The sequence below is a fragment of the Solea senegalensis genome, unplaced genomic scaffold (assembly GCF_019176455.1).
Source record: "Solea senegalensis isolate Sse05_10M unplaced genomic scaffold, IFAPA_SoseM_1 scf7180000014209, whole genome shotgun sequence".
In the NCBI taxonomy this organism is placed as follows: Eukaryota; Metazoa; Chordata; class Actinopteri; order Pleuronectiformes; family Soleidae; genus Solea; species Solea senegalensis.
The window spans coordinates 1-66,365 of NW_025320993.1; the positions used below are offsets into that span (position 1 = coordinate 1).

A 66,365-nucleotide genomic window follows, 5' to 3' on the forward strand; every position below is an offset into this window, starting at 1 on the left:
AAGGCCCAAGAATGGAGTTATTAGATACTGGTGGTGATACACTGATTAAGGATATTTTAACAACTGAGAAAAGGGAATGTGGGAAACTGAGCGACCTCAGTGGAAGGTAAAGCTCTGCATTAGTTAATGTTAAACTAATATAGTGACAAGGTTCCATTAAGAATACCGGCTTTATTCAAAAACACAGTTACACATATTAACACACTGACGCAGCACAGTATGACTGCAGACTCACTGTTCCAGAAAGATAGGTGTATGAACAGTATTTGTTCCACAAATGCCTCAAAGAGTCAGATTTTACCCCGACTGTGGATATAAAAGTGAGGCCGGAAAGAAGACATTCACTTTTGGAGTGGAATTATTTGTCATACTCTTGAATACTGTGAGTTAAACACTGATTAAACAGGAAGGGTCATGTTTTGACACAGCACACAAGAACAAAAAGCAGCAAAGCAAACATGATTGCAGCCATTATTTTCATCCAGATGGTCTGCACCATTGTTTGTTTGCATGTGTGTGTGTGTGTGTGTGTGACTCACCAGTGACAGCACTCAGAGGTTACCAGGGGCCACCTGGCACGATGTCACCTCTCTGTCGCGAGGAAGATGACACAAGACTCATCTACCGGGACAGCGGGAGTCCTGGGAGACATGCAGCACAGTCTGTCACAAACTGGGGTCAGACGTTCATTGGACGAGTGGGACACAAGCAGGTGGCAGAGAACACAAGTCTGTCAGGATGAAGGAAAAATTCAAGCAGTAAAGTTAGAAAAATTGCTTTGTATAAATGCACAATTTTCATACAGAGTAAAGACATCAGACTTGATGTCTTTGTGGAAATCATAAATGTCGACCTACACGTATTATGAAACAGGGAGGGAACCATACATTAATATTGAATCAAAATAAGAAATCAAATGCAAGCCTCAACTAAATGAGATTACATCATATTTGAAATGATGGATGTTAGGAGAAAAACGCTAGCACTTTGAAACTATATAATGAAATATGTCAGAATTATTTATCTTCATGAATGGAGAAAAACAACTTTTTAACTTGACATTTTAAAAATGTGAGATGCTCAAAAGGTCACACAAAATGTTCTCTTACTGCAAATACTAATTTTCTCGATGCAAAATCACACCAGATATAGTGCATATGTTGCAAGGTTTTTTTTTTTTCATTCAGTCACCCACAATTATATTCCAGCTTAGAAACTGCTCTCACATAAATTCCACAAATCTTTGTCTCTACATGTTTTAATCATGCACTGTTTGCAGCATTTTCTAAAAGCTCAGTTTATATCATGTTTCCTTGTACGGAGGCAGAGCTGGCAGTGGTTGTTTGGCGATGTTGGCCGCGTTGGCACGGTGACGGATGCCTCAGTTAAAGGGCACTTGGTCTGTACCTGCTGCTTCTCTACAGTCCTGTCTGTCAAAGCCTTCCTGGGAAGGTGAACTGGCCACCAGAAAAGTCATTAAAGTGTTTCACGCCATGCTTCTGAGTATGGATTTTGACCTTTTTACTTGTCTTGAATGACAGCCAATACTCTCCTGGACAGAGTGACTTAGCAGACCTCATGCTGACTTCACACAGTCCTACAGAAGCCACAGCTCTCTGCAGCGCAGCATCTCTGTCCAGTTTGACAGGGAAACAGTCAGTGACAGCAAAGGGCACAGTGTGATTGTTTCCATGTATCAGATTTGTTGTTTTTCCCTTCTTAGATTTCTCACTGTTTTACAGATTGAAGAATTTGACTTAAGCCATGGGGTATTTTCACATCTCAGCGTTAGATTTTGGAGCCAATCCCAGGTGATTTGGGGTGAGAGGTCACAATTCTATCACAGAGTTTACAGACAATTTAGAGTCTCCAACGAGCCTAATCCCACTCTGCATGTCTTTGGACTGTGGGAGGAAGCAAGAGTACCTGGATAAAAGCCACACTGATATAGTTTAATTTGAAATTAAACAATTAATTAGATTAAATGTATTCATGCTAAGCCCCCCAAAACAAAACTAATCAAGCCACAAGAAAGGAATGTGATCAGTGTCTTCATTTAACCCTAAATTGAAAGCCATGGTGCATCCATAAATAAAGGGTTAAATAAAGGCACTAGTTTCCATCTGGCCTGATGTCACAATGGACACCTGGATTAAAATCAGAATAAATAAAATAGCTACACTGATACTTTACCATTTTAACATCATTGATCTTAAAGGAAAAATGATACTACAAATTGAAAGCAATAAAACAAAAGTAAATATAAAACAAGTGGCAGGACTTGAAACATGGTTGAGTGTGGAGTGTGAGGAACATTCAACACACAATTTGTCATATCTCATGTTACCTATTTTTAACCACAAAAAAATAATCCTGTAACTACTGAGCTGCGTATTCTAAAGAAACAACTCCACAGGTCAAACAACCTGCATCTTTTTCACCACTAGAGGGAGGAGTTGGCACAACTGATCTGCAACGACCAGTTTAATGACATGAAGCCATTAACTCACTCTCCCTGTGTGACTGCAAACTTGACACAAGGTGGATCAGTGTCATGTGTGCAGTTGAGCATTTTCTTAATATGTCGTTCCGTTAGATGTAACACCGTCTCCAGGAAGAGAGGGAGTCATGTTTTTTTTCTCAGTGTCTGACCCAAGACTTGTCTTGGTTACTATCCTGAGATGTGGAGACAGCTGCAGAGCAAAGCTGCCAAAGTGAGTGGCTATCATTGGTAACCTCCTGCAGCATTGATAATAGCAGCAAGGGGATCATACAGCCTCTATCAACACATTCAACGGAAAATACTGAAAATTGAGCCAAAGTGCACTGAGATAGTTTTATGCTTCATTTATTTGTCAGTGATTTTAAAGAGCCAGCTTTAAGCTTTCTGACTTATGTCTTACATAATGAGTGCACTTGGTCAGTGGCAAATCAGTGTTACATTCCAGCAGTGACGTTTCACTCCAGAAGAGAGAAAGGTAAACACTTTGGAGTTTAAATGTGCCTAAAAATGGTTTCAAAATCTATTAAATTGAGTGTTGATATACATTCATATACATTCACTGTGTGCAATTTTGAGCCATGACAGGAGCATGGCTCTTGGGATGGAATTAGGTGAAGACATCCACGGTTCAGAGAGGGTGGATCTTAATGACTGTCCTTTCATCTAGAGCAATCGTTAGGCTTGGACAAACTCATGCAAAAGTATGGACTAATTCAATACAACTAATCTTGCTACATGCTAAAAGAAGATGGTGGACATCTGCCTGCACACAGTTTGTCTGAATGTTAGCATAATTATGGACAGTATGACTATGGCAGCTTCCAAAAAGGTAAATGTAAGTGTATCTGCCTATAAAAAGAGATGATCATGTATGCAAAGTTGGTTAGGTATCAAGTTTTTATAGTTAGTTTGTCTGTTTGTCAGCAGGATTAGGAAAAGGATTACTGAACCTACAGCCTGAAACTAAAAAAAACTTGATGGAAAGGTACAGCATGGCTTAAGGAATAGGCCATTGGATTTTGGACCAGATGCAATTGAGGGACTGGATATAGGAAGATGGGTTTTTTCACTTCCTGTAACATTGTGAGATGGGGCATTTTTCAACATGTCAGTGCATTTTTAAAGAAAAATGCAGAGATCATTATGGAAAATGTCTTTAAATTGTATTGAAGGTGTTGCTTTCTATGTTTTTTTATCGTTCCATTCCTACACAATCAAGTACGGGTCCCTTCCGAGGTTGCCATTAAACTGTAACTGTCCGCCCAGAGCTTGCTTAATCATTCATTCTTAAAGCTCTATGAAGACAGCCAAGTATGTCTCCAAGTCCATAGGAGCTGGCATGACATTCAGAAGCCTCAACAGTTGAAGAATCACCAACACAAAAAAAAAACAGTCAACTCATTGTCTACGACGTCATGTACATCAGAAGATATTTGATCTAGACTGCAGTCCCAGCCTTGAAGGTGTGGTTGTGACCCTACTAAAGGTCACTAATGACACCAGTGTGAAACCACATATGAACAAATATACTTGGGTGATCTGAATGTTAACTTCCCTTGGTCTGCAGAAGAGCAGGCAAAGCAGTGATGGTGGTGGTGTCCTATTTTTGGAGGAGCTATCAGCAGCCCAGTGGCATAGGTCTGAGTGACAGGACAAGTGTTTGGTTGGACCCTCCCCTCGCTCATTTGAGGCAGACATTCCTCAGTGTAAGCAGACACAGACCCTGTGCCATCATATTTCTCCCTCCTTCTCCCCCTCTCTCCCCTTGGCTGTGATAGTTGGCCCACTCTTGGCATGGGTGGGTGCACAGACGTGTGTGTGTGTGCGCGCATGTGGGTGTGTTCAGGTGTGAGCGTTGGCCTTGGAGCTGGACTCGGAGAAAGAAGTCAGCACCCGGACAGTGTGGCAGGCAAAGAGCAGGTCAGAGCTCAGTAAGGGGGCCCTGACCGCTAACCATGGGGCCAAAGCACTAAAGGGCCCCCATAGAGAAATATAAAACAAGAAATAGGAACGGAACATAAGCAAGAAGGAGAAGAAAAGACAAAAAGACAAAAACAACAAAAGACTGAAGGACAATGGTTGCAGAGGAAGTGATAATTTCATTATCTGGTGGAGCACCATGGGGGTTTCGTCTCCAGGGAGGAGTGGAACATCAGAAACCGCTCCAGGTGGCTAAGGTAAGACAAGTCACTGAGGAGCTGTCAAATCATGGTAAAAATCTGGAAAGTGGACGATTCAAGAGAAGTGAAACATCAGCTGAGATATAAGTAGAGATTGAAGAAGCTGTGAACGCAGTTGAAATGGAATATTGGCTGCCATGCTGGTTGGTCCCGGGCCTGAATATGAGTCATCATCTTGTTTGAGAACAGTCTTTATGCAGAAGCACGTTGATGATTGATTGGGTGAACTTTAAACTTTAGGCTTGAGCTTGGAATGTGGAGCAACCCTGCTGCATTTCTGCTAATTATTGCTGCTTATCCAATTAAAGCGGATAAAGCTAAAACTTATAGGAAGTAGAGCGACAGGAAATGTGCCCAGTCAAATGACTTTGTGATGCTTGATACTTTCACCAGTTAAATGTGTACACTGTAGGTGTCTATATTGCAAAGGGCTCAAGCGGACACTTCACACTATTCACCCTATGCCAGTGATCTGATTTGTGCTACTGAACTAGAATGTTTTCACTGTATCATCACCTCTGTTAGAATCTCAGATAACTACAGCCATGCTCAGTCATGTTTAAGGTGACAGATTATCTGAGATTTATTTGGAGACACACACATCACTGGGTGAATCTGGTGTGACTTTTGCATGTTTGTGAGCGTTGCAGGTTTATATGCTAATTTCCTTGAATTCATTGTAAGGAAATACAAAAAGAGCACAGTGGCAAACATTGTGCACACATGCATATGCATACACACACACACTTGCAGTAATAGTTGACTGGGCAGACCTTTTCAAGGTAGCTATATTTGGTTGAGAAGCTGCAGGTCACGGGGTCAGCAGAGGTGTGCGTTTCAGCTCCCCACTCAAAAATGAACCTCATTCACTATTTTTGCCTGGACACTATAATCAGTTGCTGCTTAGAGAAGTAGATATCTTTTTTACATGTAGTTCATACTATTCATGTTCAGCTTACAGCTGAGAATAAATGACAAGTCAATTTAATCAGTGCTGATAGTTTCTCTTTTTCAGAATAAATATTTTCTTTTTTCTTTTCCTCGCTTGTTTTTACGCCATCTCTGATGTTGCCTTACTGTCTCCTTCCCACTATGTCCTTAACTGCTTGAATCTTAATGTTTTTTTTTACTAGACAGAGTTTGTAATAGATGTCCAACACAAGGATATGTGCAATGGATCAAACACCAATAGATATTTTTGCTTAGAATCCTGGACAACGGTGAATCTTGATTTGCAAATTGTGTTTTATTCATTAAAAATCAAAAATGTGCTATCCATCATCCTATGAGACAATCACCATCACAATACTTGTGTTGAAAATGTTAACGCTACATTTAGTGGACTTGGAATGCAGTGGTATGTACACAAGCGAGCCACAGGACACCAAATCACCTTGACGGTGGTGCACAGCTGTTTCTGTCTGACAATCCAAAATGGCGTGCTCCTTCACCCCTCATAGCAGAAAGGCATAATCGTGTCAGGTCGTACACTATATTGTCCATAACAGGCGGAGCACAGCACCACTTCACAGAAAGAGCCAATGTGTCAGTCCCTGTGTGTGTTTATTTATACAAGTTTATGTGTATTTCTGTGTCAGTGTATGTGTACATGCAAGCATGTAAGGGTATTATTACAGTCATGGCTTGTAACCACAAGGCGACTGACTGAATGAAGAGCTGATATGCATGCAAAGGCCACTTTGAAAGGCTTAGCTTAATGGGGAGATGGGACTTCATTACAGGCCTATCAGAATAGCTGGACATTAATGTAATTAGGCTAATGCTAAGGAATAATTCCATATCTCTGAAATCTAACATACAATATTGAGTCTATCCATGGCCAAATGTCACCTTAGAGTGCAACAACAATGCAATGCAGTCTTTGTTTTAAACTTTCCAAGAGCTGCTTTGAATTTTTTACAGGACATGTTGACATGACTAACACAGACCTTAGGGGAATCTGGGTGCAGGCACAACACCATGGTCCTGACAGAACTCTGGCACAAAATAGCAAAGCACCAAATGAAGATGGCTGCTGGCTGACATTCTTCTGCTAAAGTGTGCATGAGTGCCCCACTTACGCAATATGTGGCATACGTCCGCAGCAAGATCAAGCTGTCAGGATACAATCTGCTCCGCCAGTCATAATCACAAGGCTCAGTTAATTTTTTTAAATCCTAGCAGCAGAAACGGCAGCCAAACATGCAGTTCTCAAGCATATCAAGCATTATCAGTCCAGTACACTTCAGACTTGAACTTGGTGTAGCTCTGATACCTGACATAATAGACTTATCCAATTAGATCTGACTTGCAAGACTTGCAAGTAATGAATATCCAACTCTTAAAATGGGAAAAATTATAAAATCTCTGCACATGTAAATACAGCAGCATCAGGGCTCATGAATGAAAACGTATTTTCAGTATGATGTGCAAATTCTTCAAAGCCTTGAGTCATGATATGAAACTTAAAAGTCTTCAAGAACTTGACAGTTGTTCGAATCAACAAATTCAATGTATTCAGTATTTTTGTTGCTGTGCAAAATGTTGCCTTCCTTTGCTTTATTCAGGTGCGTAAACGCAGCAAGGCATGCAGAGCTGGGCTGCAGGAGGGTGACGAGCTGTTGTTCATCAATGAACAGCCATGTGAAACACTGTCCCATGCCCAGGCTATGAACCTAATTGATGGCTCAACTGGAATATTACACATCCGGGTCAAAAGGTAACAAAATAATTACACTCATTCATTAATGCTGTCCCATCCAGAAAAACTAATTTCATCACAGACTTAATATCCCCATTCAGCCCCATCATTTTGATGACCCTCTATTTATTTGTTTGTTTGCAGAGCACCTGTAGGTTTTCAGTCTGTGGTGCTTGTGACCCGCGCGCCATCTCCCCGTATAGACAAAGAGTACCGTGCTGCTTTGCGTACCATGTCACCCAACCAACCCCATCATGCACCTGTCCGGGAGGTCCATTGTAGCCGCTCTTCCCTGACCAGTGGTTTGACATCTCCACCTGGCAGTGAGGCCTACTATGGTGAGACTGACAGTGATGCAGATGTGGCAGGCTATGAGAGGCAGCGCCGACAGAAACGCCGCAGTCCCAGTAACTCCACCCCAGGGAAACCGACAGGACGAGCCTCTCCTGAGGGCGGGGAGACATCGGAGATGAGCGGCTATGACAGCGCTCCAGATGCACACGTCTACCCTCCTTTGTTGGATAAACGAGGGGGAGATGGAAATGAAGGAGGAGGGCTACCAGGGGTGGCAAGGAGGGAAGTGATTTATCAGCCTCCTGGTCCAGGAACGTGGTCCTCCCAGACATCCACTGAGACCTCCTCCATTATCTCCTCAGCAGATGACCAGGGACCGCGGGATGGAGGGCAAGAGGAGGACAGTGGCTTTCTGGAACCAGCCAACGTGCCTCTGGTTTCCCCTGAGAGGGCAAAGGAGGCACTGATGCTGGGCTATTATGATTATTTATTTAATTGGAAGTTACTGAGCTTTTTACTCTGACTTGTTTTGTGGAATAAATGCATTCATGACATCACAAATCATGCGTGGGTGATACAGAACCGAAAAAACCAACCACTGGTACTGGTGTTAATGGCCTTTGTTAAGCTGGTTCAGGGTGATCGTTGCTGCCAAATCAGTAGAAATATTCCCTTACAATATTGTGTCAAACCAGCTGGTGTCATCAGATGATGATTTAACGTGCATTATCTCTGTGTTCCAGATGTGCTACCTTGTCCAGAGAGGTCAAAGGTCCTGGTGTGAGTCTTGACCCCGTCTGAGATCTCGATGGTGTAGTGACCCTTCTCCTTGTCAGATGGATCACAGATCTGCATCCAGGCCATCTCCGCCGTGCCGCCAATCCTCATCTTCTCAGAGGAAGCGATCTTTGTCTCCCTGTGTGAGTGACATGATGATGATGATGATGATGATGATGTCATTTTATCACATAAACAAACACGTCGGAGGGCAGTGATGGTCACATGTGTCTTTTCACAAAATGTCAGAGGTTTGAGGCAACTTCAAATTTGGCAAAAATGTCAAAATAATTTTGGTGGAAGGTGAAAAGCCTTACGTTGATACACACAACCTTTGACCTTAACATTTGAATAACAAAGTGATGCATCATAGTTTTAGGACAAAGAACACGTGGTGTATTTAACATTTTTCATATCTCCATACCACTTAATTTTAAGCCTAATTGTTGTGCAGAATTTGACTATATTCATAGTCAAATTCTAAGAAATAAGAAAGAGTATTGTCACTCTCAAACTTCTCATGAGTCCAGAGAAACTGCCTGTGTGCTGCTTTACATCCACATTTATCTCATATATCAGGATATAGACTAAAAATATCCAGATGTTTTTTTTATCGCCCAGCCTTAAAGAAATAATGATTGTATTTGTTTTGTGATGTATAATCATATTTACATTTATCTCAAATGATGTAGAAAAGGATATCATGATAACATTTTTGAACATCTTTGATCTTGTGCAGGGTCCTTGACTGGGAAAGTAAGAGTGACCCTTTGGTGCATAGTGTGCTTCAAGCGTACTTGTGTTTCCACACGGTCTTCATCTCCTCTGTGTAGTAGCTCATGTAGCACTGCAGCCTGATGCCCTCCGGAGTGCACTGCAGCACCAGGTCAGAGGCAGACGCACCTGAGACACACAAACAAACACGTCAACACTTGCTATAAACACGCATCCTGAGAGGAGACACTAAAGAGGAAACAAGGTTGTAATGAAACTCAAATTTTGTTATGTTAAATATGTTTTATACTGTTCAAATTTCAAATTTAAAACACACAATCTGGTGTTCATGCACAACTTGTAAGACAGTGAGACCACACCCTTGAGACAATAGACGAAACGTCATCACTCTGTATATTCTGCTCTTTGATGATCTGTAAATGAATTAATCAACTTGGTTCAAACTTCATCAGTTGGGGACAGTCCCACCACTCTGAAGTGTAAACACTGTCTCATTTGAAGTGTGTAGTGTCTGATGTTCTCAGTGCAGGAAGTGGACAAGTCAAGGTGGCTCAACTGTCATGTGAAAATACCCCATGGTGATTAAAAGGTCCTCAGACGGAAATAGCATTCCTGAGTAAATCACAATGGCTATGTAAATGTAAAGTGTCTGTATTCTGGTGGGATATCTTGGATATAAGGGACAGAGCTCCCATTCATTGACGAGTTTGGTCTGCTTAACAGAAGCTCCCACACATCAACTGTGTGTCACACAACTTACTGGCTGTATTTTCTACTATGGGACATTTCAATAAACTGGTATGTTAACCCTTCATTTCTAATATTGCCTTGTTGAGACTTTTGTTCTTAATAGTTAAGAATCTGTTATTGAAGATTTATTTAGTCTAGTTATATGGTGAGATTTAACACTCATACCCTCCACCTCTGAGTTGAATAGAAAAGGTTGAGTATCATGTCCTGTAAACTATTGAGTTATACTTTACTTCACTTTGGAAAACCTCTTGCTAACACCGGAAAGACAGAATACTTCTTGGGGAGAGATTGTTACTTGGTGGTAGATATTTCCTCCCCTACAAACTGCATTGTAAATAATGGCCAGATCTTGAAAGGTATTCTGGTAAAATGGGCTACGACACTTACTCACACTTACTTAAACATTTATGATGCAGAATTAATCGAATCTATTTTTCTTTGGAAAAAGTGGATATGAGCTCAGATTGCTCTGGCTCAGATTATAAATGATCTTTTTCATCATTCAACACAATACACAAAAGATGGACACACAATTCCAGTATCACGTCCTGTAGTCTGAATAAAGCTGAGTCACGTTAGTGAATATGTTCATGAGTGTTTTTGACTCAGTTCTCAGGTTTGCTGGAGTCAAAATGAATTTAACCTGGGAGCATTTTCTTAATCTAAAGATGTGTCACATTAAGCTTTTTGTCTTAAAGACTTTTCTTCTGTGGAACAAGTCATCAGTTTTATTTATATAACCTAATATCATCGTCGTCATCACTTCAGAACTTAAACCAATGTCTCTTGTACACATCTGTAAATATGCACAACATAAAACATCACGTCAGCTGCTCTCACTCACCAGCGATGTGGGCCAGGGAATTGATGATGTCATCAAACACTGCCAATCAAACAGAGATGAGAACATGTGAGATACTTTGTCCAGAAACAAAAGACAACACACTGACTGTGAGGAGGAAATGAATCATTCATAAAGTGACCTTGTCCTGAGATGTCGAACGTGGACATGTCCTTCCCTCTGTCATCACCGAGCACGGCCTTGTAAACACCCTGATCTTTTCTGGAGAACTGGCACCACAAACAGTGTGATTATTATCATTATGTTATTACATATTACAGTTGACAACATCATTGACAACTCAACACCATTGTCTTGTGTCCGATGTCACTTTGATAAACTCAACTATTTATCAAAATCAACTATGGTGTTAACAGCACAGTTGTGTTGTTGCCACAACAGCCATGAAAGGAAGAAATATATCACCACAATATGAGATGATTAAAGTGCTGCAGCAGCATCTTTTCTTAACAAAATGAGGTTAAATATGTCCACAGACACAGTCTACAGTGGTAGATAATGAATGGATGGATGGATTGTAATGGTATGTACAAGAGAAGTGTTGTTGTTTTTTTGGTCTCTGACTCCAGTAGCTGAAATACAGTATTGTACTGTGTACATTTCTGCCTTTTTTTTTGGGCGGCTAACTCCCACATTCCAGATTAAAGGCAGACGAGTATGGAAGAGATTTCAGATTCTGAGATTTAAGTCAAAATGCTGACTTTTTCTTTAATCTCAGAATTCTGACTTTAATCTTTTTACATGTGGCCTTAATACTCTTCCATAGATGATTATCATTTCAACGTAAAACAATGCAAAAAATTGTTTTTTTTGTTACCAGAGGTATGGGCAGTGCACAGGCCCCCGACATGACATTGGTAGGAGTTTCTGGAACAATCTCATCTTCCTCTTTGTACCAGTGGAAAGTCGTCTCCTTTTTCACGTTGGCCACCTGACCCAAACACAGCACACATACAGGGATTAGAGAAAATCAATAAGCGTCAACAGGGCTTTAAAATGTGCTCAGGCTCCTCACCTTGCAGGCGAGCAGAACAGTACAGTCCTCAGTGACGGTATAATACAGATACTCAGAGAAATGTGGACCTACAACAACAAAGTGAATATGTTAACACACAAATGATACTGTCAGCATTTAAACAGATAATTATTGACATGTGTGTTTGGTCAGGTGTATCGTGAGTGCGATCAACTTGACAGGATTCTTTAAGATCATGTCAACAACCTTATTCAATCTTGTTACTTCTATGGCTCAGTAGCGCCCCCAATTGACAGTCATCGTTTCAAAAAGTTGCATCGATGTTTGACAAAACTTGGTGAGGAATATGACCAAATATGAAGTCGGCCATGTTGTATATCCTGCAGGATTTAACACATCTTTGAGGCCTTAAGACAAAGTAGGATTCTCACAAAATCTGGCACACAGATTTGAAATAATGAGTCATTTAGTTTGATACCTCACTTTATGTCACAATAAAAGATGATTATGGAATTAACAATTTTTAACAATAATGACAAAAACCGGCATACTGTACCTTTAACTGATTTTAATTGATATTGTTTGCTGGTGTTATTTTTCTGCAAAAGTGCAATAGAAATAAAATGTACAGTATATGTTTCCACTGGTTGTGGTGGTACCTTGCTTCCTGATGTGCTCTTTCCTCTGGAACTCGGCCTCCCTCAGAGCAACCTTAAACACTGACAAACACAATAAAAAGACAGTGAGTCTCAGTAAGTGTTTTAAAGGTCACCGTGGGACTGTGACCAATACCAGATTAGAAGAGATTCTATTAGAAGCCTATAATTAAATCAAAAAGAATACAATAAAGCATCTAAAAAATGCTACTCATCTCATGCAACTCCTCTAAATGTATCTGTGTATTGACATGTGGGCGGAGAAAGCCTCACCCTCTCCCACCAGCACCAGGGAGCTCTGGGTCTTGGCCTTGCCATCGTTGATCTGGACGGTGTACGTGCCCTCGTTGGCTCTGGTGAAATGATCCACAGTCATCTGGATGATTCCTGTGGCCACATCGTGGCTGATCTTATGACCCTGAGAGCAGAACAAGGGTCACATGTACAGCGTGTATGTGTGTATCTGTGTATCCATGCTGTGTTTAAGAGAAATGATTGATGACAGATAAATATTGAAGACCCGGTCGATAATAAGTTTGGGTTATATTCAAGGAATAGACATATTCATCTAAACTGAATTAACTTATTGGGTATGACTTGATTTTGACTCTCTCCCAGAAATCAACAAGTATTATTATTTAAATTCAAATTCTGTATTCATTTATTGTATCCAGATTGTTCAAGAATGGGAAATGCAGACTTCATAATTATTTATACATGTTTTGAAACAATTGCATGCGTTTGCAAAATCCAGTAAACAATGTTTGAAAATATAAGAAGCAGCAGCATTACAGTTATAATTTAATGTATAATTGTGTTCATTCTGTGTGTCGCAGTACCTCTCCACTGGTGACTTCCTTGTCGTTAACGATGAACCTGTAGGACACGGAGGACGACAGTTTGACGGCCTGCAGCCAGAAACGCACGTGACCTTTCTCCAGGACCTCGTAGTTCAGGCCGTGTTTCAGAGGAACAACTGCACACACACACACACAATGGGGTGTGAGTACCTTGCACAGTGGCACTTCAGCCCTTGACCCTCTGGGTACGAGCCCAATTCCTTTCCTCGTGGCCATGGGATGCCCCATAAAATTACCCTGACATGATTTGAACTGGAATGCTGTTTAAAATACTGTGAATAACTTGTACGTGTATTTATGTTTGTAATATTAACAGGTATATTTTCACATATACATATACAGAATTGTGTTGTCTACTCACCTGGATGTCTGATGGCATGGCTGAGCTCCAGCATGGTGTTCAGGGCTGCACAGAGGAGTCAGAAAAGCATGAGTGCAAAAAAAACAACATGTGGGAAAGGAGCATACATGAGCACACACTGCACAAACGTGTGATGACGTACCGTCCTCGGTCAGCGTGTGGCTGGAAGAGACTCCATCTGTGTCGGTGACCATCACAGAGTATCTGCCCAGGTCGTCCTTATCAGGGTTGGTGAAAATCAGTCTGGAGCTAAGAAACAAACACACAACACACATTTTACATAAACATGAACCAGCACTGAGAGAACTTCAGAGGAACATGTGTGAAACAAGCTGCTGCAGGAAATTTCCTTCTAAATAAGATGGTTTTGTTTTATATGATCATACTTTATCATCAGAACATGTCTGAAAAGGATTGTTTTGCATCACAGCAGCTTTGTTTGCAAAAACATACAGGACAGAAAAAAACAAACAATCACAGAAGCACAGACACACACACACACACATATTACAAGTTGAACAGAAGATGATGTTCAAGGCTCCTCAAAGTTCCATATTTAGTATCAAGATTAACTGGTTTACAGAGTTTTTGAAATAGTTTGTATTCATGGTTCAGGGCATGGTTATGGTCAGAGGCCTTAGCCAATCTTAGCCAGTCTCCACATGTTGCGGGGACATTGTGTTAGGATGAATTATTAAGTCTTTCATCCCACACTCTCTGAGCGATTCATTCATTTCATGAAGCAGTTTTGATGTCACGGCAGTGGGCAGACTTTAGTAACACAGATTATTCCACACACACTTTATTATTAAAGCAAGTGTCAGTAAGTGTGGATAAGCTTGCAGCTGCAGCTGCAGCAGGCGAGCTTACGTTCTGCCCTTCGATGTCACTTGGACTCGGGGGCAGTCGCCGATGGCCTTGTAGTTCTTTGACCACACGAACGTGGACATCTCGCTGATCTCACAGGCCTCCAGGGACAGGAAGATGTCCCCAGTTTCCTCGTCCACACCGGCCACGATCTCTGTGGTGCCTGCAGACATGAAGCGCATGTGGTTGCCATGGTTTAAATTTGTGAATTCCTTCATTTATCAGTAACTGCTAAGTCTTTATTTAATTTTTATTTCAGTCAGAATAGTTTTGCTTCATGAAAAAATGACATTAGTCAGTGAAACTAAATTAATGTGTTCAATGAATGAATGGACGTTTTTAAGCGATCGTTTTTAGTAATTATTCATGTTTATTCATGTCATCTATCAGTCGTTATCTCATGTTCTCCCAGCTGACATCTATTTATCCATTCATCCATCCACCCATGGTCAAATGAACCTAATCACCAAACTGCATGTTTTTGGACTGTGCCATCATATGATGGGATGGAAGAGTAAACATCATGCTGGTGTTGTGGAGAATCCTCACATCCCCTGAGGTTTTGTTTGAAAGACAAAAGCATTTAGTCGCTGTTACCTGGAAGAGCTCTGGCACAGACCGGCTCAGAGAGCTGAGAAGCTTTTCCCACACCGTTAGCATTGACAGCACGGACTCTGAACACGTAGGTTTCTCCTTCCTCCAAACCAGTCACCTGAGGGAAAACACAGAAACATCTTCACAAATGTCACTGCTATTGTTCATTAGTCAAACTGCAATTTTACCCAAAAAACAGGGAAATCCAAGCTTCATCATGCTTGAAATGGAACATGTCCCGCTGGTCAAACAGGTGAAGGTCTCGTACCTGCAGGTAGCGGTGACTCACAGCCTCCTGGTTCAGGGTAACAAACTCTGTTGAGCCCTTTTTGGCCTTGTCCACAAAGTATCCAGTGACGGCGCTCGCTCCGATGTACACTGGAGCCTTCCACACGATGACCAGGGAGTGTGCTCTGACCTCACTGAAGCTCAGGTCATAGGCTGGGCCTTGAAGGATAAACACAAACAAACATTAACAGGACAACAGAGAGAAGACAGTCTGTCCTTCAGATCCACCTAATGTGCGCCACAATAGAAGCATAAATGTTGGCTGATTTTCTTGCTTTAAAATGAAATGAAAACACAGGGTGATTTAAAGGTCAGAAATTACACCTGAACTAGGGCTATCTGGTCTTGTAAACACTCAGTGACACAAGATTGAAATGCATCTGTCAAAACATTATCTGTATGACTAACAGTGCTATGGTATGCTGTGGATACGCCTCGTACCTGGTTCGTCCATGGTCCACGCTTCACATTTCATGGGGACACTGGGAGCTGATGGTACACCAACACCTGCCATGTTTGCAGCCTGGACCTTAAACTCGTAGAAGGTTCCTTCTGTCACATTATCAACCTTTTGACACCGGGAAAAGTGACTGTTAGAGATTCAGAAAGTAATACACTGAGCTTTCACCACATTCATGTTGTGATGTGTAGACTAACAGTGTAGACTCTTTCTGTGATGGGGGCCAGATTCACTTCCTTCCAGAGCAGAGTGTCAGCGTTGCGCTTGTCGACGTAGTAGGCATTGACCTTGGAGCCACCGCAGCGTTTGGGACTCTTCCAAGCGATAGTCATGGAGGAGCCGTCACAGCTCAGCAAGGCGATTCCATAGGGAGAACTGGGAGTCGCTGGATCACAAGGTTTTAATGTTAAACTGGAACGGAAAACATTTTTCATTGCAAACGTTTTTAGAATTAGAAAATATGTCCGTGCTTGAATATTGAAAGGGACTGTGAGGTACGTGGACCCTAAAGTGATAAAGTACTGACTCATATTCAGAGCTTTAAAAGTGTTTTAATCACTTAACAAAAGGTTCAGGAATACAATCCACAGCTTCTTAAGTCTACGATATCTCAAGAATATGTTCCTCATTTTATCTCACATTACACAGTAGTTCCTGACCGGAAACTGAAGTGTGTGTTGCCTTGGAAACCGTTCATTCTCCTGCACCAGACTCAAGAGAGAACATGAGTGATTTTATAATAAAAACAAACAGAAGCTGCTGCTCCACTGCTGCCATCCTTTGTTCAGATTTACCTAAACAGCACGAATGAGTGAGCAGCTTACAAAGTGACACAAACTTCATTTTCCTGTTACAAAATGCTGTCTAATGGCAAGATAAACTGAAAAAAACATACATTTAAACTAATGTGGATTTGATTGGGTGAGTAAAATGTTTTTTTTGTGTACACAGCGCCTGCACAGATGCGGAGTATGAGTCAATACGTCACACGACCCTCCAAAATTGATCATTTATAACCACCTACAACATCACAGTGTTGAAAACACATTACCTTTTTTTCACCTGTGCTGAATAAATGTACATATGAAACAAGTGAACTCCTGACACAAACCAGTGTGTTGTGTTACTACAGTGCAGTGCACAGTGACAGGTGTAATGAAAACACGTTGTGCCAAGTGATGAGGAGGAAGTGGGTTAAGGAAAACCGATATGATACATACCATAATCCACGCCCTTACCTGGAAATTACCCCAAAAAAAACAGCAAGAAAATGTTTTTTTTATCTTCAGTGATGTGTTTCCCTTTTACTACCACCTGCGTTTACTGAAAACGTCAGCTGATCTCATTGTATTATTTTGAGTTTGGTGTAAAAGTGGCGTCCGTCTTACCGAGGGCCGGCTCCACAGCGATGGGTGAAGAATCCTGCGACTCCTCACTCAGGCCAAAGACATTGACAGCTTGGACACGGAACACGTAGGTCTCACCTTGGACCAGGCCATGGACCACAAACCTGAGACACACACTCAGTTTTCATTTGGTTTACATTTGTGGAAGTGGAGCCCACAATGGAGTAGCAGAAAATGACTTAGACGAAGAATTGTATTTTAATATTGAAAACACCATGAGTTGTGCACTATACCTGGTGTGTTTGAAGGGTTTATGGTTACAAGCGAACCACTCCTTGGATCCGGCAACACGGCCATCGATGTAATATCCCATGAGGTTTTTCAGATGCTTGGGAGCCTCCCACTGCACAAACACAGACGACTTGGTGTTCCTGCTGGCAACGACGTGACCAGGAGCAGAGGGGACACCTGTTCACCAAGAGAAAGGAGTCACAATTAATTACCACATAACTTCACTTTTATAAATAATTATAGAATAATGATTAGTCGTTGTTTAACCTTTATTTGACTAAGCATAAAATTCATTGAGATTAAACATTTTTAGCAACAGTTTCCCGGCCAAGTTAGGCAGCAGGACATACAAAAACCTTTTAGGGGCATATGACACACTCAATAACATAACAAATATACTCAGATATGCATACACATGAACTTAAAATGTAAAAGATGCAGTATAAATTCACATAATCAGGGATTTTTAGGCTTTCACTTGTCCAGTAACATGGACAGAAAAGGTTCTGCATGCGAACATAGTCAGATGATGTCACACAGTTTGTGTTCTTCTCTGTCAGACTCAGGTCTAAGTGGAGGTTTGAGTTTTGCGTGTTTGAGTTTATGAAAGACAGAGTCTGACTCCTTATGTTACAGTCGGGCCTCAGTGCTCCACTTAGAGCTGACCTACAAATAAAAAAAGGTGTAAAACTTAATGTAAAATCTGTGTGCATGAAAAGTAAATGATTGTAACACTGTAGGCTTTTAACACATTACCATGACACAGCAATATTGAAGCAATGTTTCAATATCTACTGCCAAAATAATTTAGCAAATTACAAAAAAGTCCAAGTACACGCCAGAAGAATCACTGGGGCAAGTCAAGTTATGAGTTCAGGTAACTTACATTACATTACATTACATGTCATTTAGCAGACGCTTTTATCCAAAGCGACTTACAAGGGAATTGAGTACAACCTGCCAGGGGTGGAGTTGAATTTGCGACCATGAAGTCTTTTGCACACAGGGTACACAGGGTACGGATCTTAACCACTGAGCCACTCCACCCCACTTCAGTGTTTAAAGGGTGATTTCAGTGAAACGTGAGTCTTGTGTTAAACACTCGTGGATTTCTGTCCCCCACCTCTACACTGTCCCCCTTTTTCCTTTCACCCCAACCGGTCGAGGCAGAAGGCCGCACATCTCTGAGCCTGGTTCTGTCAGAGATTTCTTCCTGTTAAGAGAGAGTTTTTTCTCTCCACTGATGCCTAGTGCTTGCTCATTGTGTGAACTTTTGGGTTATCTGCATTCCTTGATGTTGTCTATGTACAGTGCCTTGAGATAATGTATGTTATGATTTGGCGCTATACAAATAAAATAGAATTGAATTGAATTAAAGATTCTCACAATGTGGCACTTGAGTAAAGGGATGTGATTATAGTTCCACTGTGTCATATTTATACAGTATAATAATAATCTGAAGGATAACAATAGGTTCCTTCCACAAAGTCGTGCCCAGGCCCTAAATATCTTTAATATCTGAATGAGGGCCACTCAGTTCTGTAGCTCAGTGGCAAGCGCTGGCAACAGCAGGAGAACGACAGTGTGCTCACAGTTAGAAAACACACAGTGTGGAAACGTGAGTTAATCAACAGATTTCCAGTAAAGTGTACATACCAACCGACAGCTCCACACCTGTAAAACACAGCCAGTCATTTTGAAACAAATGTCATTGTTAGAGTCCATGTTTTCAGCTGACTGCAAGGTGTGGAAAAGAACATTAAAAACATAGCTGATGAACAATCTGAGGGTTAAATAATAATTCAACAACAATTATCCCAATATAATTCTCCTCAATAGCAATGCAACAAAAAGTCTACATATATCAATGTTTATAACACATGATAACTTTGAGTATTTTAGTTTTGATGTTTTTGTTTTCATTTCCCTACAGAGAGATATTTATCTTGATAATCATCAATAGTGACTGATTTTTTAATATGAGCTGATTCTGTAAATTTCCCATTTGTGTTTTTGTGGATTTTCACAGTTGACAAAGGCACTTTTCAAACTTTTCTTCTGCTCATATGAAAGCTTTAAGATCTAAAGTTTAAATGTCTCCTTTTGTCATTTCAACTATTTTTACTCTCTTCTTTTATATAAAACGAACAACTGATATGTTGTTGAATTTACTTAAAGTAATTAAACAGTAACAGTAAAATTTAGAGAGAATCTTAAGGCATAATAAAGATTAGTTTGATGTGCTGTGTACATATATATCTATATCTATATATAGATATAGATATACATATATATGAAACTTTCTGCAGTGGGTACGGTCCTTACCATCCTCATCAACCTTCTGGACGGGCTCAGAAGGCGCCGAGGCCTCACTGGAGCCGTACATGTTCACCGAATACACTCGGAACTGGTACTTTTGCCCGTCTTGCAAATCGAAAACTGGATAACGCGGTGAGTGCAGTTTGACTGCGGTGTTGATCCGCTGCCACGCTCCAGTGCCTGCTAAGCACTGTGGGAGAGTCAGGGTGTGGGGGGTTGGGGGGTTTGAGGGGGTGAATGAGAAGGTACAGTCATCTGCGACAACTTCATCAGTGCAGCCTGAACACAAACTGTCAGGCTGCAGATTCTACTGTAGGTGTGACATGGTGGACTCTCATGAAAACCTCTAACTTAACTATTATAAACTCTAGTAAGTGTAATGATTCATAATTATACACTCATGAAAACATGATTATATTTTACTTTTCTGTTACTTTTTTATATAGTATTGATATTTAATTGTTTCAGTCTTGCATATTGTGCATATGATTCTTTTTCTTTTCCTTTATACTCCCTGTAACTGTATAAATAGACAAAATAAAAATGTACATATGGGCTATATCATCTACCTGTGTTAATAAACTACTCACACTGATCAGTGTGTAGTAAAATGGAACATACACTGCATTCCATTCCATAATTACTGCAGTGACTAATAATGTTATTTAAGTTATTTACGTCTAAATGATGCATAAAGTGGCTTCATGTAAATCTTGTTGGTTTACATTTTTCTTTTCTCACCATCTTCTGCTGCCAACAATGAAAATGAAGAAGAAAAACTAAATCACCTGAAGCATACTTTTGGTTTTTGCAACCAAAAAAAGGGGAAGAAGGAGCTTGTGAAAACACATTCTATTCAGCTCTGCAAACCAAAATGTAGTCTCATCTTTATCCTTAAATGAAAAAAGAAATCTTCCTCTTGTCGTTTTATTGTAATGTCTCAGGCCTTAACTCTGCTCGGTACAATAAAGTGGCGCCCAAACAGTAACATGTCGAGGTTTCATTGTGTTCTACTACATAACCATGACACTCATTTCACATATTTGCCTTCTTTTCACTGTAGTGAGAGCTACATTGATGGAAATTGTTGACCAAAAGTGAAGCGACACACACACACACACCTTCTCGACGACGTACCACAGCGGCGCTCGTCCGCGAGGGCTGGGAGGATTCCAGCTCAACACCACGTATGATTTGAAAATCTCAGATGCATGCACGTTGGTGGGCTCCGCGGGGAGAGTTACATAACCTGGATTGGGATTGAACCATGTTGAGGCAAAAAGACGGCACAAGTCCCACATAATGCACTCGTTTACTGTTTAGTGATTTAGTAAAGTTATCATTATTTTAATGTACTAATAGATGCAGTTTGTTTAAAAAGACGCATGATTAATCAACTTTAATCTTAAATTGTCTTTAATCTACTGTATATACTGTATATATTATAGATTATATAGATATACTGTATGTTGGAGTTAAATCAAAGATGCTAACACAACAGTTAGATTTTTTATTTGAAAGGATTGGGAAGAAGGATGTTATTGTAAGAAGAATATTGTTGTTTAAAATTTACAGTGCAACTAGCCATTTAAATCGTTAATATGATGCTTTATGGAAAGAGGGAATAGTGTTAGAATCATACGGAAGAGGTTTACGGGATTAAAAGAAAGAATCTGAATCCAGATCAGAACCAGATCTTTGCTTACTACTGTACCTTCCAGATCATCATCCTTGATCACTATGTCGTATTTCCCCTCAATTTTAATCACTGTTGCAGGAAATGACAACAGCAGATCCGTTAGGTAACATTGGTTTACCGCGGCTGATTTTCTTGTATTTACCTTCCTCGGTACCTTGCAGCCTCTCGCTCTCGGCAGCATCCAGAGCGGTCACCTTGTCCGACTTGCGGGATGGCCTGCTGATGCCGGCGCTGTTCACGGCTCTGACCCGGAAGTGGTAGGAGCGGCCCACGCTCAAGCCGTGCACCGGGTATTTACACACCTTCACTGGAGAATCGTTGCACTGGACCCAGGCGTCGCTGCCGGCCTCACACCTTCACATCAGATAAATACACAGAATGAAAGGCGTATCACAAAGTATGTCCAGTTTATATTCAAGTCAAATCATTACACGGTTTTTAAAACTACCTGCAAATACCAACTATTATATACCGTCTTTCAGATTTTCATATATTATATTTTTGTGTATTAAATATAAAGCTTGAATCTTTCAGCTTTAAATACTCTCAGTGCAGTGTGATTCATGCTAAAGAGCCAACTGTGGTTTATAAAAAGAACGGCTGAGGAGATTTCAGGGCACACACTGACCGATCCACAAAGTATCCGGTGATTGGCGCCTCGTTGACAGTGTTGGGGGGTTTCCAAGCAACAAGGACATAGTCTGAGTTGATGTCATATGCTTTTACGCTCATTGGTGCGCCAGGGGCCCCGGGTGCAGAGGGAGCGGCATCTGGGGACCAAGACAACGGAGACACGAGGAGGGAGGACAAGAAATGAAGAACTGACAGTCTAACGTCAATATTGTGATTTATTGATGTGAAACATGACGCAGAGTCGTGTCCTACCGGAGACAAACAGGTAGGCACTGTGCTCAGCCGTGCCGTCCTTTGTAAAGATGCGGAGGGTGTAGAGACCCTCATCGTCCTTGGCCAGGTGGGGCAGCGTCAGGCGGGCTGCACCTCCACCCACCGCCATCTCCACCAGTTTACTTGATTTCAGCAGTTTATCTGTTAGGAGAAACAATAAAATAACAATAGATAAAATAAATGAAGAGCAGCCGGAGAGCTCAGACCTCACATACAGACACCTGGAATTCTTAAATTTTGATCCAGTTTATTGATCCATAAACTTTCTGGATCTGTACAGACCTTTTTCTGCTTATCGCTATTACCACCTTACATAAACATGACAAAATTCATCCTGATCTCTTAAGATGTTGCTGTGAAACACACATCTTAACTTGTTCAATAGGACTGAACCATGTTAATAATTAATAATAATGTTCTAACAGAAGAACAAACTCAAGCCCCTTTTCCACCTATGGTCCCAGCTTGACTCGATTCATCTTGCCTTGGCACGGCACGGTTTAGGTTGTGTATCCATTGCAATATAATTCCTCCTCAACGTGGGCGGAGTCATCACTGCACGGCTGCATGAAACTGCCGTGACTTTGTTTTACACACACACACACAAGTGACGAGCAGTCTTTTTTCAGTTTTACTCAATTATTAGAATCAGTTTATTAAAAATATTTGTTCAGTACTTTCTCCATGATGTCACTGGACTTAAATACAGCGTCAGGGTTTGTGATGCTGCTCACGATAAGCAGTGCGGTCACTAGACTCCTCTGTTAAATATTGAGATTTTAGACATTTCTCTAGCAATAGTTGGAGATTAACACCCATTTTTAGGATTGTTAAGTCTTTTTAACTGATCTACAGTTCATCATTGTTTGGCTTGATGTTTGTGTCGGACGTCGTCTCTTCCTGTGGCGACACTCTGACCAATCAGTGGCCGGCAGTCTGGTGACATCACGCATCGTATCGCCTCAGCTCACTTTGAACCTCGCCAGAGAAAGTATTAAAAAAAATACCTGATACCAGGTACTATGCTAGTGGAAATGCTGCATAAACGTGCCGTGCCAAGGCGAGGCGAGTTGCGCTTGTGGAAACATGTCATTACAGATAAACCTACACCTCCTCACTCACACACACCATCCCTGTAGAAGATGGAAGTCATGTCTTACCGTCTCTGTACCACTGGACATAGGGTGGTACATTGGGGAGGTCAGGGACGACCACCATGGTACACACCAGGCTGATGGAGTGGCCTTCCACGCCGAAGCTGACGCGGAAGCGGTCGAGCAGAGCCACCTCCAGCTTACTGGCATGGAGTTCAGTCAAATGAGGAACTGGGCGAAGATGAAGATGAAAGACAGCGGGTTAAACATCAAACAAGTAACAGGTGTTTTTCAAAGTGAAAATTTAAAGACACGTTGGACAGATTGACTCTGCTACCTTTTGTGCAATGTTAAGGTAACCTGGGCTCATTTGTCCAAACATTTGACAGAGAAGTTGTGAAGAATGTCCAGGGTGACATATACATTCTGATTCTCCAGTGTCTGTAGCTGCAGTGGATTGCTTGGTTTAGTCATGCGTGGTAACTTGCTCAACCATTACCTCAATGTTTAATCAGTCCTGTTACTTAGGGACTCACTGACCTGCTCCAACACACCTATTCAAACGTTATCAGGCTTTGACACACCTTGACGACGTCCCGGTGTATTGGAGCAGGGCAACGACTAAAACACACAGGGCAGTGGTTTCCCAAGGACCAGGACTGACAACTAGTGCATTGTCTAATAATGGAGTAATGTTATTCTCCTGGATGTTTACACAGATCATGTGTTTAACATGATCACATGTTCCTCTTGTTTTTCAGTGTCTCCTCACAATAGTTTCCACTGCTTATCACTTATCACATGCATTGCTATCTGTAGCCAAAATACCCCATGTGTTAGTGATTTGTGTCTGGGCCTGATTCCAAACAAAAATCAGAGAGACTCGCCCCACACACACACACTCCAGATAGATACTCATTCTCTCCTCTCACCTAGACCAAGCAAGCAGGACTCCCCAGGTCCTGGTGGTCCTGTGAAAAACAAAAACCATCATTGCACAGAGAAATAGTCATAGTTTGAACAGATTTTCAGAATTTTTCCAACCCTTTTGTTAAGATTTATGTGTATATGCTTTAAATAAAATGCATAAAATTAAGTTTTAATGGATTTACCACACATCTCTTGGAAATGATTTGTTTACCAATTCAAAATAATATCAGCTGTTACAGATATGGCTGCGATTTAGCCGCTCATTTATGCATACATTTGCTCTTGTCACCATTTATTTTGTGATTTGGGTCACAGTCATTTGCAAAGTTTGGGAAACACTGAGCCAGAGACAGAGAATCACTCACTCTTGACAGTAACTGTGGCCATGCTGGAGGCCGTGCCATGTTGGTTGGTTGCCATAACACTGTACTCGGCAGTATCACTCACCACACACCTGTAAAAGCATACAAAACATGTCAGTACTGCAGCTGTCAAAATCATTGTACAAACTCATTGGTTTGAATAGAAATCTGTAATAGCTTATCTTATTTTCCAAAACTGACATAAACAATGATTCCATTTCAATCTGATGTCATCAGGATTACTAGATTAATGTCATGTTTTCTCCAGGTCATGTCTGGCGACATGAATTGCACAAATCCTGTGATGCAAATTTTGTGAAATTCATATGATCTGCATTCAAAGGATATTCCAACGTTCAATTTTAATGAATGTGCACCACGGCCACATGAGTAAGATGGGTTGAAGAGAGAGAGGAGAGGAAACTGAGCAAAGACTAACTGGTGCATTTGAAAAATATTGGATTCACATGTGTTGGTCGCTAGGAACAAGGGCTTCCATAAAGCCAGAGATTGTTTGAATTCAAAAGATTCCTGAAGTCCATTGCAGTGTTGATCTCAGTGTCTGGTTTATACCTCCTGAGACTCGTCACAGTGGGTTCAAAGCAGTAGGAAGGTGCAGTTGATTTGGTAAGAAAGCTGATTGGGAGGCACTTCATAATGACAGCTGGAGGAGCAAACCTACAGGTTACAACGTCAAAGTCGCCCTTAGTTAGTCACCTGTCACATTTGAAGCCGGTCAAGTCAACCGTTTGACAGGTATTCAGATGTTGTTGGCCTGAGCATTAGCCACATGCAGGTGAGTAGTTGCTGGCTGTGTTTACTCAGGTTATTTGAAAAATCTTAACCTTGCCATCAAGGTCAAGAGAGTAATAAGTTATAAAAAATGCTTTGACATGTCTACTTAAAGTAATGGCTCCATTTTTGAAAGCCTTTACCCTAATGACGTGTTTTATTGCATTAAAAGGTTAGTTCTGACCACTTGTGAACATTCCAGGACTACTAATACTGGAGATAACAACACTCCCTCCAATGTGATATTTCTTAATTGTACACCCCTGTTTTTGGGCAGTTGTTGGAATACCACTAAAGGGACATGTATGTGCACTGTAAAATGCACTGATGATTGGTCAAAGTCTTTCATGACGGGCCAGATGTCCCCTAAGCAGGAAACAGAGTTACAGAAGAAAGGTTTTTTCTCGGATAACTTAATTTGAATTATGTAGAAAAGTCATTGATCAATCAGCCATAGAGCAGCTGAGGTCCTTCATTCCTCAACAACTCCTCATTGGGTCTCCAAGATTAGCTCTGCTCTCTTTAAGCCGATGACACCGTGTACAGCTTCTTTTGTAAAATGACCTCACTGATCAGAAGGTGCACTGAGGGAAAAATGTGACCTCCACCCCAGAGAGAACTATTTTAACGGTGATGTTTTTTTCAGCTGTGGGGACACAAACTAAACCCGTGTTCTTCTGCTAACATAGGAAAAAACACACTTTTACATCCTCCACAAGGAAAATCAACAATTCGGACAAAGATATGGCGGTGAGCGTCAGCCGGGTGTCTCACTGACCCTGTAAAGTCATGATGAAGGGACAGTGATATTCAGAGACTTCGACAGAGACAGAGATAGAGAGAGAGAGGTTGAGAGAGGGAGCAGCAGGAATTCATGGCTCGAATGACGCAAAGGTCAGCACTTCAACATGAACAGCTGAGGAGTCTTGAAGATGACTAACGGGCCAGCAGGCTGAGCTATGATCCTCAGTCTGCTCTCCCTCTCAGGCAGTGACTTTTCATTATTCCTTATTTTCCTCATTATTATCTCTCTGTCGTAGTTCTCTTCTGCTTCTCCTTGTATGCAACAGATTTCTTCAGGATTTCAATGGGGTTGCTCCACCATATTTACAACCTGTTCATTTATGTTGGAGGTCTAAAGTTGACTGTGTTCCAGTTAAAGGTAAAAAAAAGAAAAAAGACATGGAAGCAAATGTATCTTAGGCAACACCAGTCAATAACAATGCTTATGTTGTAATTTGCACAAAAAATAACTGCGTAGCAGCACGTTAATGGAGTACAATGTGTACAACTGATTTATAGCAATAGCGAAAGCAGCAGAGCGGCAGCCATCTTGGAGTCCTATGTCAAAGCATGTGAGGTGGCTCTGACTTTCCGAGTTGTAAATCCGACTTGGGGAAAATCCTGACTTCTGACTACAAGTGGAAAAGCTCAGAGTTCAGCATATCCCGTACACGCTATTTGGATTAAAAAGTTTGAAAATAATTCCCCTCAACTTCATCAGCACAAGAAAAATATTAGGGCAACATGCAAAAAATTTAATTGAAAGAAAGAAAAATAAATAAAACAGCATGAATTCTGAGATTAAAGTCTGACCTTTTCTCAGAATTCATGCAGTTTTGTTTTTTGTGGCCGTAATACTCTTCCGTACATGAGCATGTTTGTGTGTCAGAGGTATATCTGTATATGTACATATATGAAGTATTTATCTCTGCATGTTTAGGCCCATGGCCAGCATGTGTGACATAAATTAACACTGGGAAATAAAAATCTATTGGAAACCGCTGAGCTACAGTTTCAAAATATCCCCTGAACATTTGTTTTGACAGGTAAGAAAATGAAGTCATCAAGTGATTTATTGAACTTTTCTGTTCACCTTTCAGACCAGTGACATGACAGTGATGAATGAAACATATACTGCAATATGTGCAAACACAATTTTCTGAAGATTAAGTGTAAACTATACCTGCTTATGATCAAACTGTGGACTCCATACTTGTTTTCAATCCTGTACTTTCCAGGGGCGCTCAGTGGGTCGACTGGCACTCCTCCTTTATACCTGCCAAAAAGAGACACTCAGTGATTTTACTTGCACGCTGTTTCATATCTGAAATCAGTTTATGTGTGTGGGATGAAGCCATGTGAACACTGAAGGGTACACTCAACACTAGACTGATGAAGGGGTTGAAGGAAAAGTTCAATTAAAAATATCAAGATGTTCAAGATTTTTGTAGCACGAGTTGTACCACGAACAACAAAATTATGAAAACATTGAACATCTATCTATTTGTGACTTGTGTTATATGTTGTAAAATACTGTATTTGATAGTGCATAATGACAGGGTGTGATGCCTGTCATGATAGCTAGCTAGCTAGCTAGATAACCAGCTAGCTAGCTAGCTAGCTAGATAGATGATAGATAGATAGATAGATAGATAGATAGATAGATAGATAGATAGACTAAAAGAGATAAAGTAAGCATTTGACAGCTTTAGATGAAAGGGAGCAGGTAAGAGGAGAATATTCTGACCATTTGACGACAGGCCTTGGGTTTCCCTGCACAGTGCAGAACAGCTTCACTGGAGTCTTCTCCCACACGGTGTGGGGCCTCAGAGCCAACACGAAGTCCGGCATCTTGGGGATATCGTCCAACAAATCCAACCTCCTGGTCATCATGCTCCTAACCTGGAGGAATGTAAATGGCGTCAGGTAAATGTTCACAGCTCTGTTGTCTTAAGTTGTATCTGAAATGAAAACAGTGACTGCTGCTTTTCATCATTACACTGTACACACATCTCATTCTGTCTAATTCTATCCTAACATTCATTCGTACTTGTGTACCTTTAACAAGAGATTATGAAAGTGTTATCAGGGGATAAAATAGTTAAGGGAGGTCAAATAACCTGTGGTCTTTCATTTCATTAATTTCATTAATGCATTTGAACCATGTAACAGGAGGTGAATACTATTTTTCATTTAGGCTCTGATAAATATACTAAATAAATAATCTAACAGGCTTGTTTTTAAACCACTAAACTACAGTTTGTTTGCTATCAGTTTGCAAATAAATAATAAATATATATACAGTAAATCAAGTTAACACAAAACAGAAAGCGCAGCATCACATGACGGCGTTAACAGCTGTACCTCTCTCTGGATCTCCAAACTCTCCACATGAACCTTTGTGGCTATCCTCATTCTGTGCAGCTCCTCCTGAATCACAGCCAGTCCTTTCTCAACATGTGTGACCACCCTCTGGTGCTCCTCAACTTCCGAAGCACACCTGACGACACATTCAATCATACTCAGCTACTACTGAACAAACAGGACTAACTGAATGATCTCACAGACATCCCAGATCATAGCAGTAACTTGGAATCAGAAAATTGGAGGAAGACATTAAAGCTGCACATTGACTGATGCTCTACCTATAATTGTTTTAGGAATGCTGAGAAGTCTTGAAAATGACAGCATGAAAAAGTTGGTCTGATCTGCTCAAAAGTATTTAATGAAACTTTATCAGAATGTTGTTTTTGAGGGTGTGTTTGCCTGATTTCATCTGACCAGTAGAGCTTAAATTGCAATGCAACAGTGAAAACAGTCATTTAACTTCCCTCACATTTCAGCACTACATGTTAATTAACATTTTAAAAGTAACACTGGAGAAAAGTGCCATGTGACTTGGCTCAGTTAAGAGAGAGCTGTCGGTCAGTATAACCTTACACCTAAAATAGTCTGAGATAAAACAGTAGCCACAGTGAACTCACCTGTGCCGGAACACCGGTATGGTATAGACTTGTTCTGCCATAGCCTCTGTGGCCTTGGCCTGAACCTGGCTCACAAATTTAGAGCTGGATTTCCTGCTGAAGGAAGAGTCAATTGTTATGAAACAACTTTTAAAGGAAAATCACCACCACATTGGACTTTTGGGGTTTTAGCTTTGTAGAAGCACTTGCTGTTAAAAAAAAAAGAAATCTCAGAAGATCCATCTGAGGTTTTAGTTGAGTTAAAATGGAAAATGTCATCAGTGTGTCGGAAATGAATGACAGCTTTGAGTGATGTGGTGTGTTGACACCCTTTGGTTTTCAATGTGCAGTATGATGTCATCTGTAAACCTGAACTTTCTCTAATGGATTACCAATGTATAAAACTTGAACTAGTCAAGTATCCTAACTTATTTTGGTTTCTGGAGAGCAACTACTACAGAGGGTATTAAAATAAATCTATTTGATCACATATATCATCTATGATATTAATGAAAATTGAACCAACATTATAATGTCTGTATACAACTGGACCAAGCCATGTTTTTCTACTCTACTCTGATGTAAGAAAATGTACCAGTATCTACAACTCTGACCAGTGGCCTCAGATGTAGGTCACAAGGTCTGCAGATCGACCTTGTGATTGAAACTTGGTTAGGAGTGGCTCCAATCTGAAATAGTCTTTGATTTGATTAGAACTCAGCAAAAAAGGAGAACTACAGCAATGCTTAGAGCAGATGAGGCGCTAGTAAACAGAATAATTATCAGTCATGACCTGTATGACACTACAAAGCTGCACCTTCTGATGTCTTAAGCTCCACAGATGCTGGAAAAAACTGTAAAGACTGTAAGTTGTTCATTCATTTTCTAGTTCCTTACATTGCTAACAAAATTAGCATCCTACATACAGCCCATTCTTTTTTCTACATTCTTTTTCTTTTTTTTAGCTAGAACTTGCAGGGGAGTGTCTGGCACATGCTTTGTGAAACTGATTTTAGACTTTGAACAAAAGGCTCATCTAATAAAATATACATATCAGTTTTAGACTTTTATGACAGGGAACTGAAGTTTGTGCTGCTTTGTAAAATGCTCACTCCCCACGCCAACGTCCCTGCTGAAAAGGACAAAGCTGCTGCTGGTCTGTTTAGTAAGTTTGTGTCACTTAGATCAATCTGAAAGAGGGATTTCAAAAACCAAGGTCACAAAATAACACATTTTAACTTACTAATGGTGGGAGCAGGGGATCAACAGGTCTATGGTGTGGATGAGCAAGATGTTTTCAAGCTGATACAATCTTTCAGTTTCCAGTGGCAAAAGTCTACCTCACTGTGAGATACAGTGGAGCAAACACTAAACATTAACCTACAATTAACGCAATATGAAATTTTATTTGGCGAGCCTTTTGTTAAGTGCATACAATCTGTTATTCATGGCTGGTAACCATGTTAATGAATTTAACTGCTTCTTATTCTTTTCATCATAAAAAATAAAATAATACATCTATTTTAAACTGTACTATTATCATTCATCTTTTTACCTAAGGAAGACGTCTGTGCTAGCTGTATTAGCTTCAATTGATTTTTTATTATTTGATTATTGCTGCCTTGTTCTATGTTCTTTATTATTTACTGCATTTCTGCACTTGTCTCTTTGATGTTGTTGCTGTATTTGTGGATGTGGTCGTCAAGATACATAGAAGTGGCTGAAGCTCACTTTAAATGTAATGTGACTTCATACTTGCAAATCCTGTGGGCAGCTTTAATTCAATTCAATTTATTTTATTTTACTTTACGCACAGACAGCTCAATGAAACACATTATTGCTTGGATTGGAATTATTACATATGACTGTTTAGTCTGCAGGAAACAGTTGAATTACCCCGTCAAACACAACAAAAGCAAAAGAAGAAAGAAAGGGAACCCATCAATTTTGTTGATGGAGATCCCAAACTCCTAAAGCCATTTATGAGGATGTTATGAGTTTACCATGTACTACTAGTTATTATAGAGGAAGTCCTGTTACAAGCCTTGGTCTTAATAACTTAGTCATGGGTTGGTTAGTTTATGAAGATCAGCTATGAATCTGATGTCAGAAGACAAACAGAGAGCATGTAGTTGATGTGTGGCCCCCAGCAGCGGCTCTACAGTATGGACTCTAAAAGCAGCAAAAGCTGGACTCTACCAAAGCCGTAGGTGAACGGCACCTTCATACCTCTGTATTTGCTGCAGCTGCTGCTGGTACTTGACACAACATTGACAAGCATAATCGGTTTTGACTTCGCCTGTGTGCTTCTTCTTATACCAAGGTATGACTTTGGAAGCCATGACTGGAACACTTCAAGGAGACCTGTGTTGGGGAGTTTTCTGTTACCAAGGCTTTGGAAATGGTTGAAGAATTCAGAGCAGAGGTAACATCGGACATGAGCAGCCGGACACTACATCTGAATCTGAGGAGCAGCTTGTCAGGGCAGATACATATAATCATCTGTCCAGGTTCTCATTAGACCTGGATAAACCACAAACTGGCTTCCACCAGTATCTAAAGTCTGACAGGTGCTGATTTCTGTGGAGACAACCTTGAAAAGAGCAAGAGTTTCTGCTTCCAATCATCTCCCTTCAACGAGAGTTTGACTATCGTAACCCTTCAACTTAAAGATTAATCAGTATTTAATCAGAGAATTTTGCCTCACAGCCTTGCCAAGAGCAGCACACATTAGCCATGTTAGCAATATCGATGTAATTCTTGCCTTCTCAACTTCAGTCACTCTGAGGTTTCTCTAATACACATTTACTTTATTAGATGTGATGACATCTGCATGATAAGGTTTCCTTGTTGCAACTCAAGCTCCACAACAGTATCGGGTCATATTTAGCTAAACACACATTCATCGTGAATCCATACAAATCATTCATAGGACAGCATTTGTCTCCCAAGAAGACATGTTCAAAGTCCAACACTTAGGAGACATCAGGGCCAACATTCTGCCAGAGCTCAGCACTTCCAGTGTTTCACCTTACAGCCTCACACAGCTCAGCTATGAATAGCTGTCAGCCTATTCCATGATTGGAGTAATGCAGGAAATAGAGTCATTACCAGCAGTGCACAGCCTTGACAATATTTAATTAAAAACATCATCGATCCTACTCTTCCTGCTCTTTTCAATTGAATAACACTCAGATGAATGCAGCTGTCACATCCAAACTCTGTCCTCTGAGTCTAATTTGTGTTCTGTTAAATCTACTTTATCAACACTGAAACATTTATAATGACTGTGTTTGGCTCACACAAACTAGGACAAGAGGGTCAGCAACCTCTTAATGCCCTGGTATGTGAGAAAGTGGCGTTAAGGGAGATTACAGCAGACTGCTGCTGCTGTTTCCTCACACAGCAGAGGGATAATCTGCATTACATACTTCTCCCACCACTGATGGCAGATCGATCCTCTCCCTGCTCTCAACTTCACTACTATCCCGGCAAGAAAAACTATCAGCCTGCGAGTGAGTGAATAATAGGAAAAAGTGACTTACCCCAAGAGATTAAAACAGCGCAAAGCGGTGGCAGACCAGCCTGATGCCGCTTGGGAAGCACTTGCTGATGGTAACAAAAATATTACCCTCTCACTGGAGGAATGCTGCTCCCCCTTCCACCCCATGTATGGAGGCACTTGAGACTATATATAGCATTTACCCCCAAATTTTGCTCTTATTCTGCATTTTGGGGATGGAGAGTGTGCATTTTCAACTGCTGATTTATTAAACTGTATTTTCAGGTGCGGTCCATCCAATGCACATATTGAATTTGACATGTTTTTTCTACCCAGAATGTTTAGTGAAAGTTTAAAATCAAATGTCTATAAACATTGAGAGTAGAAGGAAAATGAATGATTTTAATGATCATACCATTTTATTTCCTTTCAGACAAATCATTAAAACTGTATCAAAATAGCACATTGAATGTTTACAAAGGCTTTTAAAAAATGGCACCTCTCATGTGTGGATATCAAAAATGATTCCTTCACACAGCAACAAAAAGCTGTTCTGAGATAATTTACTGGCTGATTCTAACAGTGAAAATCTTATGAGACCTTTTTAGGTTTCTTTGAGACAGCATGTCCTCCTTAACTCAACACTTGTGAGCAACAGTCAAGACTATTTTTAACTGCAAGTCGTCCATTACAGTGACACCCTCAATTCTTACTGTACAAGCGGCGTAGCAGCTATTTATATTGACACAAGTCTATTTAAAACAGAATATAACTGAAGATTCTGAGGAAAATCTATCTTCTTACTTTACTTCTGTGACTGAAATAACACATGTGAGGCCTTGAGTTTATTACCCAGACGACCTGCAGTTGTTGCCATGTGGCTTCACTGGAAAGGTCACCTGCATTTTCATGTAAAGGGGACGTGGGACTTGTCTACAACCTCACACATGTACTTCTGTACTTCTAAATGTTTCCCGTTAAAACAAACTAAACGCAACACAAATCTATGGTATGAAACTAAAACAGTGTCACTTGACTTTCAAAATGCATGATCAGATTTTTTTGGTGACTCCCAGTGGAAGAATCAAGAATGACAAGACACTTAAAAATCTCTGCGTCCCATTCATAATGTGTTCTTAAACTGAGCAGAGCTGGAAGTCATTTAAGATGCTTTGTAATATAATTAACAAAACTATTCACTGGAATCACAGCACAGTTTTATGTCCCTACTGATGACATATGGTTTCCTCACTGATAATCAAGAAGCAAAAAAGGTGTTTTGCGGGGCCACTGTGACCAGTGTGACATTCAGCTGCAAAGTGAAACTACACTTAAAAAGAACACACAAAAAATACCTTTTATTTGGCCTCAGATGTTTCTTTTACCATTGAATCCTTACAATAAAACGTGTGTGTGTGTGTGTTCATTATGTTGTGGGGACCTGAATCTTTTTGTTCACATAGTCATGTTATGGGAACTTGTCTTTCTTATGGGGACAAATATCAAGTCCCCATCATGTGAATTACTACATTTTGAGGTGAACACATGTTTTAAAGTTAGGATGAGGTCAGAGTTAGGTTAAATCAAGATAGGGTCAGTATTAGGAGTAGGTCAGAGTAAGTTGCTAGGAAATGAATGTAAGTCAATGTAATCTGAAGTTGTGGAAATGTGTGTGTGTGTGTGGTGTGAGAGCTCTTCCTGTCAGCAGGTGTCACTGTGTATCAACTGAAAATGTCCCATATGTTTTAATAATAAAAGTTATGAAAGAATAGTTTCACGTACCTTCCTCAATAAATTCTCTACTGTAAAGGGATACTAAATTATAATTATCCCTAACACTATCTCTCTCCTGTATTGCTACAAATCTCTTTATTTTATCTCCGTTATCTATAATCTCTGTAGCTCTGGGAGATTTTATACACACGGATGTAATGTGATGCAGCTGAGGTTGTAACACGGTGACTTTCAGACACAGAATCCTGCAACGATTACAATCAAATGTTTTTATTGAATATAATCCGATTATGTGTTTTATTTTCTACGTTTTGTCTCTGCTACAGCATAGTTCATATTATTATTATTATCATTAATTCATCTTCACCCTATTCATTTTCACACCACCGTATGTACAGAAACAGTGTGACATATTTTCCCACAATGCACCTTGAGCATCTTCTATCAGTGAGCCCCTCATTATAATGTCTTCATCTTCCTCATATCACTGCGTTTACCTCCATTGCTTTTACCTTCTTAAGTCATCCACTTCGTATTCTCAGCTAAATGCTGCCACCTAGTGTTTAGTGATTTGAAGTGGAGGAGTACATTTCTGGAACAGGAAGTCCTGCTCTTCGTAATCACCTCATTCAAGGAGGATTTGTTTGAATGTTTGTGAGACACAAGGCTCACTAAACTAAACCAATCGAAACTAAACTACACCCATAAACATAAGTAAACTAAACCCTTACACTAAACTAAACCAATCTAAACTAAACTAAACCCATAAACTTAACTAAACTAAACTAATATAAACTGAACTAAACCCATAAACTTGACTAAAGTAAACCAATAAACTAAACTAAACCCATATACTAAACTCAACCAATCTAAACTAAACTAAACCCATAAACTTAACTAAACTAAAGTAATCTAATCAAAACTACACTACAATACATGGCACAACACTACAAAACTGAACTAAATTAAACTACACTACACTAAACCCATAAACTAAACTAAACTAAACTAAACCCATACACTTAACAAAACTAAAGTAAACTAAACTACACTACTAAACTAAACTAAACTACACTACACTACACTACACTACACTACACTACACTACTACTACTAAACCATACCATGATTCACCCAACAGGAATTTTACATAGCTCTTTGCCCTCATAAACAATGATCAACACCTTTAACCTCTAAAAGCCAAATGGTATGAGCTTCAAGAGTAAACGTGTGTGTACACGTGCGCGTGTGTGTGTGTGTGTGTGTGTGCTCTACACCCTCATTCCTGTCTGTGGCCCCAGTAGGCCGCATGTTTGTAGTAGAAATAAAAGAGATTATTGGAGCATGATAATGTGATGAGGGAGAGAGAAGTTGGTGCGTTTGACGGGGCCTCAACATTCACTTCTGACCATCGACTCTGATGAACTTTCAGACCCTGTTCAATGGAAACAACAGACATGTATGTCTCTGCAGTCTCTGTGTTTGTGACTAATGAGGACAAATTGACATTTTCTGTTATTGGAAAGTGAAAAGATCAGCATGTCTTTGCCTCTTTGTCCTGTAGTTTCAGTTTGCAGTTAGGGTCTTTTAAAGATGCAAACTTCACCTTGTGGCACTTGTGTATGTATAAATAAATACATATACATACACATATATGTATACATATATATATATATATATATATATACACATATATATATACTGTATATATAATGTATATAAACATGTATGTGTGATTACCCCTGTTCGTATTTGTAGAGCAGACACTAGTGATGTTTTAAAAAGCTCCACTGCAAATACAATGCTGTTCTGCATCTAATGTCATGTAGGCTATACAACCACAGTCCAGCGTGGATCCCATAATTGCCCAGTAGATGTTTAACAGAGATTCTATCTTTTATTTGCTTGACCCCCCCACCCACCATCGCCCCATCGCCCCACACCCCCAGCCATGACCTGTCAGACACCGTAGCAAGTTGATAACCTTTTCAACTTTTACTATTTTCAGTGTGCTGTTTCTAAATATAACTCCCCAAAACCTTACCTCTCTGACCTGCTCGTGTCCCTGCCCGTGATGTTTCTATTTCTCTCTTTCTCCTCCCCAATAATCTCAGAACTTTGTACATTACATTTAACTTTTTAACATGTTATGACCCAGATTACATCACACGATGTGTACTTCTATCACTCAACATTCATATCCATTTACAAGCTGCCAGCTGTAATGTATGTGCACATCTTTTTAACAGTTATCTTACCCCATAGAGAAGGTGAAAATGATGAAAGAGTAATTTAAAGTATTTCCATTACCAACAAAATCTAGAGGGTCACTATGAAGAGGGTCAGCCTCTCCCAGAGTGGAACGTGGTCAGCACTCTTGCCTCTGAAGACCCGGGTTTGTGACCTGGTTGGAACAAGGGCCTTTCTGCATGGGGTTTGCATGTTCTCCCCTTGTGTGCGTGGGTTTTCTCCCACAGTAAATTGGACACTCTAAATTGACTCATGTGGAGGATGAAGCGATAGAAGATGAATGAGTGAGTACTCTGAGAGGTGTAATGCTGCCCACTACAGGGCAAAAATATGCTTCTGTCCCTTTCTATTCGTACATATAGACTAGTTGCATGTTTTTTCTCAAAGTTGAAAATTGTATTTACGGAAAAAACATTAAAAGGCCCAGGTCAGCCAGTTCAATAACTGTTGCTCTAAAGCATGTTTAATTGTCTCTGCACTTGAACCATCTGGGTGTTTTCCTATAACTTTGAGGTAGCTGGATAATCCACAATCTTCTTCTGATAATAATACTAACTTCCGTACACTGAGGTGTAACGCAGCCCTCCACAGTTTAATCACAGTTCAAAGACATGGGACTTTGAAGGGCTTTGAAGAACAAAGATTAAAGGATGAAACAAACCTCTAGAGTAATGGAAGGACAAGAGGCAACGATGCAACATCACGGATGCTGTAAATCAGAGAGAGGAAGAAGCCAGTGAATCTGCCCAATCTTGCAAGGTGGGTTGTTTCCTCTTAATCTGCTAAATCAAGCTCGACCAATATTATACATAGATATATTATACATGATTATACATAGAGCACTGGTCATTCATTGCTTTGGTCTCAGTGTTGACTCACTCACAGTCCCTTTAAGTCTTGGTCTCTGACTATAATACGTACGTTGAACATCATTAACTATTTCATAATTAATAGAGATCATAAAATTTTAAATTTATATCTTGATGTGTCTTGAAAAAAATAAACCCAAATAAACTGAACGACCAGGTTTTTTTCCACCGGTGGCTTTTTTTTTCTTCTCTGAGGGCACAGGCATTTCCAAGATGACAATGGCAGGATTTATCGGGCTCACACTGTGAAAGAGTGGTTCACGCAGCATGAATCATCATTTTCACACATGAATTGGCAAACTCTGAGTCCAGACCTTAGCTCCATTTAGAATCTTTGGGAAGTGCTGGAGAAAACTGAATGCAGGGGTAAAACTGTGCCCTCATTAATACAAGATCTCTGGACACATTTTTAAATATGTTAAAAACGTTATATTTAAGTCACTTATTGGTTTCCAGGACTTGAAACAAGGCCTTTCAGAGTTTGGCAGTGAGCGACGTGATTGCATAAATGAAGGTCACCCTGAAGCAGCCATGTCACCAGGCGAGTGAATGAATGAATGCGAAGCCTCCCCTCCTCTTCCCTCTCCTGAGCTCGGCTGGGAGTAAAGGCAGCATAGGGAGGACGTGCTTTTCATTCATGCACTCCATGGTCGCAGCCTGAAGGAGGATGTGACGGGGAGGAATCAAGGGGAGGTCAGAGGGAGAGAGGAGAGGAATGTCAGAGGCTTTGTACGTCACTGAGTCAGCAGACACGGGACACTCGACGCAGACCGTGGTGACGTAACTGAGCTGCGTGCGGAGAGGAAGGGCGGGGGGGGTCGCTGTCGTTGACTATGTATAGTAATGCTGAGATTTGTTTCGTCATGCCTTATCATGAGCTTCATACCGTGAGTTGTCTAAGACTAAAAAGACTGCCACAGTAATGGAAATGGTTTCCACCACATTATCTATATTGAAAAATTTCTCAGGAGAAATTTCTAACGTGCTGCCTACTTATTCTTCTTCTAAAAACAATAATGTCCGGCACTGTACACTGAGAGGTGCAATGCTGCCCCCCTGCTGACCTTAATCATAGGTCAACGTTCTCAACCATAGTTCTCCGTCCTCCTCTTATACACTGAAGTTTGAAGCCTCCAAACACAGCTCAAAAAAGATCCAAATCGCAGTAAACTTCTTCTTCTTCTGCTAACAATTTCCTGCAGGCCATACATCTAGTAGGAGCAATGCTGCCCTCCAGAGTTCAAAGTTGTTTATCACAGTTCACAGCTCCCCCATCCCATCCTCTCCTCACCTCTCTCCATCACAGTTCAAAGTTCTTAAAAGCAGCTCCCAGTTCTCCTCCTAGTCACCCTCTCGTCTCCTTAGTCTCTTCTATCATGGTTTAAAGTTCTCCTTCATTCTCATCCTCATTCTTTTTTCCTCATCCTCATTCTTTAATCATTCTGGAATCTTCCTCTCATCTCCCGCACTATTCTCCCCTACTGATAGCTGCCATCTGACCTGTGCACAGGTTGCCGGGGAGACCTTTAATCTGTGAGGTTCATTCATTTCCTATTGCAATTTTTTTTGCAGCTTTTTTGTTGAAATCCTTTAAGTGCATGCGTAGCCATCAATAAATACCTGCCTGGTGTGTAGTAGGATTCTAGAAGGGCTCAGAACAGCAGGCAACACTTCAACCCACTGCAGACGATGAGAGAGTGCTGTGAGGAGAGTTGTGTTTTGACTGTCAACATCATGTCTGAATCACCTGCAGAAACACTAAACGATCATGTCATAATGAGCCGTGAAGGTAGACAGGTCAGTTAGTGTGAACAGGTACACCAGGGAATTAGTCTCTGTGGTGTGAATGAAATGTCTGCTCGTGTTTATTACAGTAAAGTATGACCTTTAGACACCAGTCTATTCAGCCCACTCTTTTAGTTGTCAGTGTGTTATCATACATTTTAATTGTCCGATACTAACATCGTGCTGATAAAATCATGCATCCCTGCTTGTCTTGCTGACAACCCTATTGGATGCTTTTAACACTACAGTATGGTATTCCATTACTATAGTACCTCCTCAACGTGGGCGGAGTCATCACAGCAATGCTGCATGAAACTGCCGTGACTTTGTTTTATACACGAGCAGAGCAAACAATCTCCAAACACAATAAGACGAAGAGGACAAAGATGAGCGACAGTGAATGCAAGATTATGACATTGATCATTTATTGGTTGTCTACATGAAAACGCAAGGATGGCGATTTCCCCCCTTGGAAACGCTGTTTCTGTGTAGATAAAATGCTGACATGATTAAAAAAAAAAGATTAAAATTCTCCTTGACTTCTTTTCATGTGGACAGCCCTGATGTCTGCACTCCTCACATGTATTCGAGGCTGTAAACACGAATGATAAAAAGCTGAAGAGAAAATGAGATGAGCTGCTTTTTTGTGTCATTATTCGCACATATTATTCATGTTTAAAAACAACAAAAAACAGTGAATAAATTGAGTGATTTAAATGTTGGTGACGTGAGTGTGGTCATGGCTCTGCAGAGGGAGAGGCTGTTGCCAGAGATAAGAAACCGTCATTCCTCCAACTGTTGCATGTGTAAACCTATAAGGAGATGGCTAAACACCGCAGTGATCCTGAGTAAAGTGGCCAACCTGTCCGACTGCACGTCTACCTCTGGGTGCCATGGCAACATGAGAGGCATGCCCAGGGGGATTTGTAGTGCAGAGAGAGACATGCAGAGGAAGCTCCCTCCTTCAGCTTGCTTGCACTCACACTCCCCTGCTGCTGTGGGTAAAGCCCCCTTTTCCCATGTTCTCCCTCCCATTCTTCCTCTCACTTCCTCCACATCCCGAGCTCAGCCAATCAGAGAGCTGAGTGGGGGCAGGGTGTAGTCGAACCACCACTCCAGTGCAGAGCTGAGGGAGAGCTGGTGCCTCAGAGGGAGGAGACACAGTGCAGGCCAGCCTCTGTGTGTGTTTGTGTGTACAACCGTGTGTGTGTGTGTGTGTCTGTGAGCGTGAGCCTGTCGCAGACTCTCAGGCAGGGCCGCTGCTGCACTCTTGTTTCAGCAGACTTCATGTTTATTTAGTTTTTCTTTTGCCCGTTTTAACCTTGCTGTGACACTGAGCTGAGGCCTGTTTCCTCCTCCACTACAGGACACAGAGGATCAGTGCGGGGCAACAGGGAGAGAGTGCGGACGCCGGCGTTCCTCATCAACCACCTTGTAGTTGCTGACAGCTCCTGGCAGACGTGCAGGCAGGATGATAGCGGCTCAGCTTCTGGCCTACTACTTCACCGAGCTGAAGGATGATCAACTCAAGAAGGTGAGTAGAAGAGGCCACAAAAAAACCCCATCAGGTCGGTGTTTCAGTTTGTTGTGTGGTGGGTGCGAGCCGGTGCACCGTAGCTGTAGGAGACTGAGGGGCGTCATCTGAGGCGCCGAGAGGAGGATGAGTCGGTGTGTGTGGAGGTCGAGCTGGAAGCCATGATAAGGTTCAGATCTGGCTCTAATTCAGAGTTTAGCAAGGTTTGACACCTGTGTCCTTGACGCCAGGCCTGTGGTCACTGATGTGCCGATGAGCTGCACACGGACAAACCCTCGTTATTGAGTGTTTCCAGAGCGACGGTTGCCATAGCGTCTGAGGCAGACAGGTGTCAGTGAGGAAAGTGTTATTAATGCTGCCTCAATGCTAATTAGCACCCATGATGCTTTCTGTTTAATCTCATGTTCTTGCGTGAGAGTCATTACATTTCCCTCTGGCAAGGGCATCATTCATGTATTCACAAATGTCGCAGAGTGAAATAGTGGAAAACAACCTGCACGGATGAAAATTAAAAAAACAAAACAAAAAAAACGAGTTTAGTTTAGGAAACTAGCTGCCGGTTTGGATGAGAGAGCAGCAGGATGTTCCTCACAGAAGGAGGAGGAGGAGTGGGCAGCGATGGAGGGGGCGTGGATAATTCATGATTGTCATGCGTGATGTCACAGTGCAGCATTTGCACGTGCCATAGATGAAGAGGGGCGGTCTGACACTTGACAGTCGTGGCCTGAGGGCAAAGTTTCCTTGAAAGGATGAAAGTTCACAACCATGTGAATTTTAGATGAGATGATACACTGGGAACCATGTTAGGAGCCAGAAATACTTACTAATGAAGGGTATTTACAAGAAAATTCTGAATTTAAAACTTAATCTCTCAAATTAACCAACAACAAGTGGGTTCAATCTTTAGTAATTCACTCAAAACCAGTGTCTGGTTTTGTTAAGGACTGATAAAAACTAAATGATACGTTCCATAATCTGTAATAGGCATTTGATGTCTGTCACATTCTGTGATTATTATAATATATTATTATACATATGTTTTTTCTAGATGTGTTCCAATAAAGTGATAAAGAAATAATTATACTGTATGCTCATTTTAATGTCTTTTGCACAGTGGTGTATATTGAATGTTATACTGCTGTTATTTGATGTAATGTAAAGGTGATAAGAGAACGCAACTCTATTCATTATTTAGAAATCAATGATAATTATGTTGTATACAGTAATACTGAATTGACATTCACATTATCTTAATTCCATGTTGTATATTTGCTCATTTGCTATGACCGGTTGTTGCCCCTAGTAGGCGCTTTGGCTGCAGGGGAAGTGAGTAAGAAAATATTAAGAGCATGGTTGTTGATGACCTGAGCTGTGAGAGACTGCACCTGTGAACAAGAGGAATGAAAGGAAAGAATAGGGATGAGAATGACGAGCATCTGTGTGATTGGGAAATGCAACTGTGGAGGGCAGCATCGCACCTCTTAGTCTACAGTCTGCTACAGTCTTTGGAAAAAGAAGAAGAAGAATCCAAAAGTTGGTTAATCTCATGTCACTGACACTACCTTGTGGTGGACAACATGGAGCGGTGGGCAGTGGTGTGCCTCATATCATGTACCACTGTGATTATGTAACGATAACAGTAAGAGTGTCCTGTGTAACCCCGGCTTGTCTGTCTGTTCACCCGACTGTATGTTAACGGCATAACTGTCCAACGGTTCATTAACATGAACAGAATCACATCAATGATTGTGTTATTAGTTGATTCAAAAGTGTTTATGTCAGTTGTGGACATAATTGTCAAACCTGTGTGTGCTGGAAATTAAAGAGCAGTTTGAATATTTGACCTTTTTGTCCTGTGTCTTTTTTCCTCAGATCGATAAGTACCTGTACTCCATGCGTTTCTCGGACGAGACGCTGAAGGATGTCATGAACCGGTTCCGCAGGGAGCTGGACAATGGGCTCAGCCGCGACACGAACCCCACCACTGCTGTGAAGATGCTGCCCACCTTCGTCCGGTCCCTCCCTGATGGATCAGGTACAGAAGCAGCTCAGGGTCAAAACGCATCATTACTGTAGCTCAGTGTACTGTATATATTATGGGTCTCTGGTCCAGCCACAAATCCAACATTCATCCTTTTTATTGGTGAAATATTTGCATGATAGACAGATATGCAGCTTCACATTGAGGGGTCGTGGTATTTGGTTTATTTTTGTAATAAACAAAACTTAAGTCGGGATAAAAGAGTGGTTCGCAGGACTTGACAAAACCATTTTAAGTGTGCCCAGCTGCTCCTCTATCCTCTCCATACACTCAATGAGCTGCAGGACAAGCAGATACTTTACTGTGAGGCTCTCTTGTCTTAAGCACTGAACTGTTTTGAGAGGAGAGGGAGAAAGAGACTTTCTTCTTCTTCTTCTTTTCACAAATACAAAGAATCGTTTAGTTTAAAGAATCTTTGGCCTCCCAGGGATAATCTAGTCAAGATTTGACAAAGTTCAGGGCTGTGGTTTTTAGAGGTCTCTTTCAAAGTGGTCTAGATGTGGAAAATAAAGTGAAATCTCCCTTTTGCGTTATACACGTCTTGAAAGTGGGAGGTGACTACACCCTTTCTAGACTATCCTAGCCACGCCATTTCTGCAAATACTTAAGCGTTGTGCTTCTGTGCCTGATATGAAGTGATTACTAGCACAGTCTGTGGTGTGTGGGTTCTCATCCTTCTGTCTTCTACGCTTACTTTGAGTGTGTTTTATAGCAGTGATCCACCTCTGATGTCCTCAGGATCTTTGGTGATCCAGTAAAATGTTCTCCATTAACCATTCCCAACTGTTTCATTATCCTGGTGCACAATGTCTATCCACCATATTTACTTTTCATAAAAACTACCACTGAATAGACCCGTTGCCTGACATATTGCCTCGCATATGTGCAGCCTGGTGTCTATGGATGTGAACAGTCAACAGGAAGTGGTTGCCTGACGTCAGCTACTGAAGCTCCTTACAAATAAAACAAAACAAAACACTGTCCACAGAGAACTCGTTAAATCTGAGGAGATTCCGTGGTTAATTTGCGACGGTGTAAAGTTACACGACAAATGACCAAATTATGATTTGCACCGGGGTGAAAATATCAGACGTCAAAGTCAACACTGCACACACTGGTGTCATTAGTAAGTCACGTGTGAAGCCTGTCAGTGAACTGTTGGACAGGTATGTGATTAACTGTCCGATAGATGTTCCTCACATTTATAGACAGACATTTTTAATAGTGCAGCCATTTTACAGTTTCTTATCTTATTGAGTTATATTATTTTCAGTATATCCACTCTGTAAATGGGTTCCAGAAAATCCCCAATATGACCTGTTTCTGCCTGTTGACATGAAAAAAGAAAATGTGCTGACGTGTTAAAAGGATCAGCCCTGTTAGGTGAATAAGCCTCTTTGTGCTCTGTATTTGGACTCAGTAAAACACTATTGTTCCAGTTCCAGAGTCTGAGAACATACAGTGACAATGGATCACATGTCTTCGACTCATCACATACAAAAACTCCTACTTTCACATTCATTCATTTTAGTTGAATTGCACAATTACTATTTCATTTTTTATTTCATTTTTCTTTAAAATATCAGAGATATTTAAACTATCTGATTTCAGAGTGAGTATTTCCTGGTTTCTTTGCTTTTAAATGCTGTCCTACTTGCATGAACCCATGTATTCGGCTGCATTTGTCTTATGGTTAGATTTTGGTGGTGATCTAGTTACGGTTCAGATTTACAGTTAACAATTGTTAACCTTGCAAGGTAGGGGAGTATTGATACTGTGGGTCGACTGAGTGGAGTCTTATTCTTTTTTTTTTGAAAAGCTCCAAATGGTACGCAAATGAGCAGAATTATGTCTAATTATCTGTGTCTAACAAACTATTTTTTGATATAGATCCATAGACCAGATGTTTTGACAATATATGGGCATTTCAAGCAAAAATGCTGTTAGAATATTTGATGGGATTATTCGTTGAATATTCAAAATATTCTTAACTCCAGCAGTGAAAGTGGTGCAGTGTTCATAGCATGTTGAGCTCAGAGGAACAGCTAACGAGACATTTATGTTACTAGATCTTTATTTGACTTCTGTATGACATTTTAGGAGGTTTTTTTTTTTGAGAAACAATGCTTTTGTTGTAGTTTAACTCTGTGTGATGTTTGTTGAGGCCAGAAAGAGCTGCTGTGATCTCAGTGGCCGCAAATGGGGATCTGATTAATACAAAATAAAGAATGCCCACCCCTGAAATGTCATCTCTGTCTAAATGAAGACACAAGATAGGCTTCATGAAGTGGTTTTGTCCAACCTTAAAAGTGCGCTGAGGACGGGTCCCACTGAACTACCATAACCATTGTGTCTCCCACAGTGACTGTGGGCTCGAGGTAGCAATGATGTTGTGCCACAGAAGTAGGGCTAGAAAAGTTTACCATTAATCCAGACAATCAATAGTCAATCTCCAGCTGAATGTGGTAGAACAGGCAACACTCTGTGGTCAGCTGTGCTTTTGACTCTGAGCAAGGTGATAAATGAAAATGAACATGGCTTCTATTTGTAATCCTAAAATGATTGTATCTGTAAAAGTAGGCAGGATTTTGTGTGTGTGTGTGTGTTTTCCAGGTATTACTCATTTTGTGGGGACCTAACTGAGGCCAAAGCAAGTCCCCATAATGTAAATGTTTACATTACAAGGTGACGGCTTGCTGTATGGTCAGGATGAGGTCAGGTTTAGGTTCAGGTTAGGGTTAGTAGTAGTAGTAGTAGTAGTTATGGTTAAGGTTAGAGTAAGTCTCAAGGAAATGAATGTAAGTCAATGTACTCTTCTCTGAAGTCATGGACACCAGACTGTGTGTGTGTGTTATTGATCGTTGATTCCATAATAATCCTTAAGTGTAGTGTAACTACAGTTATCTGAGAGAGAACTAGATTACTGCACCTCCTCTAGGCCCTGTTTACAGCCTTTGCTAATTTTGTCCCATGGTCATGTGATGACAGCAGCTCAGGATTCTCTTGTCTGTGATTACAGAACTGAAAATCCACCAAAAACCCATGTTGAAGCACCACAGCCAACACAAACTGTCTGGGACCAAATCAGTAACACTTACATAAGTCAGGCGTGATTACACACCTCATTCCAGGCAGGTCAGGTGCATAAATATAGCACAAAGAAGGCACTACACTACAGTCATGGCGGTACTATATATGAGAACATTGTTTGTCTCCCAACAAAACCTGTGACCTTTTGTTCTGTAGGTCTGTAATTACTATTGAAAGACATAGATGTCCTCAGTGGTATGTCATCATGTGTTCTGTCAATTTTCATGACACTGAATCCTGTTTGATTCTTTCATTGTAAGCCACTTAGGATTAAAGGTGTATTTATTATTTTTAATTTGACAGGAGAATATAAATGTGCACTAACCAAGTCATCCTTGTAAGAAAGAGCAGATTACAACCTGTAGGTTTATGACCTAGTTATTTATGATATATCTGAGGGTCTAAAGACGCACAGAGTGTGTCTGTGCGTGTGTTTACTCAACAGGAATTTCCCTTACACACCTGTCACAAATATAGACTTTTCCCCCCTGAAGCTTCTCCCTCTAGGGGGCACCACAGCAGATCACCTGCTTTTTTTCCTGCCAGTACACTGGATGTGGACATTCACGTAGCTGAGGTCAATTTAAAAAAAAAAAATTGGGGTTGGGTACCTCTTGCTCAGAGGTAGCCCAACCCTTGACCTGTCGTGATTCAAACCAGCAACCCCTGAGTTAAAAGCCAAGTTCTCTTTCCGCTTGGCCGGGGGCCGCTCCTTCTCACAGACTTAGACTCTAAAAGTCCCACTAATGTCAAGAGGAAGAAAATGAACCTGATTAACCTTTTTCCTCCCACCAGTGGTGCTGCTTTCATGGCTCGGAGCCCAGTCACAAGTTACCCTTGACTTTCAACCCGCACTTCCCAGCAGGAGGTTTTTCTCTTTCGTGAAGGCAAATGACTGAAAACATCACAGTTATAATGTTCAAAATCAAAAGGCAACACACAGAATGTTAAAATCCTGACAGCAGAACAGGCATGTTCATGTGTGAGGTCCTAATTACTGATTAAATGATAATTATAAAAGTTAAATTGTAGAATTGCTGTGTAAAAGCCATATCTCTATTACTTGAGGCTTATTTATTTCTCCTGGAAACATATGTAGCTCATAAACCCCAGATGTGGATAGAAAGGCAATTTTTCATGTCATTTTTTCACTCCTCCGTGGCTTAGATGTAGTTACATTTACATTTAAAAATGATAATTGTGACAATGGAAATCCCAAATCTCAAAATTGTCTTGAAACAGTTTTTAATGGTTCCTAATATAATATGGTACCATGGTTTTCCAACATTATTATTGTTATGTGAATATTTTCTGATTTCTTTGCTCCATGAAATCATTAAAACTTCACAACATCATCATTTCCAGGTTTGACAAACACTGATTACCAAATTTCACTGATTTCAAAGTAATTTTATGGACCAAACAATGAATCGAGAAAATGATCAACAGAAAATAGTAATTGGCTGAGTCTGACCCTAAATCCATGACATAAACAATATGTATGAATGTAGACTTCATGAGAGAAAAGTGAATTTCACTAATTCATGAGTGGGGATTTCAGGTGGATTAAACAGAAATATTTTATGTTTAAAATATTTAAACATAAAAAAGACCTCCAGTCTACAACATGTTCTTTCCCTTGCATTCATTCAGCAGCAGTGAAGCAGTCTGATCAATGTGCCTCCAGTAATCATCACTCATAACTTACACAAGTCAACACCAAAAGCTGCAAATGAAGATACAAAAGAGAAACAGTAATAATATTCAATGGGCCAGGCCATTGTGGTACTGTTAGTTCAGCAGGTAACATTTTCGAATGTCTAATGTTCTCATGTTTGTTCTAACTGTGACAGAAAAGGGAGACTTCATAGCCTTGGACCTTGGGGGGTCGAATTTTCGCATCCTGCGTGTTAAAGTGACACGGGACAAGAAGCAGCCGGTCCAGATGGAGAGCCAGGTGTATGAGACCCCTGATGACATCATCCATGGGAGTGGTACCCAGGTAATCCCACCAACAAGTTTAACACTTTAACGTGTGTTTTGTTTTATGAAAAGGGTTAGAGTTGAAAGTCCAGAGCGTTTCCTAAACGGACCTAAAGTTCATATCATGCAAAGAAATCAAATGTCTGGCAGCAGACACAGTTCAAAATGGAACCAGGTCACACAGTCAATTGTTTGCCCTCAGCGTTCGAGTGTGCCCTCCACACAGAGCGCAGCTGCAGTTCTGGTCAGACCGGAGCTCAGTCTGTCTAAAATGGCCTCCTCACTAACTCTGCGGGTAACGACGCTGACGTCAGAACCCACGCTGACCTACACTGAACCTGCAGGGGAACAGCTGGCAGTCGCGCTGTAACACGAGAACCAAAACACGGCCGACTGTCTGAGGCCGCGTGATTGGTCCAGAGCGTGACCGTCACCCAGACAGAACAGGACAGATGCTGTTTAATGAAAACTCAGAAGTGGCAGCTGCCAAATATGTAATGTGATATTAGAACAGGTTTGTTAACAAAAAAAAGGGGCCTAGTTTCATTATGAGTGCATTATAACATTATGAGCAATCATGTGTCTGCCAGTCTCCTGTAGAATCGAAATGTACAAAAGTGAACATGTGATGCTTCTATTTAACATGAAATGACGGGTTAGTGAAAACAGTGAAGTGTTAGAATATGAGATTAAATGAATTAGATTTGACTAATTACAATAGTATTCAGGAGAGTGCATTCTTCTACCAAGACCATTCAGTTCCCTTTAATCCCTTTAATCATGTTTTATTGCTAAAGGCCAAATGCACGCGTTACCTTTTTTACGACTGGGGACCCCGAGTGAAAATCCTACCTTGTGTAACTGTCAAATGTTTTTGGCTGTGCCGTCTTTTACCATGTTTTCTCCCCTCTCTGTTTGCAGCTCTTTGACCATGTCGCCGAGTGCCTGGGTGATTTCATGGAGAAGCAAAAAATCAAGGATAAAAAGCTTCCTGTGGGATTTACATTCTCATTCCCCTGTATCCAAAACAAACTGGACGAGGTAAAAACAAAAACAGATGAAAGAACTGTTTCTCACAACGAGCTCTTCAACATGGCTTCGCGTATGTCTTTGTGTGCAATGACATCATTTCAGACCATCAAAAGAATAAATCGGGCCTGTGCTTCTGTGATGACAAAATCATTGCTGAGATGTTTATATAAAAAGGTTCAGCTCATGAAGTGCAACTGTTGAAAAAAAGACAACTTTCAGTGAATGTGATGGGGGAGGTGGACGCTGTGGTAACATCTCACATTTGCCAAGCCTGTGCTTTAAAGCTCAACCTTATAAAACAACTTGTTTTATAGGCCGTCTTAGTCACATGGACAAAGAAGTTCAGAGCCAGTGGCGTTGAAGGCATGGATGTTGTGAAGCTACTGAACAAGGCCATTAAGAAACGAGGAGTGAGTTCATTTGTCCTTCTACATTTTTATTGTAGTTTTTAGTAATATATGTGGGAGACCAAATTTAAGTCCATTGTGTTTTATTTTGTTCCTATTCTAGGACTATGAGGCTGACATCATGGCAGTGGTCAATGACACAGTGGGCACTATGATGACCTGTGGATTTGACGACAGGCGCTGTGAAGTGGGCATCATTATAGGTAAGGACACGAAGAACGTCTGGAGAGCATATTATAAAGTAACAATAAACTGCTCATAAAGTCATAGCAATTCCAGGACAGACTCAGTTTTAATCAGAGCCCACAGTACCATGAGCACAGTTGTACACGGGAGGGCGCCAAAGACCTCACCCTGGCTTCATGAAGCACTGAGCTCCACAGAGTCATGTCAGGCAGGAGTCATGCAGTTCTCTTTCCACTCAGGAACCGGGACAAACGCCTGCTACATGGAGGAACTGCGCCACATTGACCTGGTGGAGGGAGACGAAGGCCGCATGTGCGTCAACACTGAGTGGGGCGCCTTCGGGGACGACGGCTCCCTCGAGGACCTTCGCACAGAGTTCGACCGAGAGATTGACAGGGGTTCCATCAACCCAGGAAAGCAGCTGTAAGCTTTAATTTTACAACTTTTCTTTTAGTCAAAGACAAAGACTGTGAGACAGATTGTGAGAAAGTATGCCACAGCAGAGTCATTCTTGGATTTCGAAATGAATCTATTTCAACTGCAAATTCTTTATCATCATCATGATTTACTCAGTTATCAGTAATGTGTTCTTGTGGATTCCTTCCACACTGTTCTCGAAAAGTGGTTACAAGCCTGCCAAACTTTCTAGTCTTTCCTCCAGCTCTTCCAGGCAAAAGCAGCCTGTCCTTTCTACTGAAAACGCTGCTGTGTTTGTCTCTGCCTAGGTTTGAGAAGATGGCCAGTGGGATGTACATGGGAGAGCTCGTTCGACTCATCCTGGTCAAGATGGCCAAAGAGGGCCTCCTGTTTGAGGGACGGATAACCCCGGAGCTCCTGACCAAAGGAAAGATCGAGACAAAACACGTCTCTGCAATTGAAAAGTCAGTAATGACTTCCACAAAGCTGTGTTGCGTTAACATTTGTATAGTGATAAAGAGTGGAAACATGTTCCCTTTACGTTTGCGTGCAGCATTTGCTTTACATTCCCTGAAAGGCAAAAAATGGGGGCTGAAAACGTGAAGAAACTGCGAGTGTGGAGTACAGAATTATGGAGTAGGGACTAAAAACAGTTTGTCTCCAGTCTTGTGTTCAGGATCTTTTTAGCCATGTCTATAAATATGATTCAATGATGCACTGGAGCCAAATTTAGCCTCCTCTCCTCAGATGTCTTTGTCGTGAAAATGTGTTTTACTCAGATTTGGAAACAGAAAAGCTCTTAGACATGAGGAAATTAAGTAGAGAAGAAGAACAGAATGAAGAGCAGACTCCTGTTTGGAGGCTGCAGTACCACTGACAGCGACAGAGGGAGACAGAGAGCAAGACTGTAGCTAAACCAGCTCTGTGTTTGTGTATGTGCTGAGAAACTGCAACCAAAATGGTGAGAATGCCATTTCTCTAAATGTTTGTTTAACCTCTCAGTGTCTGAGAACAGAGAAGTATGTTGAATTTTACAGGATTTGAAACCTAATTTTTAAACCCAGCAATTTTTTGATCATTTAAATTTGGTAAGTGAAACAGAGAATTTAAGGGTTGGCAAATCTCACTAAACACAACTAAACAAGAAAACTTAATAGGTTCTACGCAGCTGCACTAATTTGCCTGCTGACTGATAAATCCCTCTGATTGCAGGAGTAAAGAAGGACTGAAGAAATGCATGGAAATCCTGACGAGGCTCGGCGTGGAGCCTTCGGATGAAGACTGTCTGGCTGTGCAGCACGTGTGCGCCATCGTGTCTTTCCGCTCAGCAAACCTCATCGCTTCTACACTGGGAGGCATCCTCTGCCGTCTAAAGGAGAACAAAGGAGTGGGACGCCTTCGCACCACTGTGGGCATCGACGGGTCCATGTACAAGATGCACCCTCAGTGAGTACGACATCAAACAAGATCTTCATGTTTATATTACACAAAAAGACCAACAAGGGATTACATCGGAAGAGTATTAGTGCAGTGCCACATGTAAACATTTAAATACAATAAAAAAAAGTGAATTCTGAGATTAAAGAAAAAGTCAAAATTCTGACTTTAATTCATTCTGTTTCATTTATTTATTTTACATGTGGCCCTAATACTCTTCCGTAGTTTAGCAGAAAAAAAAAAGAAATTAGAAAACTTTCTGGATCCGTACAGAAGGTTACCTGCTTACATAAACATGACAAAATGTACCCCAATCTATTGAGATGTTAATGAGATTATACACGTCTGGACGGAAACATGTTGAATTTAAGCGGCGGCCAAATTCGTAATCTCAATCAGATCCAGATTAAACATGGTCTGATGTCAGAGTCTCTGATCCTCCAAACACATGCACTACCACATTTCTGTCAAATCCAATGACACAGATATTTTGCCCATTATAAGAGATAAGGATTTCTTGGTCAAAGTAGACTCTTACCAAAAGTGAATGGGAACATACTGTACTCGGGTGATCACCTTCCCATCACAAAACCTTAAGGGCAAACTTAAAGATAAACCCACGCCCATGACAACCTTGGTGTAGGTCACAAGAAACACTGAGTAATATATAAGAGCATGTCAAAGACATTCTGTGCATTGTTTTCACGAGAGGAATGAACAATGCATTCCAATGTAATTGAAAATCTGACAGAAATCACTTCTGCCGTAGTTACGTTCTGTGATCATTGGCGTTTGAAATTGGAACGATGCGACTGAAAGTGGCTCTTGCATTTTAGCAAACTGTCCGTTTGAGTTTAACTCTTTAAAACCAAGTGTATCACTGACGACACGTTTGCACAAGCGCACTTTGCATTACTGAAGGTATGCAACGTTTTGTGCTATTGGAAGCATTCCAAAGCGAAATTGCAGTTACGGTAATTTCACTCGCGTACCTGTACATAGTTTCCATTTTTTGCCCTGTTTTCGCACATTGAGTGACAAAGAAGCATTAGATTAAATGTTATTGTAAACATGTTTTATACTGTTCAAATTTCAAATTTAACACTTACACACAGTTGTGCGTGTACAACTGCAGTGGTTTTCTAAATAAACCTTTTTGTTTTTCTTGATTTTAAATTGTTAAAACAGTATTTTAACATGCAGTAAGTTGTAACAAACTGCCAGATATTGAATGTTATTCTGGAAAAATAGGCAAAAGTTACACTTAGTTACAGGACATTTTCTGGTCCTTTTATGGTTTAAAATAAGTCCAGGCGGCCATTTTGAGGGTTAGGTGTTAAAGGGTTAACTCATACAACATGTGATGCTCAAGCATGTCTTAAATAAGCCTGGTGTCATAGACAGCCTTAGATATTTACTCTAAGGCTTTCACACAGTTCTGCACCCCTTTCGCCAAGTTTCAGTAAGATTTAGCGACAAAACTGGGTAATAATTCAGCTTCAGTCAAATTTTCAGCAAAGGCATTAGTAGGTATTTACATAAAAAATCCATATAACCCTCTCATTCATTCATCTTTCACCACTTTATCCTGCACTAGATTGGGCACTGGAGTCAGTCTCAGCTGACATAGGGTGAAAGGCGGGGTCACACCGTGGACAGGTCACCAGTCCATCACAGGGACACATGGAGACAAACAACCACTCACTCTCACACCTAAGGTCCATTTCGAGTGTCCAGTTTGCCTAATCCCCATATGTTTTTCTGCTTTGTGGACAGATACGCTCGCCGCCTGCACAAGACCGTGCGTCGCTTGGTGCCAGACTGCGATGTACGTTTCCTTCTGTCCGAGAGCGGCAGTGCGAAAGGCGCAGCCATGGTGACGGCAGTGGCCTACCGTCTGACGGATCAGGCGCGTCAGATTCAGCAGACGTTGGCTGAATTCCGGTTGAGCAAGGCCCAGCTGTTAGAGGTGAAGAAACGCATGAAGGTGGAGATAGAGAGAGGCCTCAAGAAGGAGTCGCACGAGGAGGCCACAGTCAAGATGTTGCCCACCTTTGTCCGGAGTACACCAGACGGAACAGGTGATTTCAAAGAAATTCCCTCGAGTTGTTTCCTTTTAAATCCAGAACAGACACAGAATATCCTTAAAAAAAAGGTGAACCAATCACAAACGCAGGCTCAGAACGATAATGACAGAGAAGTGACGTCGAGCAGCTTTTGTGTACTTCCAACATGGCGGCCACTGAAGAGCAGTCGTCTTTCGATTCGGCTGTACCGTTTCAAGCGACTTGCTCCACGGAGCGCCACGTGTTTTTGTAGAAAACTGCAACAGGCGCGGTGTGCTCCATTGTTGGCATGTTTTTCGCTCTGCATATGTCATCCTGATCATCTGGTCTAATTGGTCATAACTCCGTCCATTTGCGTTGGTCACACCTCTTGAAAGTGGGAGGTGACTACACCTTTCCAGACTCAGTATATCAAATACTGCAGAGAACAGTGTCCTGCTGAGATCTTTACTCCAGGGTGTTTCAGTATGACAATACAACACCAGCTATGCGGGAAAAGTACCTGTGTCCTGCTATTGTTGTGTCTTTATGAGCGTAAGCCAACAGGGACAGATGTCTGTTAACAAGGTTAATATTTTTAAGTCATGTATTTTGCATCAGGATATCATTCTCAGCTTTATATAGCCATGGTCGCTGCTTTATTTTTTCCGTTGTTTTTTTTTCTGTTTTTCTCATGGTAATGAGATCATTCATCTCACGCTGGTTCGACATGCAGGTCCAAGTGAAAAATCAGTAGAGAAAGGATGGAAAACAAAATTAATTTTGTTATACCAAGAAAAATCATTCATTTATGTATTTATATTGATTACGAGTAACGGACCGTTATCCTGTGATTTAGTGATTTTATTCATTATGCAAAATAAAGAAACTTCAAAAATAACAATAAAGTTAACAAGTGTGTTCGCTGATATCCAATCGTACATGTTAAAGCCAATATTGGCTGATACCAAAATTTTGCCGATAATACACTGCATCCCCACTCAACTTGAATGTGGCCACATTGTCCCTAAACCGCTTCCAAATGCGGTTTTTGTGACCAGACCTGAGGATGCGTTCAGGGTGCAGTGGATGTGTTCAGACCTGTCTGCATGGGATTGGATGTCTGAATGGTGTTAAAGTATCCCTGCGTAAGACGATGAACCCAAAACTGCTCTTTATTGTGTAAATAAATGTACAGTGGTGACAGAACTACTGTCTGAATGTGATTACCCACATAAATGTAGTCCTTTTACATAATCAGATCAGATTTTTGCATCAAAAAGTGGTCAAAACCAACTTGAGTTCCTCATCTTAGAGATCATTTTGGGAGGTTACAAATGATATGTACTGAAACTGAGCTGACGTCATCCATCTTGGCAGTTTTCCAAATTGCAAGACACAACAAGACAAAGACGTAAGCAAGCACAAGTGAATCGGGTTCCTCTGCATAGTTTTCAAAAGATGCAAAATCCATACCTATTATCTTATTATCAGATAAAGCTCTTATTAGGCAGTGAAGAGATAAACCACAACATCACATAGACCACGACTGTTCCAGAGTAAGTAGTAATTAATTTTAGTAGTAAGTGAAATAAACTTGTATTATTCCTGAAATATGATGATACACTGTATTCTTTTTTTCAATGGATGAAACCTTAATCAGATTAAATTGGAGTCGTTCTAAGGTTAACAAGCTCTTTCCTGTCATACAGAGAATGGGGATTTCCTTGCCCTGGATCTTGGGGGGACAAACTTCCGTGTACTACTGGTAAAGATTCGCAGCGGGAAGAGGCGATCAGTGGAGATGCACAACAAAATCTATGCCATTCCTGCAGAAGTCATGCAGGGCACTGGAGAAGAGGTACAGAGGATTTCCAATAATTAACATCAAGTCTCTTCGCATGCTTTTTTTCTGCTTTTGATTAAGATGAATTCCTGTCAGCGATCACACTGTGGGTGTAGTGGCTAGCACTGTTGCCTTGCAGCAAAAAGACTCAAGTCTGACTGAGGGCCTCTCTGTGTGGAGTTTGCATGTTCTCCCTGTGTGAGCATGTGGTTTTCTCTTACAGTCCAAAAACATGCACAACTGCATATTGGGCCAAAACGTCACGTCTTCACGATGAAAGAAACAGTTTTTCTTTTTCTTCTAACTATCCAATCTTGTACAAAAAATACTAGTTTAGTGCACACATCATTTCAAAAAAGTGTATGTCTTAAAACGTCTTCAGTCAGAGACAGCCTTTAGCTAACAATGGTGGCCTGGTGTTAATGTGGACAATGTCTTAAATCACCAATTTGTAGCGACAGTAGCTGAGTGGTCTTTCAACTTTGATTCCCGGCTCCGCTAGTCCACATGCCAGTGTGTCCTAGGGCAAGACGCTTAACCCCCCCAGTTGCTCTCTGACTGTAACGCAGCTTTGAGAGCGCATTAACCATTACATGAGTGTGTGTGATGTGGAGAATAAAATAGTTCCCCACAAACTATAATTTAACAAACTATATTTTCCCTGCAAAACATGCAAAGAGAACATGCAAAATCCATGCAGAAAGACCCTTGTTCTGACCGGGTCGTGAAGCCGGGTCTTCTTTCTGCAAAGGCAGGAGTGCTAACCACTTCCAGTATCAGTTCTGTCCTACAGGCCGGCAGCTGCTGACCACCACTCTAAACTGGTGGGAGTGTGAGAATTAATGTGTGTTGTCCCCGTCCAGAGTGTACTCTGCATTTCATCCTGTGTCAGCTGGTACAGGATAAAGCAGTAGATGAATGAATGAATAAATGAATGAATGAATTCCTGCCCTTCCATGAAGGATGCATCAGTCCAAACCCACAAGTGTGTGCTTGTAATATCAGAGTTGCCTCCACGTCACCCAGAATATCACTGACTAAAAACACGTCTGTTGCAGCTCTTTGACCACATTGTTTACTGCATCTCCGACTTCCTGGACTACATGGGGATGAAAAGTGCTCGACTGCCACTGGGTTTCACGTTCTCCTTCCCCTGCCATCAGACCAGCTTGGACGCAGTATGTTTGACAAACAATGTTTAAAAAGCCAGTGTTTTAGAAAGCAAAAGGACGTTAAAAGATTAAATACACAACTATTATATGGTTTTGTTGCTTTCCAAATTGTGTATTTTAAGTTTGATATTTAGAATTGTGGCGTGCTCTGCAGGGTATTCTTGTAACCTGGACCAAAGGCTTCAAGGCCACAGACTGTGAAGGCGAAAATGTGGTGGAGCTTCTTCGGGAAGCGATCAAGAGGAAAGAGGTAACCGGACACTAATTCACTCTCATCAGCTAAACTGTGATAGTGCAGCAACACAAGTCAGGATTACTGCGGTGTGGTTGTATGAGGCACTAACAGTAAAGCACTGAGTTTACCCACTGAACAAAAACGTTTTGGGTTCATCATCTCACCCAGGGACAGGAACATCCATGCCGAGGGATCCAGTCACACACAGACAGGTCTGAACACACCCATGTATCCAGAATGCATCCTCAGGTCTGGCCACAAAAAACACATTTGGAGGCGGTTCTAGTGCTTTCAGTTCACAACTTTATCTTAGCTATCTTTATCTTGTCTTTTCGGACTGGAAAGGAACGTTTGTGTCACTGTAAAAATCCCATAGTCTCCACTTTCATCACCAAGAACACATATTTTTTGATTTACCCAAGTGACACAGACTGAACCAAACAAGGCAGCAGTGGCACCAGAAACTTCCACGTCCCTGTGAGCTAAAGACACTGACAACACAGTCAACATATTATTTTTATATAGTACAGTTAAGTAGGTGTCAATTTATTAGTTGAACCTTTTGTTTTGTCCATACCTCAGGCTGGTTCTTGTTAGACAGCATGACATACGTAACACCTGGAAGAACTACTTAACTACAGCAATGATGATGAGAGTCACCCTCTGTATGCGTTGCGTGTCTGTGTGTGTGTGTGTGTGTGTGTGTGTGTGTGTGTGTGTGTGTGTGTGTGTGTGTGTGTGTGTGTGTGTGTGTGTGTGTGTGAGCTCTCAGGAAACAGCTTGTCTACATTTTGTCGAGGAGTATTTGCATTGTGCTGATGAGCGTGTTTGAAAAGCTGCCAGACCAGATATCATTCCCTCTGACAGCTGTGAGAAAATGTGCAATTACTTTGTACAATGTAAACCTGCAAACATGATTAACATTTTAAAGAACATTGATGAGGGTTTAGTTTAAACCAAATATCATCTGGCAGTGTGTGCCTTCATTCCAAACATGTCTAATCATCATTTTAAAATGAACAAAAATTGTTCATAAAAAGGCATATAAAGGTATTGTACTGAAATAAGAGTAAAGAAAGCAGATACTAAAGTAGCTCAGAATACCCAACAGGATTTAAATCAGGATTTAATTCATGTTATCCTTTAAAAAGGATAAGATGAATGAAAAATAGTAAAAAGAGACTAAAAATGCAGGAGAGCTAAAAGACTATACTACAACCTAAAGTAATAAAATAATGCTTGAGTCATTATTAATTCATGATTCTACAATAATCGTTCAGTTTAATGTAAATTACAGTCTTCTGTACCTCAGCCTCACATCTGCTGTACATCTGTAACTTCAAAGAAACCAAGGGCGCCACGTTTTTGTTGTTCTACTAAACAGCTCCTTGCACATGTTCCTTCAGTTGACTTGGAACCAGCATTGGTAACAACTGCCTACACTGCAAAGTAACCTCAACATAGGAAAAAAGAAAAAACCAAATCAGAGAAATAAGACGATAACACATGTATTAAATGTGGGCGGAACCTTTCAGAGAGAAAGAGACGGGCTTGATATTCTCCTTGTGTTGCTTGTTTGCAGGAGTTTGAGCTGGATGTGGTTGCCATAGTAAACGACACAGTGGGGACGATGATGACTTGTGCATATGAGGAACCCACTTGTGAGGTGGGACTGATTGCAGGTGAGTTCAACACTACTGTCTAATGAATACATAAATATATAAATATAAACAAAGACATTTAATCTCAAAAGATGTTGTGACGATTTCATTTACTTTTGGGCTGCAATGACTGATTTTTTCATATTTTTATCTTCTAAAAAGTAAAGTTTCTTGCTCCATTAAAAAATCCACATGAATAAAACAAACTGATTTTGACAATAACAATCATTTCTCTTTTTTTCCCTTTTTCAATAATGTTCTGATAACTCCATTTCCACCAACTGCCATCTCTGAAATGTTTTTTAATTTCAACCATGAAAGGGCCAGAAAATGTCCTGTAACTAAGTGATTTGGCCCATTTTTCCAGAATATTATTACTAGAATTATTATTATTAGAATGTTATTTACAATGTACTGCATGTTAAAATAGTGTATTAAAATGAAAAAAAATAAACCTAAAAGTTTTATTTAGAAAAAACACTGTAGTAGATTTTGCATGTGTTACAAAAATGAAGGTTTTTTTAAATTTCCAGACCCATATTGCTCAGCTCTCTGATCAGTCCTGATACAGTTAGAAATGTCTTGTACAATTAGATGCTGTTCAGTGTTGAGATTGATGGACTGTGACTGCTCCCCCTCAGGAACGGGCAGTAACGCCTGTTACATGGAGGAGGCGAGGAACATCGAGCTTGTGGAGGGAAACGAGGGCCGTATGTGTGTCAACATGGAATGGGGGGCGTTTGGAGACAACGGCTGCCTGGATGACATCAGGACTGTGTACGACCAAGCGGTGGATGAGAACTCACTCAATGAAGGCAAACAAAGGTCAAGAGGTTACCGATATGACATGAGCTAAGCTTTGTCGACCTTGCTGCAAACTAAAGCAGTGTCTGTTGTTTTTATTTGGACAGATATGAGAAGATGTGCAGTGGCATGTACCTGGGAGAGATCGTCAGGCAGATTCTGACTGATCTGACCAAACGTGGATTTCTCTTCCGGGGAAAGATCTCAGAGGCGCTGAAGACCAGGGGCATTTTTGAGACAAAGTTCCTGTCACAAATAGAGAGGTGAGTGAGCTATTTCACACTCAGTGCTGTTGATTTAGCTGAGCTTTGAATCAAATCCCAAAATCAATTATACCGAGGCGAATAAAGCAAGGTTATTGTCATCCGTTAGTTATGCTCAACTCAGATGTTCCACCAGTCTTACAGCATCACTGTGCTGACTGCATTGTGAGCGCCCCATGCACCAAGAACCAGCCTGTGACAAGGAGGTTCCAACAAGACCAATAACTGTTGGTCCCCTGCTGCCTCATTTGGTCAGTTTGTAGGATTTCAAACAACAAAATCACAAAAGAACACATGAATATGATCTTACCAATGAAGGCAGCAGTGGATCAACAGCTCCAGTGTGCCGTGATATAAAATTGTGCTACTCTATGGGTTACACTGAAGGGGTGAAGCTTTTAAGGAAAATGTCATGTAACAGTGTCTCGCAGACCAAAGTTAGAGTTTATTCTGTGAGCATTTTGCTAAGTGGCCAAAATCTTTTCAATGATAGGCTGGTTCAGTCTGGTTCAGGCTGTTTCAGGCTGTTTCTCAGCACAGGGTGTGTTCACAGGGCAGTCAGTGCTGACAATATGTCAGTAACTTGGAACCACAATTCAAAAAAAACCTGAACTATTACTGTAAGCTAAAAAGACAGTTATCCAGGAGTAAACTTTTCAAAAATGTTTGCACTACAGTGAGCGTTCATTCATTGTCTAGCTCTTTATCCTCCACATGAGAGCCAATCCCAGCTGACATAGGGAGAGAGGCGGGGTCACACTCTGGACAGGTCACCAGTCATCACAGGGCAAACACACAGAGATGAACAACCAGTCACTCTCACATTCATACCTATGGTTAACTTAGAGTGTCCAATTTACCTCTGCATGTTTTTGGTCAGTGGGAGGGAACCTGGTCTGACTGGGTCACAAACCTGGGTCTTTTTGCTGTAAGGCAACAGTGTTAGCACTAACCTGCCTGTTGGAGGGATGAGCATTACGAGTGAAATTTCTATTAGAAAATTCAGAGGTATTATTCGTTGAATATTCTTAAATCAAGCGCATGAGAGCTAGCGACAGTAATGCAGGGTTCACAGTCTGTTGAGCTAATGGAAACAACTAATGAGATGCTAAGACCCAGGAAGATGTCATCCCTTATGTGGGATCTACAGCATGTTTTTCAGCATGAGGAGCAGTTTTCAAGACGCTTTCAAGAAACCTCTTAAATTTCATGAAGTCCACTAACTAAATGCATTCTGCCGCTGCCCCTTGTGGTGGTCATTGGAGTACAACGATTTGTATAATGCACTCTGCGATAAAACAAACAGTCACAGTAACTGAATGGCTCTTTATAATCAAGCAAATTACGGAATAATTGAATACTCTTGCCCTTCCCTAGTACAGCAGAGTATGTTGTGATTTCAGACTTTGACAACTGTCGGGTATGGAACAGACCTGAAAGGCCAGAATCTACAGTAGAAACATGCCACACTGCTGGTTTGATTTAGTGCATATCTATATATGAGAGCAGCATTGTTCACAGAGAAGTAGCATCTGGGGAGGATAACGTGTCTAGGAATGAGGGGGGCGGACGCAATGTGACGACTTAAGTTTATATACACTGTTTAAGCCTACCTTGGTCTCTGGGAACAGCTGGGAGGTATCCAGTGACTCTCCTGCTGTTGGCTGACCTCTGCCATGTCTCTTCTCCCTGCTCCTTTGTGCTCCACAGCGATCGTCTGGCACTGTTGCAGGTCAGGGCGATCCTGCAGCAGCTGGGGCTCGACAGCACCTGTGATGACAGTATTATCGTCAAAGAGGTGTGTGGCACGGTGTCCCGTCGCGCGGCTCAGATCTGTGGTGCCGGGATGGCTGCTGTGGTGGACAAGATCCGTGAGAACAGAGGACTGGAACACCTGAATGTCACCGTGGGCGTGGACGGAACCCTCTACAAGCTGCACCCACAGTAAGACACGGGATGGCAACACACTGCGAGACCCTAATATCTGTGTTAGGGTCTCGCAAACCTCTACAGTACATACTAAACGCCATAGTATATTGTAGTCTTATATTAATCTTTTGAGGAAATTTGGAGGTGGACTACTCATCTTGAATTATTTTATTACGATAATTTTAAGACATGTGCTTTTACATACATATATATGTATAGGCACGTATATATGTATATGTATATATATATAAACATATATACATGATGATATATAAAAATCTTAGGAACAGTATGACTGAAATTCGAGTAGATTTGATACTATGACCATATCAAATGTAACAAAAACCCTAAACACAGTTTAGTGTTAAGTATTGAAATTATGATTAAAACCGACAAATCCACTGCCCTTTCTGGTCAGACATCAGCTACTGCATTCAAATTTTGCCAATGGCTTCCTTATTCCACTCTTTCATCACCCACTCCCCCTCCCTCCTCCTATACCTCACTCAGGTCTGGGCATTTTTCACAATCAGGCATTGGGTAATGTTAGCCTCTGAAAAGCAGGTTTAGTTACCCTTTAATGCCGCAGTGTATCTCAGGACTGGTTTTCAGTCCATGCCAAAAGTCAACATCTCTGTGGTTTAGTGAAGCTGATTTCAAACATTAGCCTTATGTTTCAGAGTAAAAACACTGTTTAATGATGTTATACTACTTTACTTTGACATACACAAAGGACCGAGAGATGGCAGGCATTTACACAACAGAGATTCCAACACATATGTTTTTTTGTTAGATGTCTGTAGTTTCATCAGTCTGTGATGGAAATTGTTGTTACGTCAGATCATCCTCAGCTATTGATACATGGTCAAAATTGGTTTTAATGAGGCAATGTACTATATGCACAGAGCATCACTTACAACCTGCTAAAATATAAGCAAGCTTCTTAACATCCTGTCGGTTGTTGCTAATGGGGAAAATCGGATTTTTAAGGTAATGTTAGAACATACAATATAAAATGAAAATGTTTACATTGTCTTTAAGTAGTGGAAATAAAAATAAAAGTGACCATGCATATAGACAATGTCACAATAAAATGTCCTTGCTCTACACTGCTGCTCATTCTCGATATGTAAAATTAAAGCGACGGCTGCATTTGTTGCATTTACTAGAAAGCAGCTTTCGTTTCCTCCTCCGTCTGCTAACCACAGCTTCCTGTTGCCCTCTTCCCCCAGCTTCTCACGGATCTTCCACCAGACAGTAAAGGAACTCGCCCCAAAATGTGACGTCAACTTCTTGTTATCCGAGGATGGCAGCGGCAAGGGCGCTGCCCTCATCACTGCCGTGGGATGCCGCCAGAGGGAGATGGAAGCACAGCAGCATTGAGGAGCTCTGATCTGAGAACTATCTGCTGCTCCACCAAAACCCCTTCGCCCGCCACTACGCAGCCCCAGCTCCATCTCCCCCTGCAGCCGTGACTCCACCTCTTCCCCTAATGACCCTCTCCCTAGTCCGCACAGCCAGAGAGACATGCTGCATGCATAGGAAATGAGTTAAATATTTATTTATACAGAACCACATGGTTTATTATTTCCATGTTTGTACATTTTCCTCAATAGCTTGTCAATAATCTGGTAACTCAACTCCTTAGGTGTGCAATATTTGTGTATTGCTAATTTTATTTTTATATGGAGGCAAATATATAAGTGTATTTATATAGCTGAGGCCACTTTGAATCCCCAAGGTCATTAGGGTTTTTCACCATAGACAAGAAAATGTCTGCACTTTTTATACAGGGAGTTACAAAGGCAGCATTTTAATGCAAGTTCGGAATGAAGGACGTCCTTCAGAAAACTACTTCCAGAAAAGGCTCATTGCACAGGGTGGAACGCAAAGAGTCACGGCTGTTAAAAGCATCCTCATTTTATGTGCAACATGCTTAGAAGACATGCTAGACTAATCACTAACCCTGTTGTGTAATTGTTGGCGTAACACACACATTAGCACGCTCCAGCAACACTTCACCATTTAATCCTTAAAAGCGGAGAAGGTAGAAATGATCCAGCGATCCAGAGTGTTTGTGTATCCTGTTGCTATTTGTTAACTACTATACTTTTGATGTTGTGATGAATCCCACTTCTACTCATTGTATGTGCAAAGAATAAATGTTTATTGGGCTCCAAGTAAAGGGTGGACACTACTACAAGTGCTTCTGTGTGTATTTGTGGCTTAGTGTCTTCTGTAACTACCTGCTGCTTTCAATGTCCAAAGCTGTCAAGAGTGCACGTCTTGGATACATTAAGACAAATACGCATACCAGATTTTTTTTTTTTTCTACATGGATAGAGATTTGTGATCAATGCAGTGAAAAGTGAATTCATTAAATTATATTTTGTTGTGGACTAAATCCTGGTGTCTTTTTCTTTAAATGTAATGGCAGCATCAAAAGGATGCCTTGTCTTGTCATACGAGAGCAGGTAATCACATTACAGTCGTAAGAAGACAAAATGTATCGCACTTAAAGAGGAGAGATTAACTTCACTTGAACTGTATTGTTGTTGTATACACCTGTATTTTTAAGGATAAAGAAGTACTTAATTTACATACTTAAATATTAAGTCTTATCTTCAGTGCTGCCACCACCATACACGATAGCTTTAAACAACTTTTACTCTGGATTATGATTTACTCCCCTTTGCAAAATGATGATGATAATCCAGAAATGTTTGTTGATTTTTACACAAGTTAATTAGGGTATTTTATGATTGGTTCAAGGTCAGAAACTAAGATTTAGGAATAAAGAGTGGTGAATGGATGATTCAAATAATGTATGGTGGATTTAATGGACAGGGTTACATGGTATGTGTGTCTGTGGATACATTCCAGAGTAAAGCAAGAAAAGTAACACTACAGTTAAAGACCGGTGTGTGTGTGTGTTTGAGATGAAAAAAAGGCAGAAAAAGTAGGTGATAAAATAACTGCTGTAAATAAACATAATAACATATTAAAAACATGAAAAACTTTGACAAAGGAAGTTTTAATTACTTCGTTTCACAACAAGCTATTTCACAGTTACTGAGCTTTAATAGTAAAATAAATTGCAGGATTTGTATAAAAAGGGATTTAGGGAGACAGTCACAAGACTGATTGAAAAAAGTCAACAAAAATGATTAATATTTGCCAGTTAATTCTCTGCAGATCAAGTAATTAGATGATTTCAACCGTTTGTATCCAACATTGTCTGAGAACACCTGTCCACTGAATAACTCAAACCAGTTCACCTCAGACTTGTCTGTACAGTATGATTCAAATATTTCTCATCAACACAGCACTGCACAACACTGTCGTCAACCTCAAAGGTACAAACTGTATCCATGATCATTCCGTGCTTAGATCATCTAAGCTGCTGCCAACAGCGATGAAGTTAATCCCTTCAGAAAACAAAGCTACACACAGTGCAGTAACAATAAATTGCTGCACAAACACTCATTCACACGCATTAATAAACCTTGTATGCAACCTGTAGATATGAAAAAAAATCTTATTCACTCCATTTAAAGTGTAATATTGTTTACTGATCTAGGTCCAAATACTGACAGTGCATCTGAATTATGTATATTGTGTTAAAAATATGTGTATCTACCATCTCTCTGGACAAATACCGGCTATTGCGTTCAAATTGATGATCCACTGTGGTGGACCCACAAGGGAAAAGCTGGAAGAAGAAGGAAATGACTGGGCACCTGCTTGCTGAAAAACACTGCGATACTGAGAAACACAGAGATGGACACGTGGAGCAGATAGACTTGGTTAGCATTGTTAGCAATGCCAAGGTTATGTTTTTAATGGGCATGGGTTCATCTGTAAGCTTGTCCTTCTGTTAGTAACTTCCTGTCCACAGTTTTTGTCGGATCAATCTGAATTTTGTGATGGGTAGGTGATCACTCAAGTATTTTCCCATAAAAGTTTGATAAGAATCCCACTGATGACATCACAAAGAAAACGATAAGAAATCCCTGACTCTTATAACGGGCAAAATTGTGGTATGTGTATGCAGGTTCAGACACTCCATCAGTGGTATGGTACTCCATCATGATGTGGGACAGACTAAAAAGCCTGTCCCACACAAGGGGATTTTCAAATCTTAAGTGATTTTAAAAACATGGAGACCACAGACACAATGAACTTTGTAACCGATTTTCAATGTTTAATCCTGAGAAAGCACAGACTAGACGATCCAGTCAAGGTGCAGGACCACACACTTTGCATTTAAACAAACCATTTCAGGGAGTAGATTCCAGGGATTTGGGATATCACAGAAACTTACATGTTTTAATGTGATTTCAGAATATAAACAGACATGAAGGCGGACTGTTGGTGAAGTCGTTGTGCTGAGAGGACACAATTCTTAATGAATGTACGCAACATTAATTTCCCGGTCAACTCTCTCTCATTGGTAATGCAGGGTTCTGCTCGTGCCCCTATCGCTGTTCAGTCGTAAAATATCAAACATGTTGAATATTTAAGATTTGAAATCGGGAAGACTCTGATGCATCTGATGACAGTAAAATCGCGTCTGTTAAGCCCTCACACTACAGGATAATTTGGCCAGATAATCTATTCAAATCAGCCTAAAATCAGAAGGCAGCCCCGATTTTTGGAAGGGCCAGATCAGGACTGAAATCTGGCCACTTATCTTCTAGTGTGGGGCAGATTTGAGTTTCATCCAGATTACAGATTTGTTGTTCAGATGTGTACATCTCAGCTACATCTCAACAGATTAGATTAATTTTG

General features: G+C 40.8%; 3 protein-coding genes across 3 annotated transcripts; 2 read left to right on the forward strand and 1 right to left on the reverse strand.

The window, feature by feature from the left end:
• Positions 1-4,312: 4,312 nt before the first annotated feature.
• LOC122760944 (synaptopodin 2-like protein) lies at positions 4,313-8,201 on the forward strand. Its single transcript, XM_044016142.1, has 3 exons — positions 4,313-4,680; positions 7,251-7,402; positions 7,529-8,201. Exons 1-3 carry the CDS (start codon positions 4,579-4,581, stop codon positions 8,199-8,201), a joined length of 927 nt encoding a protein of 308 aa, XP_043872077.1. The 5' UTR covers positions 4,313-4,578.
• Positions 8,202-8,404: 203 nt separating this feature from the next.
• On the reverse strand, positions 8,405-32,958 carry LOC122760945 (myomesin-2-like). Its single transcript, XM_044016143.1, has 33 exons — positions 32,898-32,958; positions 31,582-31,716; positions 29,374-29,466; positions 28,754-28,889; positions 28,137-28,291; positions 27,573-27,665; positions 24,818-24,906; positions 24,455-24,493; positions 23,589-23,753; positions 22,408-22,569; positions 22,151-22,292; positions 21,677-21,876; positions 21,538-21,591; positions 20,945-21,072; positions 19,830-20,013; positions 17,507-17,681; positions 17,256-17,377; positions 16,065-16,252; positions 15,849-15,975; positions 15,388-15,566; positions 15,123-15,237; positions 14,529-14,688; positions 13,801-13,907; positions 13,659-13,703; positions 13,277-13,413; positions 12,711-12,855; positions 12,441-12,500; positions 11,821-11,888; positions 11,623-11,736; positions 10,927-11,014; positions 10,788-10,826; positions 9,253-9,358; positions 8,405-8,594 (listed from the first exon to the last, which is right to left on the reverse strand). The coding sequence occupies exons 2-33, from the start codon at positions 31,692-31,694 to the stop codon at positions 8,405-8,407; spliced, it is 3,918 nt and encodes a 1,305-aa protein (XP_043872078.1). The 5' UTR covers positions 31,695-31,716; positions 32,898-32,958.
• Positions 32,959-40,631: 7,673 nt separating this feature from the next.
• LOC122760946 (hexokinase-1-like) lies at positions 40,632-63,973 on the forward strand. The gene is made up of 18 exons (XM_044016144.1): positions 40,632-41,026; positions 42,899-43,061; positions 48,011-48,159; positions 49,062-49,181; positions 49,487-49,582; positions 49,683-49,782; positions 50,005-50,188; positions 50,491-50,646; positions 51,395-51,628; positions 53,396-53,700; positions 55,377-55,525; positions 56,569-56,688; positions 56,837-56,932; positions 58,500-58,599; positions 59,220-59,403; positions 59,490-59,645; positions 61,356-61,589; positions 62,807-63,973. Exons 1-18 carry the CDS (start codon positions 40,964-40,966, stop codon positions 62,955-62,957), a joined length of 2,760 nt encoding a protein of 919 aa, XP_043872079.1. The 5' UTR covers positions 40,632-40,963; the 3' UTR covers positions 62,958-63,973.
• The last annotated feature ends 2,392 nt before the right edge of the window (positions 63,974-66,365 follow it).

What these genes read in the sequence shown, in the direction of transcription:
- LOC122760944 (XM_044016142.1), top strand. Translation starts at nt 4,579, where the DNA reads ATGGTTGCAGAGGAAGTGATAATTTCATTATCTGGTGGAGCACCATGG. An exon ending in AACCGCTCCAGGTGGCTAAG is followed by an intron (nt 4,681 to 7,250) that starts GTAAGACAAGTC and finishes TGCTTTATTCAG; the next exon opens with GTGCGTAAACGCAGCAAGGC. An exon ending in TTACACATCCGGGTCAAAAG is followed by an intron (nt 7,403 to 7,528) that starts GTAACAAAATAA and finishes GTTTGTTTGCAG; the next exon opens with AGCACCTGTAGGTTTTCAGT.
- LOC122760945 (XM_044016143.1), bottom strand. Translation starts at nt 31,694, where the DNA reads ATGGCTTCCAAAGTCATACCTTGGTATAAGAAGAAGCACACAGGCGAA. An exon ending in TGAGTCACCGCTACCTGCAG is followed by an intron (nt 15,238 to 15,387) that starts GTACGAGACCTT and finishes GTTTTCCCTCAG; the next exon opens with GTGACTGGTTTGGAGGAAGG. An exon ending in AGAGCACATCAGGAAGCAAG is followed by an intron (nt 11,889 to 12,440) that starts GTACCACCACAA and finishes TTGTTGTTGTAG; the next exon opens with GTCCACATTTCTCTGAGTAT.
- LOC122760946 (XM_044016144.1), top strand. Translation starts at nt 40,964, where the DNA reads ATGATAGCGGCTCAGCTTCTGGCCTACTACTTCACCGAGCTGAAGGAT. An exon ending in CACGTCTCTGCAATTGAAAA is followed by an intron (nt 50,647 to 51,394) that starts GTCAGTAATGAC and finishes CTCTGATTGCAG; the next exon opens with GAGTAAAGAAGGACTGAAGA. An exon ending in AAGCGATCAAGAGGAAAGAG is followed by an intron (nt 56,933 to 58,499) that starts GTAACCGGACAC and finishes GCTTGTTTGCAG; the next exon opens with GAGTTTGAGCTGGATGTGGT.